The sequence below is a fragment of the Aegilops tauschii genome, chromosome 3 (genome assembly GCF_002575655.3).
Source record: "Aegilops tauschii subsp. strangulata cultivar AL8/78 chromosome 3, Aet v6.0, whole genome shotgun sequence".
In the NCBI taxonomy this organism is placed as follows: domain Eukaryota; kingdom Viridiplantae; phylum Streptophyta; class Magnoliopsida; order Poales; family Poaceae; genus Aegilops; species Aegilops tauschii.
In genome coordinates, this window is record NC_053037.3 from 589,820,640 (window position 1) to 589,892,728 (window position 72,089).

The 72,089-nt window shown below is 45.2% G+C and overlaps 2 protein-coding genes across 2 annotated transcripts; both read left to right on the plus strand.

Annotated features, from left to right (window-relative positions):
- The first annotated feature begins 17,777 nt into the window (after nucleotides 1-17,777).
- LOC109733472 (protein LIFEGUARD 2) lies at nucleotides 17,778-20,969 on the plus strand. The gene is made up of 4 exons (XM_020292696.4): nucleotides 17,778-18,100; nucleotides 18,762-18,875; nucleotides 20,148-20,305; nucleotides 20,410-20,969. The coding sequence occupies exons 1-4, from the start codon at nucleotides 17,848-17,850 to the stop codon at nucleotides 20,614-20,616; spliced, it is 732 nt and encodes a 243-aa protein (XP_020148285.1). The 5' UTR covers nucleotides 17,778-17,847; the 3' UTR covers nucleotides 20,617-20,969.
- Nucleotides 20,970-44,857: 23,888 nt separating this feature from the next.
- Nucleotides 44,858-45,617, plus strand: LOC141020750 (uncharacterized). Its single transcript, XM_073495690.1, has 2 exons — nucleotides 44,858-45,011; nucleotides 45,100-45,617. Exons 1-2 carry the CDS (start codon nucleotides 44,858-44,860, stop codon nucleotides 45,615-45,617), a joined length of 672 nt encoding a protein of 223 aa, XP_073351791.1.
- Nucleotides 45,618-72,089: the final 26,472 nt, after the last annotated feature.

Here is a 72,089-nt window from a genome sequence, read left to right on the forward strand (position 1 = left end):
AAACACCTACAAACCCCAAGTGATTGAGCATCACTGAAGAGATTGGTCCTGCGTGGATCTGACGCTTGTTACCTTTGAAGACTGTGCTTCTTCCAGACGGTTAGGCGTCATGGTCTAGAGCATCCAAGAGGAAATTGTGGATCGCCGAGTGACCGAGTTTGTGAAGGTTTGGAAGTCACCTGAAGACTTACCACGAGTGATTGGGCGAGGTCTGTGTGACCTTAGCTCAAGGAGAATACGGTGAGGACTGTGTGTCCTCAGGTTTAAATACCTAGCCGCTCCAACCAGACGTACAACTGAGACAGCAGTTGGAACTGGTCTACCAAATCATTGTCTTCACCAAGCTTACTGGTTCTATTTCCTCAACTCTTTCATTTCCTCATTACTGTGTTGTGCACTTGTTCATATCTGTGTTTGAAGACTTTGACTGAAGACTTTCTCAATTTCCTCAGTTCAAATTCTTCGGTCTGTTTGTCTTCATCCTGTTTTATCCCGTGTTTACGCTTTCTGTACTCTGTGCTTGTCTTCATTTCATCATGATGACCATGCTTGTGTTCTTCTATGCATACTTTTGAGTACTTATTCCGCTGCAAGTAATTCTTCGCTAAGGAATTTCCTCATCCACAAATTCCTCAGTGAAGAATTCATAAAAATTGCCTATTCACCCCCCTCTAGTCGATATAACGCACTTTCAATTGGTATCAGAGCAAGGTACTCCCTTGTTCTATGTGATTTTGGTTTATCCGCCTGGAGTTTTAGTTATGTCGACCGCAGGTATGATCAAGGTCTCTGCTGGGTGTCCTACCTTCGATGGGATGGACTACCCCTACTGGAAGAATAAGATGCGAATGCATCTTGAGGCAATTGATAACGATCTCTGGTATGTTGTGGAAAATGGTGTTCCCTCTGTCTCACCCTCACTGAACGCTACCGATGTGAAGAGATTCAAGCAACTCGATTCTCAAGCGAAGAATATCATATGTGGCCATCTGAGCAAAGGACAGTATGGAAGAGTGAGTGCTTTGGAAACTGCTAAGCTTATCTGGGATAGGTTGTCCAAAGTAAATGAAGGAGTCTCAACTCAGCGTGACTCTCGAGTTGATGTTCTTTGCAATCTCTTCAACCGCTTCAAAAGACTCGACAATGAAAATGTTCAACAAACCTTCGATCGCCTCACTGACATCTCAAATGAGCTTCAAGCGCTTGGTGCCACTGACATCACCGACCATGAGGTGGTGAAGAAATTGTTGAGATCGCTTGATTCCTCATTTGATACTATGGCATTGATGATACAAGAACGTGCTGATTACAAGTCACTTGATCCCGCTGATATCCTCGAGAGGCTAAATACTCATGAGTTCCAGCTTGCTGAAAAGAGAGATCTCTATGGTTCGAGCTATGGCAGATCACGTGCACTGAAGGCCAAGGCAGTTTCTGAGTCTGAAGATGAAGACTCTGACAGCAGCCTTGGTGATCCTGAAGAACTGAACCATGATCTAGCGCTGCTCGTGAAGAAATTCTAGAAGTTCTCAAGACGTGGTCGCTTTGGAAGACCCTCAAGGAGCAATGATTCCTCATCCAGTGACTACAAGAAGAGGCTTTGTCACAAATGCAAGAAACCCGGACACTACATTCAAGATTGTCCTCACTGGGAAAAGGAATCAAAGAAGAAGAAATACAAGGATTATAGTTCTGATGATGCGAAGAAAAAGAAGAAATCCTCAAAAACTTCATCATCAAAATCCTCAAAGTCTTCATCTCACAAGAAGAGCAGCTCCAAGAAGGCTCGGGCATTCATTGGCAAGGAAATGGACTCTGAGGCTGAATCTGAAGAAAATGAGGAAGAGGAGGCATCTGAAGATTCCGAATCCGGTGTGGCGATCCTAGCCCTCGCTACTGCATTCGTCAGCAAGTCTATCTTCAACACTGAAGAAAATGACCTCACCAACAAGGCTGATGAAGGCAATGATGACTACGCTGCCACCTATTGCTTCATGGCAAAGGGTGCCAAGGTACTCAAAGATACCTCCTCTGAATCAAGTGAGAATGAATCTGATGAAAACCTCAAGCCCGGCTACTCTAAACTTGTTAAGATTGCTGTGAAACAACAAAGGGCTTTAGAAAAGGTTCAAAACATGCTAGACAAAAGTGATGATATGTTGGGTGAAGAAATGGATCGCACTAAAACCTTGACTGAAAATCTCCAGAGACTTCAGACTAGGTTTGACAACCTTCAAGGTCATTATAACACTCTCTTATCTGATCATGAGAAGCTTTCTTATGAATTTCTTCAAAGAAAGCAAGATCTTGAAAAGCTAAGAGTGAGTTATGAAGATCTTCAGAAGGAGCGCGATTCATTACTTGCTCAACAAATCAGCGCTACTCAGGAAGAATTTGTTCCTCCATGTTTGAAATGCATTGAACGTGAATCTGCTAATTCTTCACCTGAATGTTCAAATGCTTCTAATGCTACAAATTCTTCAACTGTCTCTGCTATCACTAATTCCTCATCTGAGGACATTGCTAGTATCACTGACGATGCAGGGCTGAAGGAATTGTACATGACATGCATGTACAAAAGCCTCAAAGGGCATCAAACTCTTTGTGATGTGCTTAAAAAGCAGATCCTCAACAGGAACCCTAGGAAAGAGGGTATTTCTTTTGAGAGGAAACTCAATGCTGATGGTACATATTGGAAGCCTGAGCAGTGCCCCAAAACCTCATGGGTTGCCGCAAAGGGACCTCCAGTTGATCCATCTAATTTATCTGGCTTTACATGTGAATCTTCTCATTCTTCTGATGAGTCACTTGACTCCAACTATAAACTGTTTAAAAATCAGAATGATGAAGTATTTGCTAGATATGTTGGCACTAACTGCAGGAACGGTTCTCCTATGAAGAAAATCTGGGTTCCCAAAAGGTGCCTTGAAAGTCTTCAGGTGAATGTCCTCATGATACCACCTGTGAAGAATAGGAACCCCAGATCAAATTCTTCATATGGATCCAAGTCCTCATACGGACCAAATTCCTCACATGGATCAAATTCCTCAAAAGGATCAAAGTCCTCATATGAACATCATTGTGCTAACAACTCTGTTTCGCAGGGAAAAGCTAAGGGCTATGAATATGAGCATTATTCTTCTAATCATTATGTTCATAAGTCCTCGAAGAATTTCTCTGCTTATTCATATGCTTACCCTAACTTCTCTTATGTGAAATGAAATGGATTGGCTTCTATGCCACCTTTTTCGTATGGAGCTCGCAGAGTGATGAACTCTTTGCCACCCCTTCAGATGTGGGTGGTGAAGAAAAAGAACTAATATTTGATGCAGGATCAGGTCTCCAGACGTATTTAAACGTCTGAAGAATTTGCTGGAGACCTGAAAAGTGTCTGAAAGGACGCGGGCTAATCATGAAGAATTGAACTTTCATTTCACACGTCCTCATACTGTTTTAACTGTTGCACTGCTTGATGAAATTGGTCTGATGAATTGTGATGTCATATTCTTCACTGATGAAGTATATGAGTTCATAAGCTGCACTAATTCATCTGCAGGATGATCAACCCAAAGCAACTGAGTGGGTCCTCGATAGTGGATGTACTAATCACATGACTGGTGACAAGAATCTATTGATGGATGCACCCTTATCACCATCTCATCTGAAGCATATCATCTTTGCTGACAAAGGCAAAAGTCAGGTATTGGGTCTAGGTAAGGTTGCGATCACAAAGGATCGACACATGGACAAAGTCATGCTTGTCGAGTCCTTAGTATACAACCTCATGTCTATCTCAATGCTTTGTGATCTTGATATGGTAGTTGTCTTTGGCAAGTATCGTTGTGTTGTGGTTATGGAAGCTGACAATTCCAAAGTCTTCGAAGGCTTTAGGAGAGGAGACTTGTATATTATTGATTTCTCTACAGGACCGCAACCAGCCGTGTGCCTACTTGCAAAAGCTTCAGAAGGGTGGCTATGGCATCGACGACTTGGTCATGCAGGCATGAGAAATTTGCACACGCTTGCGAAGAAGAAGCATGTCATTGGCATTGAGAATGTCAAATTCCTTAAGGATCACTTGTGTGGAGCTTGTGAAGCTGGAAAGATGACCAAGGCTAAGCATCCAGCGAAGACTATCATGACCACTACTCGACCATTTGAATTGCTTCATATGGATCTCTTCGGTCCTAATCATTACTCAGCTGTCACAAATGATGCATCTCTCTATGGCCTTGTTATTGTTGATGATTTCTCTCGTTACACATGGGTACACATTGTTACTTACAAACTTGAAGTGCAGGAAGTCTTCAAACGATTTTCCTCGAGGGCTTCAACCAAATTTGGTGTGAAGATCAAGCACATCAGAAGTGACAATGGAACTAAGTTCAAGAATTCTGGTCTTGATGACTATCTTGATGAACTTGGTATTACTCATGAGTTATCTGCTCCTTACACTCCTCAGCAGAATGGCGTCGTGGAGCGCAAGAACAGAACTCTTGTTGAGATGGCTCGCACTATGCTTGATGAGTACAAGACGCCTCGTCACTTCTGGATTGAGGCAATTTATACTGCGTGCCACATCATCAACAGGGTATATCTTCACAAATTCTTCAAGAATACTGCCTATGAACTCCTCACTGACAAGAAACCCAAATGTGAGTTATTTCAAAGTCTTCGGTGCTAAATGTTGGATTAGAGATCCTCATCACAATGCTAAATTTGCACCGAAAGCACATGAAGGTTTTATGCTTGGTTACGGGAAGGACTCGCACACCTACAGAGTCTTCAACAACGTTCTTCACAAGGTTGTTGAAACTGTAGATGTGCGGTTCGATGAAACTAATGGCTCGCAAAGAGAGCACCTACCCTCTGTGATAGATGAACCAGCACCTGAGGAAACTATCAAGTTCAAGGCTACTGAGGATGTCATTCCTACTGAAGAATCTGCTGAAGAATTAATTCCGGAATGTGAAGAACGTCGAGCTAATGCACCTGCAAAAATGTTGAAGAAAATGGTGCTGAAGAAAATGCTGATCAAATTCCTCGACGACAACCTACTCATCCTCGCGTTGCAAAAGAAGTGCAAGTTGAAAAGATCATCGATGACATTGAAGCACCAGATCCTCTCACACGCTCAAAAGCTTCACATTTATCTAACTTTTGTGGGCACTATGCTTTTGTCTCTATCACAGAGCCCACTAAGGTAGATGAAGCATTTCTGGAGCCTGAGTGGATTCAGGCCATGCAAGAAGAATTACATCAATTCGAGCTCAACAACGTTTGGGAACTGGTTACACGTACAGATCCTCGCAAGCACAATATCATTGGCACAAAGTAGATCTACCGCAACAAGCAAGATGAAAATGGCCTTGTGGTGAGGAATAAGGCACGGCTTGTAGCTCAAGGCTACACACAGGTTGAAGGAATTGATTTTGATGAAACTTTTGCACCTGTTGCTAGACTTGAAGCTATTCGCATATTACTTGCTTATGCTAACCATCATGATATCAATTTATATCAAATGGATGTGAAAAGTGCATTCCTCAATGGTAAGCTTGAGTAAGAAGTATATGTTGCTCAACCCCCAGGTTTTGAAGATCCAAAGAATCCTGACAAAGTCTTCAGACTCAATAAGGCCCTCTATGGCCTCAAGCAGGCCCCTCGGGCGTCGTATGATACTTTGAAGGAATTCCTCATGAAGAAAGGCTTCAAACCCGGTTCACTCGACCCTACTCTTTTCACTAAATTTATGATGGTGAATTGTTTGTGTGCCAAATATATGTTGATGATATCATCTTTGGCTGTACTGACCAACGTTATAGTGATGAATTTGCCTATATGATGAGTGAAGAATATCAAATGTCTATGATGGGAGAGTTGAAATTCTTCTTAGGTCTTCAAATTCGTCAACAGCGCAATGGCATATTCATATCTCAGGAGAAATACCTCAAGGATGTACTGAGAAAATTCGGCATGCAAGATTGCAAAGGCGTCAAAATTCCGATGCCCACAAATGGCCATCTGTGCACTGATGAAAATGGTATGGACTTCGATCAAAAGGTATACCGCTCCATGATTGGTTCTTTATTGTATTTATGTGCATCTAGGCCAGATATTATGCTTAGTGTTTGCATGTGTGCCAGATTTCAAGCTACACCGAAGGAATCACACCATAAGGCTGTGAAGCATATTCTTCGATATCTAGCTCACACACCAACACTAGGATTATGGTACCCCAAGGGCTCGGCTTTTGATCTCATTGGATATTCTGACTCTGACTATGCTGGTGATCGTGTGGACCGCAAGTCAACATCTGGTACATGTCATTTCCTCGGACGATCTTTGGTCTGTTGGTCCTCGAAGAAACAGAACTGCGTATCACTGTCTACTGCTGAAGCTGAGTACATTGCTGCTGGTTCTTGCTGTGCTCAATTGTTGTGGATGAAGCAAACTCTCAAGGACTACGGCGTCAACGTGAAGAATGTGCCTCTCTTCTGTGACAATGAGAGTGCCAACAAGATTGCTCACAACCCAGTTCAGCACTCGAAGACAAAGCACATTCAGATTCGTCATCATTTTCTTCGCGATCATATGTTGAAGGGCGACATTTCTATTGAGCATGTGAAGACTGAAGAACAGTTAGCCGATATCTTCACAAAGCCCTTGGATGAGAAGAGATTTAGCAAGTTGCGGTGTGAGCTAAATATCCTAGAATCTTCGAATGTTCTTTGAAAAGGACACTCATCCTAACACTTATGCAAAATTGATGACTTAGATGTGCAACACATGAAGAAACGTTTTTCTTCAATCAATGAAGAATAACACTCTAAGTGTGAAGACATTAATGAAGAATTTGATTCTCAGAACCCTACGACAATTGTACGCGGTGTCTGAAATCATCATTCTTATACGGTGGGTCACGCCACCACAAAGGCTGAAGATCTTCAATTTGAGTTTTCCTCAGTTTTTTGAAATTCCTCAGTTGTTCATTTTCTTCAACTTTGCATTGTCTTCACCGTTTCCGTCGTTTTTCTTCATTGGCCATATATATATATGAGTTTATGTCCTCTACAGCATTCACTTATGGCTAATTCTTCAAGTTGGTTTTTCTGCTAAGTGAATGTGATCGGACCCTTCCCCCTCTATGCTATACTCAACCCAATCTATTCACAAATTCTTCATGTGCGTTCTATTTGAAACTCGTTCAAAAACTTCACTGTGTCCTTGTCAGCTGAAGAATTTGAGAACGAAACTTTTAACTTATCTTATCCAAATTTTCGGCTTTGCCACTCAAACCGTTCCGCATCCCACGAAATACTTATCTATTCACCCACGATCTAACATGATCTCCACTTCTCAGTACATGGGTGACACATGTCAAGCGAATGAGAAGGGTCAGGGGCACGTTCGTCCAATTTCTTCGGGCGAACAGTTTTTCACCGTGTCTATAAATACCCCCCTTCCCTTTCCTCACTTCCTTTACTCCGCTCGATCTCTCTTCCTCTCGAGCTTCTCAAACCCTAGCGCCGCCGCTACTTCATCGTCGCAGGTGAGGAAGAGCTTCACTGCCTCGACCTCGTCGCCGCCTTACTGGCGCCGGCCGCGGAAATCTTCACTCCGCCGCCGCCGTAGCCGTCTTCCTCCGCCGAGTTAGGGCGTGGAAGATCTGCACAGACGAACTTCACTTCTCCACCTCACAGTTCGTCGTGTTCTTCGTCCAGGGTAATTAAAAGTTACTTTTACTGCCCTCTTTGATTCAAATGATTTCCACAAAATCTTCAAAGGTGTTTATTCTTCAAATTTTTCACACACTAAACACCTCACATGTCATCTGTTCTTGATTCGTTTCTCTAAGCATCATTTTTCTTCAAGATTCCTCAATTGTGTGGATCTTCGATCTATACAACTCTGGAACCTAAGACAAAGAACGCTTAGTGAAATTCTTCAAGACTCATCTGGTCAAATTCCTCAAACTTGTTCTTTGAAAAACCTTCTGAGAACGCATATGACCTCTCCAAATTCCTCACAACTATACTCTGTTCACAGGTACTCATGTACGCTGCTGAATCACTAGGTTCTCATCAACTTAACTCATTTGTAGCGTTCCTCGAAGAAAAGTTGCATACTTCTTCAGAGAGTTCATTTGTTCAAATTCCTCAACTAAAGAAAAGGGCTGATGGAAAGAAGCCACAGAAAGGAGGAAAGAGGCCTGAAATCAATACTGCCTTTGAAATCCCTGAGGACATTTATGCTGGGTACTGCACACCCCCTGCGGAAGATAAGAATCAGCGCAAGGTGCGCATTCAGAGGATAGAGAGGAGATGGGCAAAAGAGTGGAGGGATTACAGGTATGTGACTCCAAAATACATGAAGAAATTCGTTGTTACTCCTCCATGCTCAAGACCACCATTGGCACCTGGCCAAGAAGCAGATCCAACTAGCATCAAGCGTGGTGAGGATTTTCCTGAAGAAGGGGCCAAGCGCCAGGCTAAACTGGCCAAACACGCAAAAGATCCAGTGAGGAAATTCAATGAAGACTCTACTGCTGCTGCTGTTGCGGCCTCTGTAAGGCCGAAGACATCCATGGCAAAGAAGCCTGCGCACAAGCCAAGTGCCTCTTCTTCAATGCCCTCACGGCCAATTTCCTCAGCTAAGCCCTCACGGCAAATTCCTCATGCCGCTCCTGCTCCTCCAAAGTCCTTAGCTGCTCCGACCAAATCCTCAGCACCTGTGCATCTTGCCACGTGCCAAAGGACTACAGACATCTCTATTGCCTCAGGAGCTTCAGCTAGTTCCTCAGCTGCACCAAATTCTTCAACAGGACCCTCTCTGCTGAAGACAAAGACCACTGCTGGACGAGGCTCTCGCCCAAGTCCTCACAAGAAGCAGGTCGCCTTCCAAGTGTCGTCTGAAGAAGACGAAGCTGATGATGAAGAACTTGCTGAAATCATCAGAGATAGGCAAGTCAGGGCCGCTAGAGCCAAGGGCACAAATGTGCCTCTGCTTTTGGATCCAAAGTTGATCCTCGATTACATTGACCTCTGGCACAAGGACCCAAACACTCCTATGCCTGACTTCAAGCTGACTCCTGGTCAAAGTCATATGCTGACTGCCTTCATCCAAGAAGAAAAATGGAAATTTGAGAAGGCCAGGCAGCTCAAGAAAGCGCAGTACAGGAAGGAGAAATTCCTGAAGAACAACGTTGTCTCTATGACAACTGATGAACTTGTGAAGATCCAGTCTGAAATCAAAGTCCTCAGCGATGATTTCAATGCTTACTATGCTGATTGGAAAGGACCCAAGGTCAGGTTTGTTAAACTGACTAAGATGTTCACTTCAAATGTTGCAGCCCCATCGCAACAAGAAATTCCTCAGGCTGAAGCATCTGCTCAGCCAACTAAAGAACATGCCAGCACTGCTGATGACAATCAGGCTGCTGAAGAAAATGTGAGTTCCAGGGCTGATGACTGCATTCCAGCCGCTGATGAAATTGCCAGGGCATCCACTAGTGGTGCGCCTGAAGAAAATGAAGAAGTCAGGGCAACTGCATCAGTTATGCCTAAAGAAAATCAACCACATTCCTCTGCTCCTCCTGCGCCTACCCCAACTCCAATTCTTCCATCTGCATCAGATGTGAAGAAGACCAAGGCTGTAGAGCGTGCAGCAGTGAAGAAAAGGAAAGCATCAGCTCCTTCAGATTCTTCAGCACCGAAGAAGATTAAGAAATTGACAAGCTCATTTGCTAATCCAATTGATGCTGTTCCTGTTTCCTCCATGCCATCAAAGGAAATCATCCCTTTTGATGAAGAATATGTGATCCCTAGCGGATCTGATGAAGAAAATCCTTCTGCTGCTTTGTCAGAGCAGATGGATGAAGAAATCGAAGTGGATAAAATCCCTTCAACCCCCACAGTTTCCTCACCTATGCCTCAGTTTACTGCTGAAGAGGCTGGCGTTGAAGAAATGGAAGATGAAGATGTGGACATTGGATGTACCACACCTGTGATGAATGATGACTTTTGGAAAAGTCAGCACCCCAACTCTCCACTCTTCACTCCATTACAACAAATCCCTCAGTCCCCAGCAACTACAGTTCAAATGGGATCTGATGAAGCTCATGAAGACAAACCAGCCGCTAGTGCTGAAGAAAATGAAAATGAAGAATTGAAGAACCAGGCTGCCACTGAAGAGGAACCAGATATTCCTCAGCCTGAAGAACATGATATTGCGATTCCTGAGGTTGTGATGCAACTCACTGACACTCCTCTGCCCAAGCCAATGGATCCATTCTCAAGGAAGCAAAAATTCAAGGCTGGTGATTTCTTCGGCGAGCACGTATTCTTCACTGATTACAACCCCTATGACTCTGCTCGCATTAGGAAGAGGCGTTTCTGGACTGCCAGCCAGGCAAATTTTTATTCCTCAGTGCTGTTCAACAAAGACAAAGTCTTCGATCATGAGCGCATTCCTCACGTGGATATGGAATCTCTGCCATGCTTCGGGCCAGTCCTCAGTGTTCTTTACGACGTTGGACTGTTAAATTTCTGCATTGATATATGTGATTGGAATGAAGAGCTCATTCTTCAATTTTATGCAACTCTGCACATCACCGGAGACTCTGAAGATGTGAATTCATGGGTGCTGGACTAGATGTCCGAAAATACTCACTACAAGGCACCAGCTACTGAATTGTTTCGTGCTTTGCCTCTCAGTCCTCCCCTTGAAGCTGCTTGTTGCGTCTACAATGAACCTGAGTTTACAGATCACTATATGCAAGTGCTGATGAAGCCATTGAAGCCAGGTCAGGCCCCAAGAACAAAATTCCTTGTGAAGGAATTGTTATATGTGCCTCGGACTGTCTATCGCATTCTGACGAAGACATTGAGTCCTATCAAGGGCCACGACTCGAATGAGGAAGAAGTCGTTGGCATCATGAAGAATCTGCTTTTCAATATCATTCATGGCGTTCCTGTCAACTTCCATGATTTCTTCATGAGGACTCTGGCCAATGTCGCAATGTCACCTTTTGAGTTGAAGCCTTATGCTCCGTGGATTATGAGATTCATCAGAACAAGGTCTTCACTCAACTACAAAGCTGATACACTGAACCAGTGCAGCTACTTGCCCCCGATTGAAGTCCTCAAACGGACATTTTCCTCAGCTGATGAAAAGGGCAAGGCTACTGCTGTAATTGATGAAGGCATTCGTCCATTGGATGGTCAATTTCGCAAGGCTGCATCCTACTCCACCAATGATGACTCTGCCACCCATGACTCTGCCGCCAACGCAACCAAGCCAAATCCTCACGGCATAGCACCCAGGGTGATGACGGACCGTGAGCTTCTCCTCAGTCTTCACCAGAAGGTTGATCGCAATCACAAATGGGTCAAGCGTCAGTTTGGTTCAATTCTTCACAACATGACTGCTACCCACAATGCAATGAAGAAAAGCCATTACTACCTTCATGAAACCCTCAACCGCACCTGGGCTGTTCTGTCGCACATATATGGTGAAGAAGATCTGAAGAAAATGGGTCTCAAGGAAGATTTTGACTAGGCTGCACCTCCTCCGAAGAAGTACAAGAAGGTCAAGGTTCCTTCCTTGGTGGCCAGCTCCTATTCTTCATCACGTGACACTGATGAACATGAAGACTTGGACGACACTGCGGCAGGCCCTACTACAACAAACGACCCCAACAACGCCGACGCTCCTTCATCACCTTGATATTCTTCAGGGGCGTTAGTCCTCATTTTTGAACCTTTTGGTCATTCGATGACAAAGGGGGAGAAATTTGAGTTAGTCTTCAAGCGGGTCTATCTTATATGGGCGTTTTTTTTTTCTAAGTTACAACTCTCGTTCTTCTGATGACTTTGTTGGATCGAGTTGTAAACTTAAAACTCTATGGTGGCCTGATACTTTTGCTGTTTCTTCTGCATGCTTATTCCTCGTTAATGTTATTGCACGCATGCTGAATTACATCAGTCACCATATTTCATCATGCATTTCAAATTCTTCATATATTATGTCAAATGCGTGTATGACAAGATATAGGGGGAGATCTCCATGATTCAACTCTTCAAGTGTGCATTGCTTCAAAAGCAAATTCCTCACTATGCACATCTTCAGGGGGAGTTCTTCTATATCTTGCAATAAAATTCCTCAATATCAGTATTTACACTTCATATGTTTATCCCCGTTGAAAACTTAACCTATATTGTCATCAATCACCAAAAAGGGGGAGATTGTAAGTGCATCTAGTGCCCCTTAGTGATTTTTGTGTATTGAAGACTTATAGGTTAAGGGACTAATGTGTTTATGAGTGTACACAGGTCTATAAGTCTATGAGGAGTTTGATGTTTACAGAGAAAGTCGACCCCTAAAAGTGAAGTTCTTCGACTGAAGACTTTGGATTTCTGAAGACTTTGAAAGTGAAGAAATTGGTGTGACCTTGAAGACTTGGTATTCATTTGAGGAACATGAAGCGTGAAGACTTTTGTTTTCGTAGTTTCATTTTCTCTTTCTTGAGTCATAGGAAACACCGTACTGTTAAAGGGGGTCGAGGAAATACTAAGGAAAAATTTCCATGTGATGCTCAACTCAAAATCCTACACCTACCAATCCCTTCGAGTGAAGCCATTGGAAATCTCATACAGTTCAGTCATATTCTTCAGTGACAGAGACGAAGTTCTTCTGGTCTCTGAGGAATTTGTTCTAACTGAGGAGTTAGGAATTCGCCAGTGCGGATTGCCTACACAGTGAGGAACATGATAGCCCTGAGGAATTTGATACTCAAATTTTCGACCGTTGCTGTACTATGCGCCAGCTGTCCCAAAATATCTACCCACCTAACGGTCATATCATTGAAGGGCATTTATGTCTTATCATGGCGGGCTACTCCCTAGGCTATAAATAGCCGCCCCCTACAACCACTAGCTGGTTGGCTGCTCCGAGAGAAACTGACACTTGTCATTTGAGAGCATCCCATCCTCCGAGGACTTTGAGCGAAAATCATCAAGTGAGGAAAACCCAAACCCAAACACCTACAAACCCCAAGTGATTGAGCATCACTGAAGAGATTGGTCCTGCGTGGATCTGACGCTTGTTACCTTTGAAGACTGTGCTTCTTCCAGACGGTTAGGCGTCATGGTCTAGAGCATCCAAGAGGAAATTGTGGATCGCCGAGTGACCGAGTTTGTGAAGGTTTGGAAGTCACCTGAAGACTTACCACGAGTGATTGGGCGAGGTCTGTGTGACCTTAGCTCAAGGAGAATACGGTGAGGACTGTGTGTCCTCAGGTTTAAATACCTAGCCGCTCCAACCAGACGTACAACTGAGACAGCAGTTGGAACTGGTCTACCAAATCATTGTCTTCACCAAGCTTACTGGTTCTATTTCCTCAACTCTTTCATTTCCTCATTACTGTGTTGTGCACTTGTTCATATCTGTGTTTGAAGACTTTGACTGAAGACTTTCTCAATTTCCTCAGTTCAAATTCTTCGGTCTGTTTGTCTTCATCCTGTTTTATCCCGTGTTTACGCTTTCTGTACTCTGTGCTTGTCTTCATTTCATCATGATGACCATGCTTGTGTTCTTCTATGCATACTTTTGAGTACTTATTCCGCTGCAAGTAATTCTTCGCTAAGGAATTTCCTCATCCACAAATTCCTCAGTGAAGAATTCATAAAAATTGCCTATTCACCCCCCCTCTAGTCGATATAACGCACTTTCAAGTTGTCCAACCGAAGGCCCTATCCGTCGTGTGGTGTTGTCTCGATAATTAAGATTTCTATAATAGGACAAAAGCATTGGACGTTTATGACTACACGTCTTGTGCCCCCAGAAATAGGATCTGTGTTACTGCACAAAACAATTATGTCACTGCTTTTCAAAATAACACTTAATGGTCTCCCTGCCCTTAGCCTCTCCGTGGCTCGTACTACATGATCCTGGGTACTTGCAGGGATGAAGAATGCGAACGAGACAAGAGACAACTATGGAACCATTCTATTTCACACATACGAGATGTTAATTCAAAGCCCTTCCATTGATCCCCATAACAAATACATAGGCTTGCAAGGCTTTTGCCTCAACCCATACCTTACCGAACTACTCACACCTGGAGATCAGCTCACACGAAGAACACATCAAAAAACACATCACGAGGGTTGATAGATTGATAATATGTCTTACAATAGATGTTGTGTGTGATACACGATTACAAATATGACTAGATTGCTGAGAGCTATGTTGGAGGTGAAGTTGATGGCTATGGAGATGGGAAATGGTGGCGGCTAGGGTTGATGAAGATGGCTATGGTGATGACGAAGATTAGTTGTTTCGGCGGCTCTCTATTATCCATTTGATGAAGGCACGTTTATAAAGGTTGTTTAGGTGGATGAGGAGCATAGGTTTCCACGCAATACGACCACTCATACGAGCGGGCGTGGTCGTATGGACCACCGTATTTTATGCTGTTTCTTTTGGTGCCCGCCACCATGTTCCCTTCTATCTCCATTTTACTCTTTTCTAAGTTTTCGCTTGATTTCATCCATAAATAGCCCCGTTCCTATGGAAACGAAATAAAAGAAGGATTTTTCGAATCTTATGCATTCACTAGACATTAGTGGCAATATTGGATCCTATATCACGATTTTAATGAAATATATCAGTTTAAATGCAGGGTAGAGCAGTGTAAAAAATATCACACATCAACTCCCCCAAGCTTAAACTTGATCGTCCTCGAGCAACATACAGAGAAATCTGAGTCATAAGGAACTCAATTTTTTAAACCGAAATAACGTGAAAGTTTTGGTTCACTTATGATCAGTACGCCTAGAGATAGCCCTCCGCTTATTAACCTAAAAACTTAGTATAGGTAGAGCGGTGGCATGGTTATTATGCAAGTGTTAGCAAAGCAAAGATAATCAATTGGAAGTTCTTGCTCAAGTAGATAAGATAACTTGGTAGCACTCAATTCTATTTCTCTTGTAAACACTTGCTTGCCCGGAATGCACAGAAGATTTTCTTCTTCTTTAACATCAAGAAACATAAATTAGGGAGTGAAAGGTATGTAAAGATAATCATGATTCTAGAGTAACTCTTTCACACACCCATGAATGCCTCATCCTCAAGGCTCTCAAGCACTTTGCTTCAATCATTGTTTGCTGAAACTTTGGTTGTCACATGAAAGGGATTATGTCGAGTAAGTGATCATGCATAAGGTATCGTAGCGGCTTAATTTCTGGGAACTATGGACTATTATATTTGTCTCTTGCGAGCTCTTGTGATCAGTCCTCTTTATTTACCACATACACGCACATTCAAGAGAAATCTGAATAATATTCGACGTGGTGTTGCCACTACGTACCGAACAAACTCATAGCCGAAATACGAGTCCAAACTCTGGTGTATCATTCATTGGCCAGCGGATTCTTAGTAGAGCATCAAGAAAGGTGACAAAGGCCCTGTTTGTTTCGGATTCTAGGACCATATTCAACTTTGCCGGTGAAGCCGAATTTGGAATCTGAAACAAACAGCTATTTGGAATCAGCTTTGCCGGTGAAGCTGAATATGGATTTGGGCCATTTTTAGTGCAATTTCCTGAAGCACCTCAAAGTGTACTTTGGTGGCAAAGCTGATTCCCAGAATCAGCTTCGGCACTGAAGCAAATCCACAGGTGATTAAAATCCAAGCGAAGCTGAAACAAACAGGGCCAAAGCCAAGCCATAGTTACACACGTACACATGCATATATTAGCAAGGCCATAGCACCAGTGAGAAGCTAAAGCACGTTATAATAAATACAACAAGAATTTTCGGCATAATCTCGTTCACTCTTCAACTAAGTTCCTCTACTAAAATTAACAATATGGGGTTGATATCTCTAACATTATCTTCTCTACAAATTTTCTCAACACCCAAGTCTTTGAAGAATTTCTCTTGTGCATGGTTATACTTGATTGGGACAACTTTTAAAAACAGTGTCACGACAAGTCTTGGTTATCTAGATTAAATAGAACAAAGGCCACAAAATTACTTTTGCTACTATACAAGACATTTGTGTTAATTATCAAGAACTTACTCCCACTAGCGCTCATCACACATACTACTACTACATTTATTCTAAGCAATTCCAATGCAAAAGATTGGAGTAGTAGGACATACCTTTCACGATCATGAATGTACACACTTCTCTTCCTTAAGCTTTCATTCCTCGTTGTACGACATAGATCAACTCCTCTAAAATATAAACAAGAATGCAAATGAATTCCAAGGGAAAAAATAAAGAGCAAAGCAAAACTTATTCTATTTTTTAGTTTTTGAAAACTAACTTGCAAACGGAAAATCACAATAGCAAAAAAGGAAAGTGAAAGCAAATAAATGTAAAGTGTTGGAACAAACCAACACTAACGTTTGAAGCTCAACAAGATGAAGTACAACCTCATTGCAACTTATAAATAATACTGCCACATTTTGATGTAGACGTGGTAGTAACCTCCCCCAAGCTTAAAATTTTGCAAGCCCAAGCCGGTGAGATCATTGTGGCGGTTGGTCAGGAGCTCATCCTTGGTTCCAGCTGGAGAAACTTGTGTTCATGTAGGCAGACGTGTCTCGAAGGGACTCGGCGAGGTTGGTCATGTCATTGATGGAGCCCTGGAGACTGTGAAGGTCTGCAAAGTGGGTGTAGACTTCTTGTTGTGGCTGCCCCTCTTGGGGTTGCTCCTCTTCTTCGTCGATGGCGAGGTCTTCTTCATTAACTTGCTCGGGCTCTAGACCATCTTGGTCAAAAGCCGCATGTCCTTCCTGTGGCACATAATGCAATTGTCTATTTCTATGGCAAAATGGTTAGGCATGTGAGTAGGTAACAAGTACCCAACTCCAGAAATTTGAATGCAATGACGACCATGGCGAACCACTACCATTTGAAGCACTAGATAAAACTCGGATGCATTGTTTGGAATCATGGTAACTCATCCTATAAAAGGATTGCATCCGGTGCGATTGAAGATAATCATAAACATAGCGGATGTCATTGTTGTTGTTGGTAAAGCCAAAATGAGTGTACCACTCATCAAGAGTCATGCTGAAATTTTGGTCTAAGAGGTGAAATGTTTTCGCTCTAGACATTTGGCATGAGACCAACATTATACGGGAGAGTACTAAAAAACTCAAGCGTCAAACTTTCATATGTATCACATCCTTGGTAAACAAAATGATGCAACCCGGAATTATCACAAAGCAAATTAAAATCGTTACCGATGCCCAACTTGGCTATTTATACTAGGGATTTCCACCAGCTGATACCATTGCTCCATGAGCCTACTATCAAAATTCCTTTTGAAGGAGCAGTTCTTGGCCATCCCAAACTTCACTGATGCATTTTTATTATTCATTGCAAATAGTATAAACATGCCAAAATTGCATAGCTAAAGGAGAGGTGCCAAACCAAGAGTTCTCCCATAATCTAATCTTGTTCCATCTCCACAAATCCAAAGTTCGAAACTGCTCAAGAAAAAAACCTATCTTGTTTTTCCTCGAAAAAAAGAAGAAGAAACCTATCTTGTGTGGCTGTGGAACCTCTGTCCAATCTATTTCCCTTCTCTAAAAAAACAAAAAACAAAAAGATAGCATCTGCCCTTTTTTTTCCAAGAAGACAAGAAGGAAACCGCGTAACATTTCCACCGTCCATGATTCTTTTGTGCCTGACCAGTGGGCCCAGCAGGTCGGTGTGACATCTGATCTGACTATATACCCGACTCCGTTCGCATTGCTCCTCCCCAGTCACCAGCCACCAGTCCCCACTCCCCACTCGCCTTCCTCCCGCGAAAACCCTACCTCCGGAGGCGAGATGAAGGGCGGCGACATCGAGGCGGGCGGCGACGTCGAGGCGGGCACCGCGGCGCCGTACCCCGGGACGACGGAGAGCCCCGAGCTGCGCTGGGCGCTCATCCGGAAGATCTACGTCGTCCTCTGCCTGCAGCTTCTCCTCACGGCCGTCGTCGCGGTCGTCGTCGTCAAGGTCCGCGCCATCCCGCACTTCTTCGTCTCCTCCTACGCCGGCCTCGGGCTCTACATCTTCATCCTCATCCTCCCCTTCATCGGTGAGAGTTCAAACCATTTCTCCTCCATTACGAATTTGTGATCCAATTGCAGTGAGGGTTTTCTTTCCTTTTCTTGGTAAAAGAAGCAGAGTATGTGTGTACAGGGGCTGTACGAAATTAAATTGCAACATACAACAAGTGCATTTTAAATGCCAGAAAACTGATATGTTGCACAATTATCGGAATCCACGGGCCCAATTTGGTAGATCTGAAGAAGATTTTCGTTTTGCTCTGTGAACTGGCCACTGGAGCTCCTTCTTGATTTTACGCCTGCAAGCATAAAGACTTGGAGTGAATCACCTGAAAATAAAAGGTCGTTGCTTCCGGGCATTCCGAACAATTTGTATGCGTGCCATTTCATCATGTCCTTCCCGCAAAAAATAAAAGATTTAATAATGTCTGATTTTGAGGGCCTTGGTCAGAGGACAGGACTAACTTTCCCTTTGCTTTTTTTGCATTCTCGTCCCTGCAAAGCTATGGATTACAGCTCCTGTTTTTTGCAGGAACGTCCCATGCACTCTTAATTTTGCTTTACTACTGTAGATTGGGACGTGGTAGCTTTGTGAATTGCAGCTGGGAGTTATTCTGTTTCTAAAATGCTTGTTGATTTTTTGTATGCAGTGCTGTGCCAGTTGCTAAAATGCTTGTTTTTTTTACGCAGTGCTGTGCCCGCTGCACATCTACCGCCAGAAGCACCCAGTCAACTTGCTGCTTCTTGGCGTCTTCACAGTGGCCATCAGCTTCTCTGTGGGCTTGACATGTGCCTTTACCAGCGGTATTGTTTCTGCTCCTGCTGCCAGCTCCTAGCTTCTTCTTGAGTCGCTCTGCTGCTTATGTAAATCAGCACATGCTATCATCAGAATCTGATAGCTCCTGCACCATCAGATTCTTGAGTCACATCTGCCAACTCCCAGCCTGTTCACCATGTGCCTTTAGTGCCCCTCTCATTGTGTTAATGCATTACATAGACATGGCTAGTAGATATTTTCGTACTATTAGCTTCCTACTGTTATCGTGTGGCAATTGTGCTAGTCACCATGTGCGGCAATTGATATTTTCATACTGTTATTGTGAAGCATTTTGTTTGCGTGTGGACTGGGTTCAGAATACACGCGCTGCCAATTTTCTATACCTGTGCAAATGGTAGACACGGCCAGGCAGCCCATGTGACTGTAGTTGATGCATTTTCCTAGTCTGTGTTGAGGGCAAATTGTAGTTGTTGGTCACCATTTATGATTGATATGCTGGTCTGAGTTAGAAGCATTTCTAGTATTGCCAGCTAGCAGCATTACCTTTTTAGAAGACCTTGCTTTGCTATTTTCAGCTATTACTTTTTCATCAAGATATTGGCAAACAGTAACCTTTGCTTTTCATAGAACATTGGTTGGAACTTGCATATATTTTTACTGTTTCTTCCGGCAACTATTTGTTGTAAGATACATAGTGTTATGATAGTATCACTTTGATCTGAAGGGCCGATTTGTCCAATAATATGCCAGCCGAGCTGCTCAAGTTGACATGGTTTTGGCAAGGACGTGATTTAGGTTGCAGGACTAGCTTAAACTTTTATCAAGATAGAAAGGATTTTCAGTTGATATATCATACCAGTGTTGTGATAAGACAATAGATGCTTCATGCATGTGCTGGTTAATTCTCATTGGATTAAAGTGATTAAAAATACATAGTTATATTGACAGGCACTCTGTGATCTGTCATCCATTTGTGTTTGCGTTACTGTTCACCACTGCATTTTGGGGTTGTACCAATTCCAAGGTTCTTTCTATCTTGTACCACATCACAGGAGGTTGCTGATAGTTTGCTTCTTCAATGCATCACTGCCATTTACTTCAGATTTTAGCATGCATGTGCTTTATTGTTTAGTCAAATTTACATGATAGTTCATTTAGAGATGTATGCGATGATAAGGAAGCAATTAGTTCATTTAGTAGCCGTCCTCTTATATATATGTGTGTGTTTTGTACTTTGTTGGTATGATGGGTTTTCTTTGATAAAGAACCACCGCTAAAATAGTCCGCTATGTGCGCAGGCAAGGTCATTTTGCAGGCTGGGATTCTTACAATTGTGGTTGTCTTGAGCCTCACTGCTTACACCTTCTGGGCTGCAAGGAGGGGCAAGGACTTTAGCTTCCTTGGTCCTTTCCTATTTGCTTCTCTGATGATTTTGCTCGTCTTTGGGTTCATTCAGGTTAGATGCCGTCCGTTCCCTTCTCTAGTTAGGTGTGTCGCCCATTTACCTATCAGTCTTCTCTATTCTATAATGCAAATACTGATCATGACTTCTGTTTGCAGATATTCTTCCCGCTGGGCAAGCTCTCTCACATGATCTATGGCGCGCTGGCGGCACTCATCTTCAGTGGCTACATTGTCTATGACACGGGCAGCATCATCAAGCGCTACAAGTATGACGAGTATGTCTGGGCTGCCGTCACGCTCTACCTTGACATCATCAATCTGTTCCTGGGCCTGCTGACTCTGTTTAGGGCGTGTGACAACTAGGCACGTCTCCCTGCCCCTGCTCTCTCGTGCTTCAAATCCCGTCGACGAATTTGGTATCCTGATGAGTCCTTGACATGAAGAATTGTATACTCTGGTCTGTCTCGCTGGCACGGTGAAAATGTTGCTTACTTTAGTTGAGTTGATCCCTAGTAGAGAGAAAACATAAGAAAACCGTGCGTCGGTTCTATCCTATGGATGGTGGATGTGATGATGTATTTAGACGTGCTGGATTGGTCGATTGGTGGTGCTGGGTTTATTTAGCTGGGTCTTTGACATGCTGGACTGGTGGTGCTGGGTTTATGTAGCTGCGTGGCTTATGGACGAGGGCAATATTGTTTTCTAGCACATATGAATTCGTCTCTTGGCCTGTTTTGTGGATGGTTTTTTCGTGGACTATATATGAAAAAAATAAACAATCAGACCTATTCTACGCCAGAACCAAAGTACACCCTTTCTCATGTAAACCACTCAGTAAATCAGAGTCTTCATATCTGTGGTCTCCGACATAGAGGTTGCGAAGACAAAAGGCAAACTCACATTACATGTGTGTTCCACCTGCCATTGACTACAACGGTTCTTTTTCATCAAAAAACTAATTCAGAAAATATTTGATTCAGACTTCAGTTCGAACACGAACAGAAGGATTGTTCATTGCAGACCTTTTGTATTGAATTTTGCATACAAAACACACCATGGTAGATTCATCCTTTTGAAAGCAAAGCACAAGCAAACAGTTGTCATTTCCTATCAGACTTTTCACCTCCCAATAGACCCATAATACCACCCCATGCCAAATTTCACTCTTTTGGAACAAATTTAGGTTGATTCATTTTTTATGAAAAATGTAAAAATGCAATTGGTGCCTAAATACAAGAAATTAGATATAAGAATTGATTAAAAAAAAAGCTTCTCTAGTACTAGGTTGCTTTAATCGTGACAACAAATATAGATAATGTTGGATTGCCATTCTTAGAAGCTGCTTCAAAAGGTCCTAGTTATGAACTGTTTGAAGAGTACACCAAGAGAAATCAAGACACTATGAGATTATTATTGTTACCATCAAGGATATAATACATGATGCACTAGTGCAGAAAAACCTATCTGGTTGTGACGTGTCAAAAAGCATCTTGTTGGTGTGTCGACCCGACACCCCTAGTATGGCGCCACTGATAAAAATTGTCGGTGGCGTGTGGATCTCCACGCCACCACTAACATATGTACTGGTGGCATTGACACGCCACAACTGAATGTTCACAGCACACCACCAATATAGATTCCAGGCGGAAAAAAAAGTTGATGTTCCCTTCCGTCAACAACACTTAACGACAATTTACGTAACAACATAACTGAACTAAGCATAGTAGATTGACAACTTAGAATAGATTCAACAAGTTAGATAGGTAATCAACTAAGCACATAGCAGTTTTGCAACTAATTACAAAATATAAGTTCTCGATCAACGTCAACTCAACATAAAACCGTCAGCTGGTCCATCTCCTTCTTCACCTGATCCCTCTCATCGATCAGTTGAGCCATCCATCAATTAGGTGACCTCTCTCCATCGTGCAGCTCATCCCTTGTCGCCTTCAGCTTTGTGAAGATAATTTTGAGAGGCCAGAAGCAACTTGTTGAGCCCGTCCACGTCATATTTTTTTCTTCAGCTTGCACAGACCCCCCCCCCCCCCCCCCCCCCGCGTTATGAATCCTATGTAGCCCAAAGAATGTAAAGATGAAATGTTTGGAATAAAATTATCATAAAAATGATTTAGTTGCACACATATATAACCAAATGATGGCCATCATAATCTACAAAGAATGAGGTTACATTATATACAATGAGTGAGACTTAACCTGCAAAAATTGGCCTAACAATCTACCATGGATTACTTCCAATCTATCATCTTCAACAATGTTCTCATGGCATCATAAGACTACTATTTATAAAGAAGAAATTGGCATCATTACTCCATGGCATTATATGGTTGTTTGAGTTCAAAAGTTGTACATGTTGTACTTTTTTTCTCTTCTTTTTTCTTATTGGCTCAACACTACAACTAAATTAAAATCAAACCAAGCACTAATCAGTACAAATTGGCAAACCAAATGGAGAACTTGCTCGGTTGTTGCTTATCTCTAGCTATATATTCTCATGCCATCAAACTAAAAGACTACTATTATGAAACTTACTCGATTGTTGCTTATGTCGGTGTCGACGACCCTCATATTGACGTCGCCGTTGCCGTTGCCGTTGCCGAAGCTGCCAATTGGCACAGACGAACTCATGGTGGCGGCGGCACCGACGTTCGTGCACAGAGGGGAGGGTGACGAGGAAGAGGGGTGGAGATGGAGGCGGCTGCAATGGTGAGGAGGGATGTGGCATAGCGAGGCGATATCAGCGGAGGGTATCGACGATGTGGCGACGCGATAGATTTTGGGAAGGGTTAGAGACTACATGTGTGTGAGAGAGAAATTGAGAGAGGGGATAGCGAGGGGCCGCGTCGACGGTCCAGGCCCACAAACTGGTGGTTTGGGCGATGGGGCCAACGCCACCAGTATTTTTTATTTAGCTTATTAATTTGTATTTTATATATGTTTCATTTAGCTAATATATATTTTATTTAGCTTATTTTCCAATTTAGGTTACTTTTGAAATTATATTTCATTTAATTTATGTTTCATTAGATTATTTTTAGTTTAGATTTAATTTACAGATTGTATTTTATTTCAATTTCTAATTGGTATTATATTTACCTTATTTTTCATTTATGTTTCATTTAGCTTATTTTATAATTTAGCTTACTTTTAAAATTATATTTCATTTAATTATGTTTTAGTTAGGTTCTAAATTATTTTTTATTTAGGCTATATATATGTAGAAACTATATACAATAGAGATGTTCTCGTATGCTTACTGGTGGCATGTCCAAATAGTACACGTCAGCACTAACATGGGTTCGGTCAACATACTTCGTCCCACTCCCTTGTGGTGTGTACAAACTAATCCAGGCTACTAGTAACCTATTACAGGTGGTGTACCAAATGTACCCAGGCCACCGATATTTCGAAAAAATTGCGGTGGTAAGGATTGAAAATGGTGTGTCACTAATTAGGATTGTGTATAACCATTTCTACACTAGTGATCTAAACCATTGCTCATGTGGCAGGAATAATTGTTCATTGCAGCCCTCTTGCAAAGAATTGTGCATAACACACACATCGTGGTAGATCTACCCTTTTCAAAGAAAAGCACAACCAAACTGTTGCTACTTCTCGAGAGATTTTTTCAGATTCCTAATACCACTAGTAGAAAAGAGGGCTTTGGTTCAGGCCGGGTCAGCCCATTAGTCCCGGTTCAGTCCAGAACCGGGACCAATGGGGGCACTGGTCCCGGTTCGTGAGGCCAGCGGCCTGCCAGGCCTCGTGGGGGCATTGGTCCCGGTTCGTCTGGCCCCTTTGGTCCCTGTTGGTGGGACGAACCGGGACCAATGGGCCTCGCTCCTGGCCCACCACCATTGGTCCCGGTTGGTGGCTTGAACCGGGACCACAGGCTGCCCTTTAGTCCCGGTTCATGCCACGAACCGGGACCAATGAGGTGCCTATATATACCCCTCGCCCGCGAGCAGAGCACTCCAATGCTCTGTTTTTCTCTGGCCGGCGAGGGGAGGGCTTTGTGGTGCTCTAGCTCACCTCCTATGCACATGAGGTGTTCGATGAAATGCCCGAGACACACTAGTTAAGCTTTCTCCTCTCGAAGCTCGACCTCAAAGCTCCATTTTCCTCGAGATTTGTCTAGGTTTAGCGGCCCGTCACGTCCCATTCCCATCTTCACCGCCGTCGATCGCCCGCGCTGATCTCGTCGCCGGCACCACCGTGGTGAGCCTCTTGTTCTTATCTTCTTTCTGAAAGAAAAAAATTCTTACTTTAGATAGATACTTGTCTAATTTTCTTACTATTTTATTGCTTGTTATTATATAATGCGATGGTTTTGGTATCCGCCCCCGTCGGCCCTCGTCCTGTCTATGATTCGGATGTGGTATATATTATCTTTATAACTATTGGTTCATTTATTGTTTATGAAAATTATGCCGACCAACGTGACATAGATTTTATTTATCTAGGAGGTATGTGAACCGGAAATTCCAACCGACCCTATTGTCGAGAGGTTAAATTTAGTTGAAGAAGAAAAACAATTTCTTGAAGGAAAAAATAAAAAAATTGAGGAAGAGAAGATGATAATGGAGTTGCATGTTGTGGATGTCGTCGATGATCACAAGATCAAGATGGATGCAATGCGCTTGAAGATTAGAAAGATTAGAAAATATGCCATTCATACCGAGGCTTGGTATCATTATGCCGTTGGATCAATTGTTACCTTGGTTGCGATTATGATCGCATTTGTTTTCGCATTGAAATGTTTTACATAGTTTCAATGTATGGTTTAATTAATTAGATGCTCTGGAGAGCTATATGTTGTTAGATGAGTACTATGTATGTACTTTGGTTTTAATGTGATGATGAACTTCTATTAATTTGGTCACTTAATTATCTATTCATGATGTTCTGTAATGGTTTTTGACACACTTAATTATATATAATGCACGCAGATGAACCGGCAATGGATGTACGGTGACAGACACACCTCCGAGTACATTAAGGGCGTGCATGATTTTCTCGAAGTGGCTGAGGCAAACAAGCAGGATGGTTTTATGTGTTGTCCATGCCCTAAATGTGGGAATACGAAGTCTTACTCTGACCGGAAAATCCTTCACACCCACCTGCTTTACAAGGGTTTCATGCCACACTATAATGTTTGGACGAGGCACGGAGAAATAGGGGTTATGATGGAAGATGGCGAAGAAGAAGAGGACGATGACAACTATGTGCCCCCTGAATACGGTGATGCTGCAACGGGGGAAGCTGCTGAAGATCAAGAGGAACCAGACGATGTGCCCAATGGTGCTGGAACGGGGGAAGCTGCTGAAGATCAAGAGGAACCAGTGCCCGATGATGATGATCTCCGCCGGGTCATTGCCGATGCAAGGACGCAATGCGAAAGTCAAAAGGAGAAGCTGAAGTTCGATCGCATGTTAGAGGATCACAAAAAAGGGTTGTACCCCAATTGCGAAGATGGTAACACAAAGCTCGGTACCGTACTGGAATTGCTGCAGTGGAAGGCAGAGAATGCCGTGCCTGACAAAGGATTTGAGAAGCTATTGAAAATATTGAAGAAGAAGCTTCCAAAGGATAACGAATTGCACGACAGTACATACGCAGCAAAGAAGGTCGTATGCCCTCTAGGATTGGAGGTGCAGAAGATACATGCATGCCCTAATGACTGCATCCTCTACCGCGGTGCGTACAAGGATCTGAATGCATGCCCGGTATGCGGTGCATTGCGGTATAAGATCAGACGAGATGACCCTGGTGATGTTGACGGCGAGCCCCCCAGGAAGAGGGTTCCTACGAAGGTGATGTGGTATGCTCCTATAATACCATGGTTGAAACGTCTGTTCAGAAACGAAGAGCATGCCAAGTTGATGCGATGGCACAGTGAGGACCGTAAGAAAGACGGGAAGTTGAGAGCACCGGCTGACGGGTCGCAGTGGAGAAAAATCGAGAGAAAGTACTGGGCTGTGTTTGCTGGTGACCCAAGGAACGTATGGTTTGGTTTAAGCGCGGATGGCATTGATCCTTTCGGGGAGCAGAGCAGCAACCCCAGCACCTGGCCCGTGACTCTATGTATGTATAACCTTTCTCCTTGGATGTGCATGAAGCGGAAGTTCATTATGATGCCAGTTCTCATCCAAGGCCCCAAGCAACCCGGCAATGACATTGATGTGTACCTAAGGCCATTAGTTGAAGAACTTTTACAGCTGTGGAATGAAAACGGTGTACGTACGTGGGATGAGCACAAACAGGAGGAATTTAACCTGCACGCGTTGCTGTTTGTAACCATCAACGATTGGCCCGCTCTCAGTAACCTTTCAGGACAGACAAACAAGGGATACTACGCATGCACGCACTGTTTAGATGACACTGAAAGTATATACCTGGACAAATGCAGGAAGAATGTGTACCTGGGCCATCGTCAATTTCTTCCGACCAACCATCAATGTCGAAAGAAAGGCAAGCATTTCAAAGGCGAGGCAGGTCACCGGAAGAAGCCCGCCATGCGTACCGGTGATCACGTACTTGCTATGGTTAATGATTTACACGTAATCTTTGGAAAGGGTCCCGGCGGACTAGCTGTTCTGAATGACGCTGAGGGACACGCACCCATGTGGAAGAAGAAATCTATATTTTGGGACCTACCCTACTGGAAAGACTTAGAGGTCCGCTCTTCAATCAACGTGATGCACGTGACGAAGAACCTTTGCGTGAACCTGCTAGGCTTCTTGGGCGTGTATGGGAAGACAAAAGATACACCTGAGGCACGGGAGGACCTGCAACGTTTGCACGAAAAAGACGGCATGCCTCCGAAGCAGTATGAAGGTCCTGCCAGCTACGCTCTTACGAAAGAAGAGAAAGAAATCTTCTTTGAATGCCTGCTCAGTATGAAGGTCCCGACTGGCTTCTCGTCGAAGGGAATAATAAATATGCCAGAGAAAAAGTTCCAGAACCTAAAGTCTCATGACTGCCACGTGATTATGACGCAACTGCTTCCGGTTGCATTAAGGGGGCTTCTACCGAAAAACGTCCGATTAGACATTGTGAAGCTATGTGCATTCCTCAATGCAATCTCTCAGAAGGTGATCGATCCAGAAATCATACCAAGGCTAAGGAGTGATGTGGCGCAATGTCTTGTCAGTTTCGAGCTGGTGTTCCCACCATCCTTCTTCAATATCATGACGCACGTCCTAGTTCATCTAGTCGACGAGATTGTCATTCTGGGGCCCGTATTTTTACACAATATGTTCCCCTTTGAGAGGTTCATGGGAGTCCTAAAGAAATATGTCTGTAACCGCGCTAGGCCAGAAGGAAGCATCTACATGGGCCATCAAACAGAGGATGTCATTGGGTTTTGTGTTGACTTCATTCCTGGCCTTAAGAAGATAGGTCTCCCTAAATCGCGGTATGAGGGGAGACTGACTGGAAAAGGCACGCTAGGAGCGGACTCAATAATATGCAAGGACGGGCATTCTTGGTCTCAAGCACACTACACAGTTCTACAGAACTCTACCTTGGTGACCCCGTATGTCGATGAACACAAGAACAGTCTGCGCTCCAAACACCCGGAGCAGTGTGACGACTGGATTACATGTGAACACATCAGGACTTTCAGCAGTTGGTTGAAAACACGTCTCAGAGGTGACACCACTGTTTGTGATGAGTTGTACTCGTTGTCCAGGGGACCATCTTCGACTGTATTGACTTACAAAGGATACGAGATAAATGGGAATACATTTTACACGATCGCCCAAGATCAAAAGAGCACCAACCAAAACAGCGGTGTCCGCTTTGATGCAGCAACCGAGAGGGGAAAGGACACATATTATGGTTACATAATGGACATATGGGAACTTGACTACAGACATGATTTTAAGGTCCCTTTGTTTAAGTGCAAATGGGTCAATCTGTCAGGAGGCGGGGTACTGGTAGACCCACAGTACGGAATGACAATAGTGGATCTGAACAATCTTGGGTACACTGACGAACCGTTCGTCCTAGCCAATGATGTGGCACAGGTTATCTATGTGAAGGACATGTCTACCAGACCGAGAAAAAGAAAAGATAAGGAAGCGGATACATCATAGGATGAGCCAAAGTGCCACATAGTTCTTTCAGGAAAAAGGGACATTGTGGGTGTGGAGGGCAAGACAGACATGTCTGAAGATTATGAAAAGTTTCATGAAATTCCTCCCTTTAAAGTCAAGGCTGACCCAAGCATCCTGATAAACGATGAAGATTATCCATGGTTACGGCGCAATAAGCAAATGACACAAGCGAAGAAAAAGTGAAGACTTTCTCCCGCAACTATTATGATGATACCATGCCAACTTTGTAACAGACGAGTATGATACCATTGTCCGTTTTGTACACGAAGTGCATCCAGTTTTTTCCGTAACCCTCTCAACTTTCTTGCACATGCTATGTGGATGAAATGATGATACCATGCCAACTTTCAACCTTTTCAGAGTTCATTTGAAATGCTTTTCAATTTCAGGGTCTTATAGCTCAAAATGCTTTTCAGAATTCATTTGAAATTGCATGAAAAATAACAAATAAAATAAATAAGTATTTAGAAACAAAATAATATAAACTTTAATAAAATATATAAGTAGAAACAAAATAAAATAAACTTTAATAACATAAATAAAATTTATGAAACTAAAATTATCAAAGTATTTTCTGTTCAGAACATTATAAGCAACCTCTAGTATTATTGAAACTAAAATTATATAAAATTGATGCAACTAAAATTATCGAAGTATTTTCTGTTCAAAATCATTGAAAGCAAAAAGAATTTTCATAAAGAACTTTTTTTGTTAGAAACTTTAATAGCAAAAAGAATTATCATAAAGTAAAATAAATAAGTAATTAGAAACAAAATAAAATAAATAAGTTTTTTGTTGTAAGTAGAAACAAAACAAAATAAATAAAGCAAAAAAGAAAACAAAAAACCAGGCAAAAAATAAAAATTATGCCACCTACTGGGCCACCACGGCCTGAATACGACTAGAAACCCATCCATGGGTGAGGATTCAGGCCCGCAGAAGGCCCAGTAGGCCCACAGGCATGTACAGAGAGGTTAGGCCCGTAAGCCTGCTTTAGAGAGGAGCTCGACAGCTCAGGCGCACCGCACCTTATAAACAGGTGCGGCTCTCTCTCAGCTAACGAGGTGGGACTAAACTCCCACCACCACGCCGCTGTGCAAGGCTTTCCGTCCCGGTTGGTGGCACCAACCGGGACTAAAGGGGCGGCATTGATTCCGGTTGGCCTTTGGTCCCGGTTGGTGGCACCAACCGGGACCAAAGAAGACCTTTGGTCCCGGTTGGTGCTATGAACCGGGACCAAAGGCCTGGGTATATAAGTAGCACTTAGGAAAATTTGACGAACTCATCGCCAGTTGCCCTGACGACGCCAAGCTCATCGACGCCGCCAGGCTGCCCAGATCGACGTCGTCTACTGCCCCGACGCCGCCTGCCGCCCAGACGCCGTCCGCGCGCCGCCCCGACGCCGTCCGCGCGCTGCCCCGACGCCGTCCGCGCGCCCCCGTCGTCGCCCCTGCCCCGTCGCCGCCAGGCTGCCCCGACGCCGCCCGCCGCCCCAGCCGACGCCATCGTCGTCGCCCGCGCCCGTCGTCGCCGTCGCCCGCGCCCGTCGTCGCCATCGCTGCGGGGAAGCACCACGCCGGCTCCCGCGACCCGTTCATCCCCGAGGCCGTTCGTCCGCCGCCGCACCGATTCCGGCCGGCAACCTCGACCCCTCCCCGCGCTTTGAGCCCCTGCCTCATCCCCTTTCCTTCTCATTGCCGTCCCCGCACGCCATCCATAAGCGCGCGCCACCGCCAACCATCGTCGCCGTCGCCGACCACCGGCCTATTTTTCTTTTTTTTTTGTTACGATGTATGTATGTATGTTCACTTTATAATGCTCTGTATATGCTGTATATGCTCATTTAAGAAAATGTTCATATGTAACATTTAAGAAAAAAAGTAAATGTATGTATGTTCATATGCAAAGAATTATTTTTGGATGAAATGAGATGAGATGAGATGTGTTTTGTGTTGGAGAAGAAAAGAGGAAGAAGGAAGAAGGAAGAAGAAGGAAAAGAGGGTCGAGGGGGGGGGTCGATATACCCCCTCCCCGATAACATTTTTTCCATGTATATATGCAAAAGTTACATTTTTAGAAAAGTTTTATATATCTAGCTAGGAAAGGAAGAAGAAGAAAAAGAATGAGAGGAAAAAGGAAAATAAGAAGAGGAAGAAAGGAGAAGATGAGGAGAGGAAGAAGAGGAGAAATAAATAAGAAGAAGAAAAAAGAAGAAAAAGAAGAGGAGAAGAACAAAGGAATAGAGGAGAAGAAGAGAAAATAGAATATTCTATTTTCTCTTCTTCTCCTCTATTCCTTTCTTCTTCTCCTCTTTTTTTTCTTCTTTTTTTCTTCAATCTTCTCCTCTATTAATATCTTCTTCTCCTCTTTTTATTTCTTCTTCGTCTTCTTATTTTTTATCGGATATGTCGTTGTCGATATACCCCGTGTCCCGATAACTTCAACACGAGGGGGGGGGTTCGACCTAGCCCCTCCCCGATAACATTATTTTTCCATGTATGTATGTCGTCATTGTCGATATAACCCCCTCCCGGATAACTTCGACCGTGATAACTTATACCATGGGAGCACCCCCCCCCCCCCGGCCCTCTCGCTCGACCAAAACTCTCGAGGACACCCAAACCCTAGAAAAAAACGATGTCGGTCTCCTACCCCCTCCCGCCGCGCCCCTACCCTTGAAGCGTTGCCGAGGCCACCCCAAACCCGGAATAAGCTAGGTCTACGTTTGCACTAATATATGCACCTGCTGTCATGTTTGTGTAATAATTGCCATGTTGTAATATTTGCAGAAACAATGGAGCACGGACGAGACGAGGAAGCAAAAGAGGTGTTGGGGGAAATAATCTTAGCCGGAGGTGATGCCTTGTCGTATCTTAACGACAATGATGGTCTGGAAGAACGGGGTGAAGAAGCAGGCTACGCTGATCGAAGAGTGGAGGAGGAAAGACATGATTATGATGGCTCCGGTGACCCAATGGTGGTGCAAGAAGGAGCCCGTGGTGACGGCTCCGGTGACCGAACAGAGTCTGGCCAGGTAAATATATTAGTTAAGCCTGTGCTGACTAGCTAATTGATGCATTCATTGTTTTGGTATGTACACATATTAATTAACTCTCGTCTTTCTTCTTTTTTCTAGCCCTCCGGATCGAGCACAACTTCGGTAAAGAGACGAGGCCCGAAGAGAAAGTTGCGCTCGGATGAAAGGTTTGAGATCACAGCAATCGCGCGCGACGGCCAACCGATTGAACCCATCCGGACAAAGGAAGCATTTGCTGCACAGTGCGGGGTTCTTGTTAGGGACAAGATCCCGATCAGCATCCACCAATGGTATAAGCCTAAGAAGGAAGACCCTGAGGTGTCTTATATCAATGATATGCAGAAAGATGATCTTTGGACTGAGCTGAAGGCAAATTTCACCCTACTGCCAGAGGAGGATCTTGAGAAGCCAGTTAAAGAGCAATTAATCAAGTCTCATGCTCTTAAGAAGATGGCAGACCTATTCAGGAGGTGGAAGAATGAGCTAAAAACGTTTGTCGACAAAGAAGAGACACCAGAATTCATCGGCAAATATGAGAAGATCAGAGATCACTGGCCCGCATTTGTGGCCCACAAGACATCGAAAAAGAGTAAGAAGTTGTCAGTGACAAACAAGAAAAATGCTGCAAAAAAGAAGCTTTACCATCGCACGGGGTCAGGTGGCTACCTCAAAGCCCAGCCTAAGTGGGCCAAGGCGGAGAATGATCTGCTTGATAAAGGGATCGAACCAGAGACAATGAACTGGCCAGACCGTTGCCGGACTTGGTTCTTCGGGGCTGGCGGAACCTTGGACCCTGTATCAGGGAAGTGCGTTTGGACGGACGAGCAAATGAGAATACCAGTCAAGAGGCTTCAGCACTATATCGATGCAGCGCACCAAGGGACGTTCGTTCCAGACAGAGAGAACGACGAGCTCAGAATGGCCCTCGGGAATCCTGAGCACCCTGGACGGACACGAGGCATGCCAGGCTCCGTTCTGTGGAAGGCTGGTTTTCCGGACGCAGGCGGTTACAAAAGCCAGGAGAGGAGGAAAAAAGTGGAGCAGACCCAAATTCAGAAGCTGCACGAAAGGGTTCAAGCGCTAGAGGAACGAGACGTAGCTCGCAGCAATCGACCTGCCGAAACTACCCCCGAAGCTACCCCGCCATCTCATTGGAGAAGCAGCGTGGCTTCCACCGAGCTGCTTCAGCCGGAGCATGTCTTGACGGCTCCTGCTAGCTACCCCGTGGATGCTATCACGGAGTCTCCACATTGCCACCTTATGACGCGATGGGAGAACTTCAAAGTCAAGGCGGCTGTGGGCTCTGTTCGACCTCCTGAACCCGGCGCAACTTTTCACCGTCGTCCGATTCTAGAAGGATATGCTAGGGTGACGGTGGACGAAATAACGGAGGGATTTGAGGACCTCCAGCTTGACCACCCTACCGGTGAAGGGGAGACTCGGCTGGGTTCTCCTCTGAAGACTCCATGCCTATGGCGGAAGGAGCTCATCAACCTTCCGAACTGGACGCCTCCGGCGAGTAAGGGCACTCCACCTCCTCCTCCGCCTCCTCCTCCGGCGAGTGATCAGGGCACTCAGCCTCCTTCTCCGGTGCGTGGTGGGCACTCCACCTCCTCCTCCGCCTCCTCCTCCGGCGAGTGATCAGGGCACTCAGCCTCCTTCTCCAGCGCGTGGTGACACTCCGCCTCCTTCTGCGCCTGCGCCGGCGCGCCGGAGCAGCCAGCCTCCTCCTTCTCCGCCTCGTCAGCAAGGGCGGAAGAGACCCGCCGCCGCTTTGGCTGCTCCGGCGCATCGTAGTCCTTCTCCTCCGCCTCGTAAGCAAGGAAAGAAGACAGCCGCAGCCGCTCCGTCTGCTCTGCCGGCGTCTAGCAGTACAGCCAGAGGCGGGAGGCAATACAGATTCGGTCCTTCTCTGAAGACTCCAGAGAAGTTACCATACGAGAGGACCGAGGAGGAAACCATGAAGATCGTGCGAGCCGAAGTGAAGAACTTCTTTGAAGGGGTGAAAGGAAAGAAACATCCACCTCCGGAGGAGAAGGTAGATCCGATGAAAGCGAAGTGCACTCTGGCTGCCCTGACAAAACCACCAAAGTCTCCGCCGAAAGGCAACTATGAGCGCATTATTGGAAAGACATTTGCCGAAGCGGAGCGGTCGGGAAGTACTGTCAGTGATCAAAGGTTAAAAGAACGACGAGCTGGGAAAAAAATTGCCCAGCTCGGCGAACAAGCGAACCAATCGTGCCCCCCGCTCAAGGTGTCTAAAGACATCGTCGCTAATGATCCGAGGATGGTGGCCGGTTATAGCAATCTTGGAGATTACCTGCCCGACGATATACATTATGATTTCTTGGAGGTGGACGAACACAAATACCATTACGGGAAGCCTCTCGTCAAAGATGAAAGATCTCTAACAACGATGATGCGAAGATTACATGATTGGTACATGAAAACCTGCAGAGAGTCTGGGGGGAGGGATACTTTGACGCTGAGAGTTAAAGAGGAGCATGACCTCGTTGGAATTGAACTGTTGAATGTTCCATTTGAGGAGTTCTTCCAGTTTTTCAATCAAAAGGCCCTCGATAAATCAACGGTCACTTGCTACTGTCTGTAAGTAGTACTACTTCTGTCATTAAGTCTCTCTATATAGGTCAGCTCTTTCATTGCATGTATTTATAATTATCCTCACTATATTATGCGGATTGAAGATCGCCGAATTGAAGAAGAGACAAATCGGTGATATTGGATTCATTAACACAAATCTCATAGATGCAACTGAGGTTAAATATCATGCCGAAAATACCGAGGCCAACTTGCTACGATCGTTGGTAATAACTGAAAACAAAGATATAATACTCTTTCCTTACAACTTCAAGTGAGTGTTGCTGTCTTGTGCATATTCGGTTTCCCTTATTAGTCCAGGTTATAGTAATGTAATTGATGACTTATACATGCGTGCGCAGCTTCCACTATATTCTCCTAGAGATTAAGCTTGAGCAGGGAGTAGTAACCGTCTTAGACTCGAGACGAAAAGATCCCCAGGACTATGCGGACATGACTCAAATGCTCGAGAAGTAAGTTAAATCGATCATTATCTACCATATCAGCAACTTTGTTCATTTCCTGATATCAAGTAATTGTTTTCTTTGTCTGGCAGGGTTTGGAGAAAATTCATCAAAAAAGCTCCGGGACTGCCGAAGAAGCTGCAATTTAGACACCCGAAAGTAAGTACTATAGTAGCATGTTCCGCGCATCTCCTAGTGATTCAAGCGCTAGTTTCATCAATACCATTTAGTATGCTTGCCTATCAGTTAGATTGACCTCTATTTCTTGTAAAGTGGTTGTGGCAGGAACAAGGGAATGATTTCTGTGGATACTACGTTTGCGAGTCCATCCGCCACACGACCTGTGAGCGGGGCTACTCTGACGAACAATATGAAGTGCGTAAGCAATAATATTCACAATTTTATTTTATTACCATCATTTGTGTTGAGTTTCATTTATTCATATATATATATGTATTGACCCCCTTCTTCAAATTAGATCTTTCGGATGCGGGATGAACTCCTAGCACCAGATCGTATGCGAGCAATTCAAGAGGAATTGGCGGCATTCTTCCTTGACCACGTGATCGCTGAAAACGGAGAATACTATGTGGAACCTGTGTTCATATATAATTAGGAGATTATATTGTAAGAGATAATTATTGTATATATGTAGCCGGTAGTGTCGGATAGATGTACGAGAACTTGTTGTTTGACCAATCTCTCGGAGAAGGAGAGGTGGTCGATATCACTTCTCTCTGTATGCATATGTTCATGACGATCTTCTGTTTCCTTCATTTGCTTACTAGCTAGGGTGTCTAGTCCTCTCTATATGTATATAGTACGTAGCGTCGACCAAGCACGGAGATAAGAGAGGACACTTCTCTCTATTAATTAGCTAGCTAACACAATATATGAAACACCTAAATTAACCCCCCCAAAACCCCCAACCCCCCCCCCCCCTTTCAAAAAAAAACAAAAACCCCAGCCCCTGAAATGCTGACACGTGGATGCCTATTGGTCCCGGTTAGTGCCACCAACCGGGACCAAAGGCCCTCCTGCCTGGGCTCGCCGCACCGGCCACGTGGAGGCCCATCTGTCCCGGTTCGTGTATGAACCGGGACTAAAGGGTTAGGGCATTAGTAACGACCCTTTAGTCCCGGTTGAAAAACCGGGACAAAAGGCCCTTACCAACCGGGACAAATGACCCTTTTTCTACTAGTGTACACCCATAATAAGACCTCTTCATACCCTCGAGAGAATTCTCCATGTCTTCTGCTTTAGATTTGGTCTCCTCTTGGAGGAGTATGGTTCTATGTCCGGCGCACGACATTGATGGCAAACTCCGAAGTGGGAATGTTCGCAGACCTTCTCTGCCTAGCCTAAAACCTAATCATAATCCTGACCCCCGTGTAGATAAAATCTACAAGCCCTTTTCATTGCATTTTGTATCAATGTTAACTAAAGTGAAACCCAAAGAGTTCGAAGCATGACTTTGGTCAGACAACCACCATACTCAGAAGCATTAAGGCCAACTCCACCGCGCGACCCCATCATGTCCAGCCCCGTCCGTTTGGGGTAAAAGGGACAAACGAGGCGGCCCATCTTGTCCGTTTTGTGTCCGGGCCGACCCATTTCGAACGCAAACTTGCGCCGGATTTGGGTCGCGGCGGACACCAAACGGACGCGCACCTCGTCCGCGTCGGGGCCGCGTGGCAGGCGGCCACCTACCTCCCACCCGCCCACATAAATGCGCACGAGCGGGCGGCCCCACCTGTCATCCGCACATCGAAAGGTCGACGTCCTTCTTTAAGCGGGAACCGTGGACCGGTCGTCGTCCACACTGCCCCACGCCACTCCGCGGCCTCCTCGAAACCCGACAGCGCCAGTCCCAAACCCTAGCCAAGAACTCGCCGGCCGGCCACCCGCAGCCATGGGGCTATAGAACTACGGCCGCAAAGGCAAGCACGACCGCGAGGCACGCACGATGAGCGCCAGTGGGAGGGCCTCGAGGAGATGATGGCCCGCTCCGCCGCCGGCAAGGTCGCCATCCCCGAGCTGGAGATGGTGGCGAAGGGGGAGGTGATGGAGGAGCCGCCGATGGCCTCATTTCACCCGGCCCTGGTGGGCCAGGGGTGGGACTGGTCATGCACGGCAGACGAGATGGCCGACGATGTGGGCGTGAACTGGCGCCCGACGTCGCCGCGGTCAGCGGAGCGGGAGGCGTCGCCACGGGAGGAGGTGGTGCAGGCACCTCCCGCCGTCCAGCCCGCCCCCGTCTACCACGCACCGCCGGCCCACCTCTGGACGCCGCCAGCCTACGTCGACCTCGTCAGCGACGACGACGACACCGGCGGCCAGTGAAGACGGCGACGGCCAAGGCATCGACGAGCGCGGCAGGAGGGCGCGGGAGGCGTTTTTTATTTTGTTTTTATGTTAATTATGAAACTGGGCCGTTTAAGTGGACTGAGAAACTGGGCCGTTTTGTGGCCGTGACCCCTATATATGTTTTATGTTTTTTTTAATGCGTTTATTTACTTTTTTAGTCATTTCATTCTAGTTTTTATATTTTTTTTTATTCACGTCCACCCCGGACATGTTTTGGGGTGCGGCCGCGCGTTGAGCGCACCCACGACCCATCGGACAAACGCGGACATGGACGAACCCATTGCCGCCCCAAAGGGACAAAATCCGGCCAAACCGGACGTCCGTTTGGGGTCGCGCGGTGGAGTTGGCCTAAAAGGACCGTGGAAAGGAAGACCTTGTAAAAAAATTCTCATTAAGCCGTCAATATCAAAAAAATTGCAAATTCGAGGGAAGCAAAAAGAGCATTGAGTAAAATCCAATCTAATACTAGCACACAAAAAATGTTTGATGCTTGCACATCACTATGTGCTCTTGATCATACATGCATCTACTCATAGAAAGCTCATGAGGGCACTGTTGTGGAACATAGTACAAAATATAAAAATTTACCGCACTAACAAGCACGCCCAGGAACACTATGAAGATGCATATAGTTAAATCAATCTTTACCAACACAAACGCATCAGAAAATTTGATGTTGCTGAAGATCCGCAAATTCCTACAACTAGGTTAAACCTCCTAGCTGTGAGACTTTCTCATGTCTAGGATCGAACGTATGATCCCTCTATGATATCCACATGTTACGTGTCAGCGATTCAACAGCTCTTTTCACCATCCAGGACAAAGTGCAGTCTAGCAGCGTGGAGAAGAAATATCGCACCGAGAGAGGGAGAGTGCAACCAACAATTGGTGTGTTTGGAGGGGAACCTATCCCCTCTATTTATAGGTGGACAAGTGGTAGCACAGCCTTGGACGAGGGGCTACCCTCCTAGGGCCAGCACACCAAGTAGGGAGATTCTCCCATAGGATCCCCTCCCAATCCTAGCCACCCATTCTTTCTTGCCCATAGAGGGGTGGGGCTCACCAACTTGGCCCATTCGGCCCAAGGGCTGCCACCCCTTGGGCCAGCCAAGGGGCAGCCCACTCGGGCCACTTGGAACCTTCTCGGACCTTCTAGGTACGTCCAAGTCCTGATTTTTCCGGAATGCTTCCGTCACCTCCCGAAACACTTACCTTGAATACGGAACAGTTCTGGTGCCTTTCTCGTTTACTCCTAATACCCTCCAGTATTCTATCAAACTGTTGACTATTAAGTGTGTGCCATGCATGTTTGGTAATATATGGACATGACCCGGAACAACTTTGGCCAATAAGGGGTCTAGATACCCATATTGATTCCCACATACACATAAAGATATTTATCGGGTGAACCTTTTCTTTGCGTAGACAATTCCTTTTGCTTCGCGATACTTAACAAAATCCGATGCGAGATTTTTATCACTATGCTTGTGAAGCAATTACTTGATCACAATACCGAGTTATCTCCGCTACCAGTTTTGTTCTGTTTTCTCATTTCCTTATTCCAGTATCTCTGAGATCATATCACGTTGTGTGTGGCCAGACATGATGGATACCGTAATATTAAGAGGACACGAAGAGTATCTCCTCATCCTCGTAGGAGCAAATCTCAGTCTTGAACTATCGACTCCCTTGGCATACTTTTTTTATGTACCCGACAGTTACCATTACGATCACCCATTCGCGAGTGAAGTTTAGCAACCTCAAAGTAACCGTCCAGTATGAAGGAACACGACACTCTCACGGGCTAAGGATGTGAGTATATGTTAACTCTTGACATGATAAAACCGATAACAACATGAAGATGGGATCTCGTGTATATCATTAGTTGGCTCTGTCCAACACAATTATTCTGCCAATAATGTGTTCTTATTGTTGTCGGCATCCTTGTTACTTAACAATGCCCTATGATCTGAAAAATAATACCATCATGCAACACATGAGCTAGTATTAAATCTCATATTCAAGAAATAAATTATACTGTATTATTACCTTTAGGTCATATTTCCACCACAAAATGCCCACCACTGGTACTTCCTATGCATGGTTGAGTGTGCGGAATTACTGGTGTCGGGCTCAAACAATGCCCGCCACTGGTACTTGAGTTGCCAATGGCTGACAGAAATACGTGCCGCCACTGGTATTTTAGGCTAGAATTCTAGGGGCCCAGAATTATTTGTGGCAGATAGAATATTAATGGCGTGTGTTTATGCCCACCACTGGTAATGTTGGCCCACATCTAATCTGGGCTAATTTTACCATTGGCATTCATGACTTTGCGTCTGCCACTGGTAAGTGGCTAGATTACCAATGGTAGGCGCAAATGCATTCCCATCACTGATAAGGATCCACCTATAAGCAGTTTTCTAGTAACGTGGGATAGTACTACTTACGTGACCTCAAGACAGGAATGGCTGAGGTCACCTCTAAAGCCACCAGCTGCATAGGAGGAGAGAGCCGACAATCCCACTGTCCCCTTCTTTGTAAGCCATGCGGGCTTTTCCCGGTTGGCTATTCCGGTGGCGGCGTATGCGGGGATATGAGAGGAAGACGGGTTGGGGCTAGGATAGAGCCATCTGTGAAAAAAAACATGGTGCTCGGAGAAGGAGTGTGCTTTCCTATAAATTCCACCCTTGTGGTATAGCCACAAATCTGGAGGAAGAAACTAGCTAGCCTTGTTATGTTATTTATGTTTGCTGAAAATTGAACCGTGAGATAGAATTTGAAAATTATGCAATTTTATTCGCGAGAATATGTATTGGCTACTTGGTGGTAGCTTTTCACAATTGATTTTCCCGTTAGACTATGGTAAATAATTTTATGTTGTACTCAGAATGTACCTTTTTTACATCGGTATTAGAGATTTTGTTGAAGCTGAACATGAGGCGACGAGGCGAGCAACCTAGTAACCCTACCAACTACTTGTCATCTACCCATCTCGCTGCCACCAAGGCGTGTCATCGTGTAAATCCCACGTGGAGGCGACGAAGGTTGGGGGTCAGTATTGGGGGGCTTGTTGTGATGGCGATGGAGGGTTGTTGTGGGACAGTGAAGGAGATGTGTGGTCGAGCAGAGGTCTTTGTTAGGCGGTGCGCGACGCCCGCATTGGAGAAGCCGGAAGGATCTATTGGGAAGCTCATCAGTTGTCCGACCCGGTTGGATCATCGGAGAAGAGGGCATCAGTGAACAATTCTGTACGACAGCGAGCTTGATACAAGACCCACGCATGTCCTAGCATGGGTGAATTTTTTCCAGGTTTTATTAGGAAGTCTTTGTATTTGGTTTTCCAGGCACGATGAAGCAGCGACATTGCCCCAGGGAATAATATTCTCCCCATATATCCCCATTCCATTGGTACGCTTTTCACTAGCGGGGGCCGGGGGGGGGGGGGGGGGGGGTGTCGAGTTGTGTCGCCGGCGTGTCTTCTAGGATCCACTCGGGTTAGGTTTCGGGTGGATCCGTTTGGATTCGACCGGCTTTTGTGGGATTTAGAGTTTCTACAGGCCCTTATTGACGTTTTTTTTCTTCGGGGCAGCGTTTTGATTCGCAGGTCACGGGCGCTGGCGTCTCCTGGTCTGCATCGATAACCTCCCACTCATTTCATCTACAAACTCTTGGGAGTTTGCTCTGGCTACGCAGAGGCCAGAGGCGGCATTGATGTAGGCTCACGACACGCCATTGGTGAATGCAGGAGGAAGAAGACTTGGGCGCCCAAGATTTTGAGTGTTTCCTATTTTCTTGTAAAGGTGTTTTTGTAGGGACGTTTGATACGGCCTTAGGCCTTTTCGAAGAAAAAAAAGGAGGTTTTGCTTAATCTTCACAAATTTGCACATGCTTAATCTTCACAAACTTTATTTCACAGTTGATACCCGCTCCATGAAGCTGCTACGGTCAGCATGCGGCACAAGCTGAACGTGCATGAGGGTACACAACCTCCCAGGCCTTGGTCGCGGCTTGAATAGGCTGCTCTGACCTGTAGGCCTATCCTAGCTGGCCTCTTCCCTTTTGCACTGTGGTAAATCCTATTTCACACTTATAGTTTCAAACAAAGTTCATGTGGTAAGCAGTGCTCATACGCAAGCGCTATCTCTCATATTAAGAGCATCTCCAACAGCCGCCCAACGCGCGACGCGCTAAAAATTAGCTTGCAGCGCGCCCATCACCTGGTTTGGCGCCGCGGAAAGCGTTGGCTCCAGCAGCCGCGCTAAAATGCAGCGCGCACGCGTAGCTCCAGCAGCGCGCGCGACTCGCCGGCGCATGCCATATGTTGCATATTGAACACAAAATGAATTTCAAACATCATAAAACAAAGACATGGCATAATAATTTCACACAAATAAGTTGATGACTAAAAGTTCATGCCGACAAGTTCAAATTCAAACCAAGTATTGCATAGTAAGATGTCTTCAACATTGGTGCGTCGACAATGGCCTCACCATCCTCGTCCACCTCGAACTCATGATCATCGAAATACATGTCATTGGTTTGAGACCAATGCGACTTGTTAGAGCCAACACCCATAGTTGACATGTATGCATCATCGTTGACACTACAAAGTATATAGGACAATGCAAATAAGCTATCTATATGTACGCATTCAAAAAATAACAACAACAAAAAAGTTGGAGAAATTTTATACCTTTGGGGCATTTCCTCGAACACATTGTGCGCGTCGGCCACCGGCTCAACAAGTGAGCTCGCCGGCGCTTCGGTAGCCGCCGCGCCCGTCACACGCCCTGCAAGCTTCTTCCTCGACGACTTTGAGGAGCCGGAGCCGTCTGCCGCCTTGTTTTTCTTCGCGGATGCCTTGTCCTTCTTCGGCCGCGCCGCATTTGGGAGCTTCGAGCGCGGGAGGGGGGGCACGTGGCTGCACGGCGGGCGCCGGCGCGACGCCACCCGCCGCCGAGGTCATCCGCGGCGGCATGAAGAGGCCGTGCGCGATGCCGGTGCTCGGAGGAGCTCCGGCGGAGGCGAAGCCAAAGCTCCCCGCGCTAGGATTTGCGGTGGCGGTGGAGGGGTGAGGGAGTGCCGGCGCGGGCGTCCATCGGGTCAATTCGCCGGCGGCGGCGCGTGCGGGGCAAAGGTGGCGCGGTGGAGAGAGTGCGGCGCGAGCGCTCGAGTGTGCCGCGCGCGGAAGCGGGCGCACCAAATACAAAGCTCACTTGTTTTCTCTGTTTTTCTTTTTTTTTGTTTGTTTCTTTTGGTTTTCTTATTTCTTCTTTGGTTTTCTATTTTCCCATGTTATTCTTTGTTTTTTTGTTTTTCTTTGTTTCTTTCATTCATGAGTTTATTCTTTTTTTCATTCTCATTTTTCTTATTCTTTCTTTGGTTTTTTGTTTTCTTTCTTAGTTTTCAATTTATTTTATTTTCTTTTGTTTTTATTGGGTTTTACAGTCTTGAATTCTTTTTTGCATTTGTTTATTGGCTTTTATTTTTCTTATTTTTCTTATTATTCTATTGTTCATTTTTTATCTTCATTGTTTTTTTTTTCTTTCTTTTGGTTTTTTACTCTACATTTTTCGTATACGTTAAAACATTTTTCTAATACACGCTTAACAGTTTACAAATACAAGATCAACAAAAAATTGTTATTCTCCGATTTCAAAAATGTCAATCAAGAATTTGAAAAATGTTAAAAATATTGACCATGTATTCAAGAGTGTTGATCTTGTATTTGTAAACTGTTAAGCGTGTATTAGAAAAATGTTTTAACGTATACGAAAAATATTGACCATGTATTCAAGAGTGTTGATCTTGTTTTTCTTATTATTCTATTGTTCATTTTTTTATCTTCATTGTTTTTTGTTTTTTTTCTTTCTTTTGGTTTTTTACTCTACATTTTTCGTATACGTTAAAACATTTTTCTAATACACGCTTAACAGTTTACAAATACAAGATCAACACTCTTGAATACATGGTCAATATTTTTAACATTTTTCAAATTCTTGATTGACATTTTTGAAATCGGAGAATAACAATTTCTCAATACCCGGTCAATATTTTTCCTGTAAATACTTTTTAAAACATTTTCAAATCGCCTTTTCAAATACTTGTTCAACATTTTTACACATGCTTGATTAAATTTTTTAGAAAAATGATCAAAGTTTTCAATCATCTTTTAATACATGGTCAAGATTTTTTCTACACGCCTTTAACATTTTTCATATACTTGTTCAACAAATTTTCAAATGATTGATTAACATTTTCATATACACGATCAGAAAAAAATTATCATTTTTTAAAAACATTTCAAACGTGGTCAACATTTTTTCTATACATATGTTTAACATTTTTCAAATGCTTGATTAAAATTTTCAAACAATTGTTGGACATTTTTTCAAATGCTTGATTAACATTTTAAAAATTGATGATAAAAAATTTCATCATTTATGTAATACATGATCAACAATTTTCTATACACTTTCAGCATTTTCCTAGTGCTTGATTAACATTTTTCAAATACTTGTGCAACATTTTTTAATACATGATCAACAATCTTTTGATACATGTTCAATATTTTATGAATGCTTAATTAACATTTTTGAAATACTTGTTGAATTTTTTTTCAAATTATTTTTATTGGGTGTTTTGTGTAATATATATATTTAGAATATTTTAGAGTATAAATAAAAGTACAAAATCAAGCAAAAAACAAAAACATAAAATGGAAAGAAAAAGAGTAAAAGAGGCTGTGTCCTCCTGCGCGCGTGAGCTGGCCCATATCGCCCGTCCCTTCAGAGTCAGAAGCTGGAGTCGGTGAAGGCGAGATATAGGGCACCTGTGCTCAACCCGTGCCATGGTTCCGAGAGCGGGCCGGCGGATATCGCGTGTTCTCTTGCACCGTTCTTGCAAATGGATATGAAAAAAAAAACAAAGTCTGTGATTTTGTTTTGTTTTCCTATGTTTTTTACTCTGTTATCGTCTGTTTCTTTTCTTTGCCATTTTTCTTTTTCAATATTTGCAAAAAAATTCCATATGCATAAATATTTTGTTCAAATTCACAACTGTATTTTGTCCTGATGTATATTTTTTTTTTCATATTTTATGCATTTTGAAATATTTTTAAAATTCAGGAACATATTTTGAATGTGTTATTTGTTCAATTCGTTAAAAAAATGAAATTTCGAATATTTTTAACAATTCGCTGATATTTTTTCAAATCCATAATATTTTTTTCTTTTACCATTTTTAAAAAATTGATAGACTTTGTTTCTTCTAAAACAATTGACCAGTATCAGCAGAAAAAGGCCGAAATCAAAGCAGCGTGCAGCGAGCTGACCGGTGAGCAAACGACGTGAACTGACAAGACTACTAGGCCGCGGCCTATGCGCACACCGTGTGCGCGATACCCGCAAGTTAGTGCTTAACTGTGTGCACTCTGCTGCCACTCGGTTTCGGGTTTCCTCTTCGATTTGTGTCAGAACTGGAAGGTAACACTAGTCATAGTTATAGGTCATCTTCTTTTTTACAATAGAATTATTTCCCCATCATTTTGGGCCATCGGTAGTTCTATTTCGATGTCTACACATTAACTTTCATTTTTTACTCTTTTTGCATGTAATTATATGGTTTAACAGTCCTAAGAGCATCTACTGCTGGGCGCCCCAAACCCGTCTCATACGCCCGGGCGGGTCGCCCGGTCACTGACCAGTCACGAAATTTTGACCCAGATGGGCGCCTCAAACGGGCCTCAAACGCCCGGATTGACCAGCACCTCTCATAGCCAGCTCAAATATAGTGAGGATATGGGGGCGCCCGGGCGCGCCCGCCACTTTGGACCTGACAACCTGACCCCACCGCAAATTACACCAAATCCACCAAGTCGACCTATCGGATCCATTTGCTATGTCCTCTCTTCTTCCTCCTTCCCTACGTCCGTCTCGCCGCTCTGCCGTCGCGCACGTCTCGCAACCGTTCCTAGCCCCGTCAAGTTTTCCCGTGCAATGGTCCAAGTGTTTGGAGCAGAGTATCAACCAAATGCGCAGGACACAGAAAGGTTGTTGGCTATTGGAGAAGCTAGAGGGTTTTCAAGAATGCTGGATCAATTGATTGCATGCATTGGCAATGGAAGGACTGCCCCAAAGGTTTGCGAGGAATGTATCAAGGTCACACCAAAGAGGCACCATTATACTTGAAGCAGTGGCATCACATGACTTATGGATTTGGCATGCTCTTGGAATTCCAGGGTCTCACAATGACATCAACGGGCTTCAACGATCTCCGGTGTTCAGGGAGCTTTGCAATGGGGAATCGCTGCTGTGCAACTACACTGTCAATGGTCGTGAGTACAACATGAGATACTATCCGGTCGGTGGCATCTATCCTCAGTTAGCGACGTTTGTGAAGACCATATCCGAACCACTGCGCAACAAACAAAGCCTCTTTGCAACAATGCAGGAAGCAACTAGGAAAGATGTGAAGAGGGCATTCAGAGTGCTTCAAGATCGTTGGGGAACAGTTCGCGGAGCTGCAATGATGTGGAAAGCAGAAACTTTGTGGCCACTCAAGACATGTTGTGTTATTTTGCACAATATGACTGTCGACGATGAGGGTGATGGTGTAGCCCAAACCAATGATTTTGAAGCACCTGGAGAACAAGTTAAAATTCCGGAAGATAAAGATGTAGCTCAGCTTAATTATGAACTTTCTGCAGATGCATCAGAATCTTCGATATCATCACGTGCACGCGTAGCTACTCAATGATTCTATCGAGCATATGTGGACCCACAAGGGACACCAAAGAGCTAATGTTCGAGTTGTGCACTTAAAATAAGTTTTATGTAAAAAGACCTATGTATTTTTGGTACCAACATTTGCTACTTACATGCGACATAGGAGTGTATGATCGACGTGCATGAATTTGCATGGATTTAGAGTCCGGATTTGAGATATGTGAATGCATGGCAGAAGATATGAGGGGCCGGCGGGCGCTGCCGCAGACGCGCCCGAGCGCGCCCGCGGGCGTATAGGAGTCCGGGTTTGTCAAATCCGGCTTTAGATGCTCTAAAATAAAGAGTAGCTGACTAGAGTTGTGGAAGCAATAGTTATTTTGAAGTCACGAAAGATATCTTCAAATCTTTGTCGTCTTTCGAGTCATTTGTTAAAATTCAACTATCCTACCTTAAAATTGCAAGCCCAAATAAATGAGGGTACACAGCCAGTCAACTAGCACTTGCATCTCTTTAAATGATGCAAGCTCTTATTATTTGGTTGTAGATTAGCATAGCAGGCCCAATAACGCTCCTTCACTCCTATAGAACCGGTCTCTGTTGCTCGCGCACCAAACAAAAAATTAGTAAAACATGCTCTGTCGGCACGTTTGACACCTTCCCCTCTCGTTAGGGTTTCGTCCTCTCCTCTCGGGCGGCGGCGATCTAGCTCTCCCCGTAAAGATTTTCATCCCCTGGCCTCTCCTCCCCGCCGGCATCAGCAGGGGTCCGAGGGGCTCCTCCAGCGGGCGGAGGGAGGGGTTCGTCTTAGGGTTTCTTACCGCCTGCGGATCAACTTCTCGGGCAAGAGAACATGGAGGATATCGCATCGGGATCGGGACAGGTGGTCTCCGACCTGGAGGCGATGATGGAGGAACTAGGTCTGAAAGAGGATGATCTCCAAGATGTAATGGTTGAGGATGAGGAATTACCGGTGGAATCGACCTGGTGGATGGCAATTGCTAGGGTTCACACAGAAAAACCCTACAGCCAATATTGGTTCTTCAGAAACACGAGGATTGCATGGGACTTGGCGAAGGAGGTAAAGATCCGTCCCCTCGAGGATAACCTGTATACGATGCAGTTCGGCTGCCTCGGCGACTGGGAGCGTGTTATGGAGGAAGGTTCGTGGACTTTCAAAGGGAAGGCCGTGGTCATTGCGCAGTATGATGGTTTCACCAAGCCGTCAACAATTGAGCTGAATAAGATTGATATATGGATGCAGATCCATGATCTCCCAGATGGCTTCTTTCCCAAGATCAAGGCTCTTTCCGCCACAGTTGGGGAATTTATCTTTGCTGAGCCAAAATCACATGACTTCGAGGGTAATTTTGCACGGGTTCGACTGAGGATTGATGTTACAAAACCTCTTAAGAACGCCGTGTCGCTGGTAATCAAGAAGAAAGACGCAGTCCAGAGGGTGATCTTTAGGGTGAAATATGAGCGTCTTCCGGATTGGTGTGCAGTCTGCGGGTACTTGGGGCATCTGTTCAAGGAGTGTGGCGATGGAGTCCATCCCCCTAAAGCCCTAGTCTTTAAGGACCTAAAAGCTACTTGGTTCAAAGGTCCAGGCAACGGGCCAGGAGAAGGTCGCAGCTCATATGAAGGCAATGGATCACGAGGAGGACGGGGCAGAGGCCGATCGGGAAGGGGTCGCGGTCGTGCGCGGGGACCCGAAGAGCATAGCACCTCGGACGATCTTTCTGAAGTTGACAGAGAGCAGGAGGACAGAGATGTGGCAATGCAGGAGGCAGAAAGGAATAGAAAGAGGGGAGCCGGGATGGACTCTTCGGCAGTTGGGACCGGGGCAAGCAATTTGCTGTTACTTCCGGGACCAACTGAGGTCCCTGCTAGCCCATCCTCAAAACAGGAGCAGAAAAGGAACAAACCAAGCTCGACAACAAATGAGAAAAACAATGGAAAGAACACGGCAGCAAACAAGAACCCTGATGCGCGTTTGGCGGGTCCCCAAGTGGGGTCGCGCCTAGCGCAATGAGTCTCCTCTGCTGGAACTGTCGCGGGGCTGGCAAACCCGCGACAGTTCGAGAGCTTCGTGACCTAACGAAGCAGTTTGCCCCATCTGTACTTTGTATTTTGGAAACTCAAATAGAGGGTTCTAGAGTCGAGAGTTTGGTTGGTTCTTTAGGTTATAATAAGAGCTTTGCTGTTTCTAGCTCTGGCAGAAGCGACGGCTTAGGAATTTTTTAGAACGAAGAAAGCTTGAGATTGTCGGTTATTCTCGGTACCACATTGACGTTGTAATTGATGAAATGATGGATATAAAAACAAGGGTCACCTTTGTCTATGGAGAAGCACAAGTTAGCGAAAGATACAACACGTGGGACATGCTCCGCAGAATTGTGGGTGCTAACGATACACCATGGCTCGTCGTTGGAGATTTTAATGAAGTTTTACATGCCCATGAACATGATGGAGTGGGTAACAGGAGCCAAGCGCAGATGGATGCGTTTAGGGACGCGCTTGATACATGTGGACTCATGGATATATAGGTTATACGGGTACAGGATGGACCTTTGAGAAAAAAGTAACAGGAGGTACTTACACACGGGTGCGCCTAGACCGGGGAGTGGCAAACCCGGCATGGACTATGGCGTTTCCATCGGCTACGCTCGAGCACAAGACAGCAGCTACCAGCGACCACGTCCCAATTTACGTGAACTTCATGCATGGCGAGGCATGCAGGCGGGTCCCGCGAGCATTTAAATACGAAGTTGCATGGGAACGAGACCCCACGCTCAAACCTGCTGTCCAAAATGCTTAGGCCAATGGCGCAGGAGATTCGGTCGGCGCTCTCAATGATAGGCTCCGGTCGCTGTCAACAGATTTGTCCACATGGGAGAGGACCCACTTTGGGAATGTACGGCAAGACATTCAGCGCCTGAAAAGAGAGCTACAGGAGCTGCGGGAATCCCCAAACCGATTCGGTCCTACACATATTGAGATTAAATTAATTGAGAGACTAACTGAATTATATCACAGGGAGGAAATCTTGTGGCGCCAGCGAGCCCGCCTCGAATGGCTTATGCACGGCGACAAGAACACTTATTATTTTCACCTCCGAGCGAGCCATAGAAGAAGAAAGAACCAAATTAGAGCACTCCAAAAACCGAATGGCCAGACGACTGATAATGTGGTGGAGATGGAAAATATGACCAACATGTTTTATAGAGACTTGTATACGTCAGAGGGGGTCCATGAGATGGACCAAGTCTTGGACACAGTGAAGGAAATATGCCCTAAAGACAATAATAAAGTTATTTTTATTTCTTTATATCATGATAAATGTTTATTATTCATGCTAAAATTGTATTAACCGGAAACTTGATACATGTGTGAATACATAGACAAACAGAGTGTCACTAGTATGCCTCTACTTAACTAGCTCGTTGATCAAAGATGGTTATGTTTCCTAGCCATAGACATGAGTTGTCATTTGATTAATGGGATCACATCATTAGGAGAATGATGTGATTAACTTGACCCATTCCGTTAGCTTAGCACACGATCGTTTAGTATGTTGCTATTGCTTTCTTCATGACTTATACATGTTCCTATGACTATGAGATTATGCAACTCCCGTTTACCGGAGGAACACTTTGTGTGCTACCAAACGTCACAACGTAACTGGGTGATTATAAAGGTGCTCTACAGGTGTCTCCGAAGGTACTTGTTGGGTTGGCGTATTTCGAGATTAGGATTTGTCACTCCGATTGTCGGAGAGGTATCTCTGGGCCCACTCGGTAATGCACATCACTATAAGCCTTGCAAGCATTGCAACTAATGAGCTAGTTGCGAGATGATGTATTACGGAACGAGTAAAGAGACTTGCCGGTAACGAGATTGAACTAGGTATTGAGATACCGACGATCGAATCTCGGGCAAGTAACATACCGATGACAAAGGGAACAACGTATGTTGTTATGCGGTCTGACCGATAAAGATCTTCGTAGAATATGTGGGAGCCAATATGAGCATCCAGGTTCCGCTATTGGTTATTGACCGGAGACGTGTCTCGGTCATGTCTACATAGTTCTCGAACCCGTAGGGTCCGCACGCTTAAAGTTTGATGACGGTTATATTATGAGTTTATGTGTTTTGATGTACCGAAGGTAGTTCGGAGTCCCGGATGAGATCGGGGACATGACGAGGACTCTCGAAATGGACGAGACGTAAAGATCGACATATTGGACGACTATATTCGGACTTCGGAAAGGTTCCGAGTGATTCGGGTATTTATTGGAGTACCGGAGAGTTACGGGAATTCGCCGGGAAGAAGTATTGGGCCTTATTGGGCCATACGGGAATAGAGGAGAGAGGCCAAAAGGAAGGAGGCGAGCACCCCCCCCCCTCTGGTCCGAATTGGACAAGGGGTGCAGCCCCCTTTTCCTTCTCCCTCTCCCCGTCTTTCCTTCTCTCCTACTCCAACAAGGAAAGCAGGAGTCCTACTCCCGGTGGGAGTAGGACTCCCCCCCTTGGCGCGCCCTCCTCCTTGGCCGGCCGCCTCCCCCCTTGCTCCTTTATATACGGGGGCAGGGGGCACCCCATAGACACAACAATTGATCTCTTGATCTTTTAGCCGTGTGCGGTGCCCCCCTCCACCATAGTCCACCTCGATAATACTGTAGCGGTGCTTAGGCGAAGCCCTACGTCGGTAGAACATCATCATCGTCACCACGCCGTCGTGCTGACGAAACTCTCCCTCAACACTCGGCTGGATCGGAGTTCGAGGGACGTCATCGGGCTGAACGTGTGCTGAACTCGGAGGTGCCGTGCGTTCGGTACTTGATCGGTCGGATCGTGAAGACGTACGACTACATCAACCACGTTGTGTTAATGCTTCCGCTTTCGGTCTACGAGGGTACGTGGACAACACTCTCCCCTCTGTTGCTATGCATCACCATGATCTTGCGTGTGCGTAGGAATTTTTTTGAAATTACTACGTTCCCCAACAGTGGCATCCGAGCCTGGTTTTATGCGTAGATGTCATATGCACGAGTAGAACACAAGTGAGTTGTGGGCGATACAAGTCATACTGCTTACCAGCATGTCATACTTTGGTTCGGCGGTATTGTTGGATGAAGCGGCCCGGACCGACATAACGCGTACGCTTACGCGAGACTGGTTCTACCGACGTGCTGTGCACATAGGTGGCTGGCGGGTGTCAGTTTCTCCAACTTTAGTTGAACCGAGTGTGGCTACGCCCGGTCCTTGCGAAGGTTAAAACAGCACCAACTTGACAAACTATCTTTGTGGTTTTGATGCGTAGGTAAGAACGGTTCTTGCTAAGCCCGTAGCAGCCACGTAAAACTTGCAATAACAAAGTAGAGGACGTCTAAGTTGTTTTTGCAGGGCATGTTGTGATGTGATATGGTCAAAGCATGATGCCAAATTTATTGTATGAGATGATCATGTTTTGTAACCGAGTTATCGGCAACTGGCAGGAGCCATATGGTTGTCGCTTTATTGTATGCAATGCAATCGCCCTGTAATGCTTTACTTTATCACTAAGCGGTAGCGATAGTCGTAGAAGCATAAGATTGGCGAGACGACAACGATGCTACGATGGAGATCAAGGTGTCGCGCCGGTGACGATGGTGATCATGACGGTGCTTCGGAGATGGAGATCACAAGCACAAGATGATGATGGCCATATCATATCACTTATATTGATTGCATGTGATGTTTATCTTTTATGCATCTTATCTTGCTTTGATTGATGATAGCATTATAAGATGATCCCTTACTAAATTATCAAAGTATAAGTGTTCTCCCTGAGTATGCACCGTTGCGAAAGTTCTTCGTGCTGAGACACCACGTGATGATCGGGTGTGATAGGCTCTACGTTCAAATACAACGGGTGCAAAACAGTTGCACACGCGGAATACTCAGGTTAAGCTTGACGAGCCTAGCATATAACAGATATGGCCTCGGAACATGGAGACCGAAAGGTCGAGCGTGAATCATATAGTAGATATGATCAACATAGTGATGTTCACCGTTGAAACTACTCCATCTCACGTGATGATCGGACATGGTTTAGTTGATATGGATCACGTGATCACTTAGAGGATTAGAGGGATGTCTATCTAAGTGGGAGTTCTTAAGTAATATGATTAATTGAACTTAAATTTATCATGAACTTAGTCCTGATAGTATTTTGCAAATTATGTTGTAGATCAATAGCTCGCGTTGTTGCTTCCATGTGTTTATTTTTGATATGTTCCTAGAGAAAAATTATGTTGAAAGATGTTAGTAGCAAAGATGCGGGTTGGATCCGTGATCTGAGGATTATCCTCATTGCTGCACAGAAGAATTATGTCCTTGATGCACCGCTAGGTGACATACCTATTGCAGGAGCAGATGCGGACGTTATGAACGTTTGGCTAGCTCAATATGATGACTACTTGATAGTTTAGTGCACCATGCTTAACGACTTAGAATCGGGACTTCAAAGACGTTTTGAACGTCATGGACCATATGAGATGTTCCAGGAGTTGAAGTTAATATTTCAAGCAAATACCCGAGTTGAGAGATATGAAGTCTCCAACAAGTTCTATAGCTAAAAGATGGAGGAGAATAGCTCAAGCAGTGAGCATGTGCTCAGATTGTCTGGGTACTACAATCGCTTGAATCAAGTGGGAGTTAATCTTCCAGATAAAATAGTGATTGACAGAATTCTCTAGTCACCATCACCAAGTTAGTAGAACTTCGTGATGAACTATAGTATGCAAGGGATGACGAAAGTAATTCCCAAGCTCTTCGTGATGCTGAAATCGACGAAGGTAGAAATCAAGAAAAACATCAAGTGTTGATGGTTGACGAGACCACTAGTTTCAAGAAAAGGGCAAAGGGAAGAAGGGGAACTTCAAGAAGAACGGCAAGCAAGTTGCTGCTCAAGTAAAGAAGCCTAAGTCTGGTCCTAAGCCTGAGACTAAGTGCTTCTACTGCAAAGGGACTGGTCACTGGAAGCGGAACTACCCCAAGTATTTGGTGGATAAGAAGGATGGCAAAGTGAACAAAGGTATATTGGATATACATGTTATTGATGTGTACTTTACTAGTGTTTATAGCAACCCCTCGGCATTTGATACTGGTTCAGTTGCTAAGAGTAGTAACTCGAAACGGGAGTTGCAGAATAAACAGAGACTAGTAAAAGGCGAGGTGATGATGTGTGTTGGAAGTAGTTCCAAGATTGATATGATCATCATCGCACACTCCCTATACTTTCGGGATTAGTGTTGAAACTAAATAAGCGTTATTTGGTGTTTGTGTTGAGCATGAATATGATTTGATCATGTTTGTTGCAATACGTTTATTCATTTAAATTAGAGAATAATTGTTGTTCTGTTTACATGAATAAAACCTTCTATGCTCATACACCCAATAAAATGGTTTGTTGGATCTCGATCGTAGTGATACATATATTCATAATAATGAAGCCAAAAGATGCAAAGTTAATAATGATAGTGCAACTTATTTGTGGCACTGCCGTTTAGGTCATATTGGTGTAAAGCGCATGAAGAAACTCCATACTGATGGGATTTTGGAATCACTTGATTATGAATCATTTGATGCTTGCGAACCGTGCCTCATGGGCAAGATGACTAAAACGCCGTTCTCTGGAACTATGGAGAGAGCAACAGATTTGTTGGAAATCATACATACAGATGTATGTGGTCCGATGAATATTGAGGCTCGTAGCGGGTATCATTATTTTCTGACCTTCACAGATGATTTGAGCAGATATGGGTATATCTACTTAATGAAACAGAAGTCTGAAACATTTGAAAAGTTCATAGAATTTCAGAGTAAAGTGGAAAATCATCGTAACAAGGAAATAAAGTTTCTACGATCTGATCGTGGAGAAGAGTATTTGAGTTACGAGTTTGGCCTTCAGTTAAAACAATGTGAAATAGTTTCACTACTCACGCCACCTGGAACACCACAGTGTAATGGTGTGTCCGAACATCGTAACCGTACTTTATTAGATATGGTGCGATATATGATGTCTCTTATCGATCTACCACTATCGTTTTGGGGTTATGCATTAGAGACAGCTGCATTGACATTAAATAGGGTACCATCTAAATCTGTTGAGACGACATCTTATGAACTGTGGTTTGGCAAGAAACCAAAGTTGTCGTTTCTTAAAGTTTGGGGTTGCGATGCTTACGTGGAAAAGTTTCATCCTGATAAGCTCAAACCCAAATTGGAGAAATATGTCTTCATAGGATACCCAAAGGAGACAGTTGGGTACACCTTCTATCACAGATCCGAAGGCAAGATATTCGTTGCTGAGAATGGATCCTTTCTAGAGAAGGAGTTTCTCTCGAAAGAAGTGAATGGGAGGAAAGTAGAACTTGATGAGGTAACTGTACCTTCTCCCGAATTGGAAAGTAATTCATCACTGAAATCAGTTCCAGTGATGCTTACACCAATTAGTGAGGAAGTTAATGATGATGATCATGAAGCTTCGGATCAAGTTACTACCGAACCTCGTAGGTCAACCAGAGTGAGATCCGCACTAGAGTGGTACGGTAATCCTGTTCTGGAGGTCATGTTACTTGACCATGATGAACCTACGAACTATGAGGAAGCGATGGTGAGCCCAGATTCCGCAAAATGGCTTGAGGCCATGAAATCTGAGATGGGATCCATGTATGAGAACAAAGTGTGGACTTTGGTTGACTTGCCCGATGATCGGCAAGCCATAGAAAATAAATGGATCTTCAAGAGGAAGACGGACGCTGATAGTAGTGTTACTTTCTACAAAGCTAGAATTGTCGCAAAAATGTTTTCGACAAGTTCAAGGTGTTGACTACGATGAGAGTTTCTCACTCGTATCTATGCTTAAGTCTGTCCGAATCATGTTAGCAATTGCCGCATTTTATGAAATCTGGCAAATGGATAAACAAAATTGTATTCCTTAATGGATTTATTAAAGAAGAGTTGTATATGATGCAACCAGAAGGTTTTGTCAATCCTAAAGGTGCTAACAAAATATGCAAGCTCTAGCGATCCATCTATGGACTGGTGCAAGCATCTCGGAGTTGGAATATACGCTTTGATAAGTTGATCAAAGGATATAGTTTTATACAGACTTGCAGTGAAGCCTGTATTTACAAGAAAGTGAGTGGGAGCAGTACAACATTTCTGATAAGTATATGTGAATGACATATCGTTGATCGGAAATAATGTAGAATTATTCTGCATAGCATAAAGGAGTGTTTGAAAGGAGCTTTTTAAAGAAATACCTCGGTGAAGCTGCTTACATATTGAGCATCAAGATCTATAGAGATAGATCAAGACGCTTGATAAGTTTTTCAATGAGTACATACCTTTACAAGATTTTGAAGTAGTTCAAAATGGAACAGTCAAAGAAAAAGTTTCTTGCCTGTGTTACAAGGTGTGAAATTGAGTAAGACTCAAAGCCCGACCACGGCAGAATATAGAAAAAGAATGAAAGTCATTCCCTATGCCTCGGACATAGGTTCTATAAAGTATGCCATGTTGTGTACCATATCTATTGTATACCCTACACTGATTTTGGCAAGGAAGTACAATAGTGATCTAGGAGTAGATCACTGGACAGCGGTCAAAATTATCCTTACTGGAATAAGGATATGTTTCTCGATTATGGAAGTGACAAAAGATTCGTCGTAAAGGGTTACGTCGATGCAAGTTTTGACACTAATCTAGATGACTCTAAGTCTCGGTCTATATACATATTGAAAGTGGGAGCAATTAGCTAGAGTAGCTCCGTGCAGAGCATTGTAGACATAGAAATTTGCAAAATACTTACGGATCTGAATGTGACAGACCCGTTGACTAAAATTATCTCACAAGCAACACATGATCACACCTTAGTACTCTTTGGGTGTTAATCACATAGCGATGTGAACTAGATTACTGACTCTAGTAATCCCTTTGGGTGTTGGTCACATGACGATGTGAACTATGGGTGTTAATCACATGGTGATGTGAACTATTGATGTTAAATCACATGGCGATGTGAACTAGATTATTGACTCTAGTGCAAGTGGGAGACTGAAGGAAATATGCCCTAGAGGCAATAATAAAGTTATTATTTATTTCCTTATATCATGATAAATGTTTATTATTCATGCTAGAATTGTATTAACCGGAAACTTGATACATGTGTGAATACATAGACAAACAGAGTGTCACTAGTATGCCTCTACTTAACTAGCTCGTTGATCAAAGATGGTTATGTTTCCTAGCCATAGACATGAGTTGTCATTTGATTAACGGGATCACATCATTAGGAGAATGATGTGATTGACTTGACCCATTCCGTTAGCTTAGCACACGATCGTCTAGTATGTTGCTATTGCTTTCTTCATGACTTATACATGTTCCTATGACTATGAGATTATGCAACTCCCGTTTACCGGAGGAACACTTTGTGTGCTACCAAACGTCACAACGTAACTGGGTGATTATAAAGGTGCTCTACAGGTGTCTCCGAAGGTACTTGTTGGGTTGGCGTATTTCGAGATTAGGATTTGTCACTCCGATTGTCGGAGAGGTATCTCTGGGCCCACTCGGTAATGCACAGCACTATAAGCCTTGCAAGCATTGCAACTAATGAGCTAGTTGCGAGATGATCTATTACGGAACGAGTAAAGAGACTTGCCGGTAACGAGATTGAACTAGGTATTGAGATACCGACAATCGAATCTCGGGAAAGTAACATACCGATGACAAAGGGAACAACGTATGTTGTTATGCGGTCTGACCGATAAAGATCTTCGTAGAATATGTGGGAGCCAATATGAGCATCCAGGTTCCGCTATTGGTTATTGACCGGAGACGTGTCTCGGTCATGTCTACATAGTTCTCGAACCCGTAGGGTCCGCACGCTTAAAGTTCGATGACAGTTATATTATGAGTTTATGTGTTTTGATGTACCGAAGGTAGTTCGGAGTCCCGGATGAGATTGGCGACATGACAAGGAGTCTCGAAATGGCCGAGACGTAAAGATCGATATATTGGACGACTATATTCGCACTTCGGAAAGGTTCCGAGTGATTCGGGTATTTATTGGAGTACCGGAGAGTTACGGGAATTCGCCGGGAAGAAGTATTGGGCCTTATTGGGCCATACGGGAATAGAGGAGAGAGGCTAAAAGGAAGGAGGCGAGCACCCCCCCCCCTCTGGTCCGAATTGGACAAGGGGTGCAGCCCCCTTTTCCTTCTCCCTCTCCCCTCTTTCCTTCTCTCCTACTCCAACAAGGAAAGGAGGAGTCCTACTCCCGGTGGGAGTAGGACTCCCCCCTTGGCGCGCCCTCCTCTTTGGCCGGCCGCCTCCCCCCTTGCTCCTTTATATACGGAGGCAGGGGGCACTACATAGACACAACAATTGATCTCTTGATCTTTTAGCCGTGTGCGGTGCCCCCCTCCACCATAGTCCACCTCGATAATACTGTAGCGGTGCTTAGGCGAAGCTCTGCGTCGGTAGGACATCATCATCGTCACCACGCCGTCGTGCTGACGAAACTCTCCCTCAACACTCGGCTGGATCGGAGTTCGAGGGACGTCATCGGGCTGAACGTGTGCTGAACTCGGAGGTGCCGTGCGTTCGGTACTTGATCGGTCGGATTGTGAAGACGTACGACTACATCAACCGCGTTGTGTTAATGCTTCCGCTTTCGGTCTACGAGGGTACGTGGACAACACTCTCCCCTCTCGTTGCTATGCATCACCATGATCTTGCGTGTGCGTAGGAATTTTTTTTAAATTACTACGTTCCCTAACACACAGTACCTACCAAAGTTACTACGGAAATGAACGAGTCTCTCAATGCTCCGTATAGTGCAGAGGAAGTGAAAAAAGCTCTCTTTCAGAAGTACCCCACCAAGGCGCCCGGCCCGGACGGATTCCCGGCGCATTTTTTCCAGCACCACTGGGACGTGTGTGGGGAGGACGTTACAAAGGCTGTCTTGAGGATAGTCGAAGGGACGGAATCAGCGGAGTGCATCAATGAGACCGTGCTGGTTTTAATCCCAAAGGTAAAAAACCCACTGCTCCTGTCTCAATTTCGCCCAATTAGTCTCTGCAATGTGTTGTATAAAATTGCGTCAAAGGTGATTGCTAATAGACTGAAAGAAGTGCTGCCTGAAATTATATCAGAGGAACAGTCTGCTTTTGTTCCAGGTAGACTGATCACAGATAACATTATAACAGCCTACGAGTGCTTGCATTTCATGAAGAGGAACAAGGCCAAGAAAAACCAGTCATGTGCTCTAAAGCTTGATATGACCAAAGCTTATGACAGGGTGGAGTGCCTTACCTCAAAGCTATAATGCTAAAGCTGGGTTTCAGTAACAGGTGGGTGGACATAGTGATGGGCCTGGTAACCACGGTCAGTTTCTCTGTTTTGTTCAATGGGAAGAAGCTTCAACAATTCAAACCTTCGCGAGGGATCAGACAAGGGGACCCGATATCTCCATACTTGTTCTTGCTAGCAGCAGAGGGTCTTTCGTGCCTCTTAAAATCAAAGAGTGAGTCATCCAACCTAAGTGGTCTGCAGGTTGCCCCTACGGCACCACCTGTGAGCCATCTTTTATTCGCTGATGACAGCCTGCTATTTATCAAGGCCAATGGTGTGGGTGCTAACGAGGTGTACCATGTTTTGGAGACCTACTGCCAGGCAACTGGGCAGCGGATCAACCATGAAAAATCGTCCATATATTTCAGCAAGGGGGTTCCTGACATGGTAAGACAAGAGATCAAAGAAATACTCCATGTACCCAATGAGACCCTTAATGAGAAATATTTGGGTATGCCATCTGATATAGGGAGCTCAAAGAATGGGGCCTTTAAGTACTTAACAGATCGCTTGTGGAATAAAGTTTAGGGATGGATTGAACGTACTATCTCCTCAGCGGGAAAGGAAGTGCTAGTTAAATCTGTGGCCCAAGGAGTACCAGTTTTTTCTATGTTTTGTTTCAAGCTCCCAAGAGGATTATGTGAACATCTGAATATGCTTATCAGAAAATTCTGGTGGGGTAGCAAGCAAGGAAAACGGAAGCCTCATTGGGTCTCTTGGAAAACTATGACGCAGCCCAAGGGCATGGGGGGTTTAGGGTTCAAACACTTTGAGCTCTTTAACCTAGCAATGTTGGCAAAACAAGCTTGGAGGCTGCTACAGAATCCTGAAACTTTGAGTGCTCGTATTTTGAAAAGTATATATTACCCTAATTCGGGTATACTGGATGCCGAACTTGGGAGCCACCCTAGCCAAGTTTGGCGTGCCATCGTCGAGGGCAGGGATATACTCAGGCAGGGCCTGATCAGACGCATAGGAAATGGAGAGTCCACTCATATTTGGGATCAGAATTGGCTGCCACGTGAGGGCATGTTTCGGCCCCTCGGAAGTATTTCTCCAAACCCACCCACTCGAGTGTCAGAGCTTATCATTGGCGCAACAGCATCTTGGAACAGGCAAGTGATCCAAGAACATTTTATACCAATAGATGCACAGGTCATACTTGCAATCCCTCTATGCACAAGGAATATAAGCGATTTCTGGGCTTGGCACTATGAGAAACATGGAGTTTTTTCTGTCAAATCTGCGTACAAGATGTTGGTTGCAACTAAACTTAGATGGGAGGCTTGGTTGGAAGGGTCCGCTGGACCTTCAAGCTCCATTGCAGAGGAGGGATCATGGAAGAGATTATGGAAGACGGAGGTGCCGGGGAAAATTCGCATGTTCTTATGGAGACTCTCGAAACACTCCCTCCCAACAAACGATGTCAGGGTACACCGACATATGGCTGACTCCGACCAATGCGGGCTTTGTGGTAACCTGGACTCGTGGCGTCACTGTTTGCTGGAATGCTCATCTTCAAGGAGCGTGTGGGCACTCATTGATGAGGATATCACACATAAAATCATAGAGAATACGGAACCAAGTGCGTGGTAGTGGCTGTTCACACTCATGCAAGTGTTGTCACACGAGCATTTTATCCTTGCTGCAGTTACACTTTGGTCCATCTGGCATGCACGACGAAAGGCGATCCATGAATCTATTTTTCAGAGCCCTCAATCTACCTATGGCTTCATTGGCCGTTTCATCGCTGAACTAGATACTATACGGACGAAGGAACCAGGTCGGGTCACCACAACAGCGTTTGCTCCATCTGTTCAGCGCCGACCGAAGAAGCCTCCTATGGGATACTGCAAGATTCATGTTGATGCAGGGGTTATGACAAGAAGAGGAGGATCAGCAGCGGCAGTGTGCAGAGATGAGGGTGGAAACTATATGGGCAGCTCGGCCCTAGTTGTCGAGGGAGTGGAAGACCCAGCAACCCTTGAAGCTTTCGCTTGTCGGGAGGCTTTATCGCTTGCAGAAGATATGGGTATCCAGAATTTTGTTATAGCTTCGGACTGCCAACAAGTGGTATCGGACATCAACAGGAAGTCACATGGGACGTATGGAGCGATCATCGCGGAAATAAATCTTAGAGCATCTTTATTTCATTGTATCTTTTCCTTTGAAAGTCGTGCTGTCAATTATGAGTCACATAGCTTAGCCAAGTTTTCCCTCTCGAGAGGTCCAGGGCGCCACGTCTGGTTCGGCGTTCCTCATGACCAGAGATGTATCCCACTTCATGTGGAATTTAATGAATAAACTTGGTTTTACCCCAAAAAAAACCAACAAAAAATTAGTTTTTATTTAGGATCAAACAAAAAATTAGTTAAATAATAGGGCATCACCTCCCTTCAGAAATATCTACTTTTTTGGCAGATTCAATTTTTTTGTGAATTCAAGAAAGCATTCAGAGAAATTAAATGACCTAGAAAATATTTAAAAATCATGAATGTGAGAAATATTCACAAATTTAAATGACGACCACAAAATCTAACAATATTCATGGATTGGAAACCAAGAGGAAAACATGTGGAGCGAATAAAAGAAAGGAACAAAACTGAGAAATAAAATTATAAAAAAAACCGATCACAAAAAATGGAAAGCAGAAAAGAAAGAAAGAAAGAAAAGACATAAAATTGCTGAAAAATAGAAAACCAGATGAAACAACGTAGAAATTCAAGGGAAAAGTGGACTGGAGTCCGTACCACCTCACAAGTGTAGTGGGCGATTTGTACCGTTTAGCTATTGTTCATCGCAACTACCAACAACAAAAAAAGCAGGCTAGGGTCTCTCAAATGAAATCAATGATTTCACTGTAAATTATCAAATTGAAAAGTAAAGTTTGGATCCAATTTCTCGTGAAACCACTGCCTTCACTGTAAATTAATTCCGTCCGTAATAACGCCCGTGCCACAACGTACGCACAGACAGGTGACAAGTAACGTAGCTAGTGCAACAAAGTGCGCACTGTCCAGGGCCACTATCAGCCCCTGAGACGGGCCAGGTCAGCGGTCATCGCGGCACGGAAATTCCACCAGCCGGACAAGCTCTGTATGTCGCCATGCCCTCCCAGCGATGGAGCGCGACGCAACGCAACGCGTGTACGATGGATATGGCCGGACTGGATGGTGCCACTCATTCAACCGGTTTCCACAGGCTAAGAGCATCTTCGACAGCCGCGCTCAAAAATCAGTGTTTTTTGCGCGCGCTATCGTTCCGGACACTCCAGCGGAGGCGCAAAAACCGTGCGCATGGCATATCCAGTTCAGCGCACGGGCCGAAACGCCATCGCGCGCCGCTTATTTGCTGCGCCCACTCCCGCGCGCTGGACTCTCGAGCGCTCACTCGCAACTCCACCTACCCCATCCAGCCGCGGCGCCGCCGCCGCCCGCGCCACCAGGCGACCGTTCCGGCGCTTCCCCGGCCTATCCCCGCGCCGCGGCGGCTTCCTTCGCCTCCCTCTTGTCACTGCCGCCCCTCGAGCGCGGCGGCCCTCCGACGAACAGCGCGCGGCCGCTCGCTGCCGCTCGGCGCCCACAAGGTGTTCGACAAAACGCCCGCAAGGTATGTATTGCTCAAACTTCTGGTGCATGTTGATTGTAGTTTTTATAGCCTAGTATTGAACATTGTAGATGAGTTCGTCGTATGATTCTTCCGAAAAAGAATTTGATATAGAAGAGGAGGAGGATCTTGCAATGATCCTAGCTATGCACATCAATATAAAACCGAAGCGCGGTGGTTCGGTTATGGTCGGCAGAAAATTTGGAGGGATAGGATCGATGCCCACAACAGATTGATCGGGCATTATTTTGCGGAGAATCCCACATACCCCGAGTCGTACTTTCGTCGCCGGTTTAGGATGAGCACCGAGTTGTTCAGGCGCATTGCAGAGAAACTAGCGAGCCATGACCGGTTTTTTCAGCAAAGGAGGAATGCCGCCGGAGAGCTCGGGCATAGCACCTTTCAGAGGTGACAGCCGCTTTGCGTATGTTGGCATACGGTATCCCGGCTGATCTAGTTGATGAACACTTGGCTATGGGCGAGAGCCAAACCATCATGTGTGTCAAGCGCTTCGCAGTCAGAATTGTCCAAGTGTTTGGCCAGGAGAATTTGAGATCTCCCAATGCTGAAGACGCCGCAAGGCTATTGGAGATGAACAAAGCTCGCGGGTTCCCAGGTATGCTTGGCTCAATAGATTGCATGCATTGGAGTTGGAAGAATTCTCCAAAGGCATGGCATGGGCAATTCCACGGCCAAAAAAAAGGGTTCCACTATAATCCTTGAAGCGGTGGCCGATCAAGAGACATGGATTTGGCATGCTTTCTTTGGAATGCCTGGATCTTTGAATGACATCAAAGTTGTCAAGCGATCACCACTGATGAATAAGATTGCAAATGGTGATTTGCCACTGATGCAGTTTGTAGCAAATGGCCGTACATACAACTATGGCTATTAAGTTGCGGATGGCATCTACCCAAAGTGGCAAACATTTGTGAAGCCGTTGAAAAAACCGGAAGGTAAGAAAAATCTTGACTTCCACAATGCTCAGGCGGCGGCTAGAAAAGACGTGGAGAGAGCTTTTGGGATTTTGCAAGCCCAATTTACTATTATGAGAGGACCGGCTAGATTTTGGGATCAAAAGATGCTTTGGTACATCATGCACGCTTGTGTGATCATGCACAGCATGATCATCGAGAATGAGCATGGCCACGATGTAGACTACTCTCAGTATGAGCTTTTGCGACATCCCGTGCAAGTGCGACGGAGGGCTGAAAGGGTGGCCCGTTTTGTTGCCTTCTATCATGCCATTCGACGTCCCGCAGCGCATGATGATCTTCAGAAGGATCTCATAGAGGAGTGGTGGGCATGGAATGGGCGATAAAGAGCATCATGATTTGTGCGTTTGATGCTGTATTGTTAAACTATTTGTTGTGTTATTGAACTATTTGTTGTATTGAGAACGATAAACTATTTGTTTGAGTTGTAATAACGAAATTGAACTATTTATTGTTGATTTATTTTGTTTGTGTTTGGAATGCATATGTTGTTTGTGCGAGAGTCAAACGCCACAACCCCCAGCCTCCCATGTGTCTCTCGTCGGGCGCCACAACCCCCACCCTCCCCACGCGCGTTTTGCTGCGCCGCAGGAGATCACCGGCGTTGGCGACGGCGACCAACGCGCTGTAAAACCACCATCTCGGCGCCGGTGCTTCCCGGCCATAGATTTTTCTCAGACCGTCGATGTGGATGCTGGAAACATATTTGAAAAATGCTGGAACCGGCTATTAGAGATGTTGCATCTGATAATGTTTTTTGTTGGAACCAGAGCTGTGGCCAGAAACGCGGTCGTCGTCGTTTGGTACAACCTTACCCGATAAAGGCTACATCCACGTTTGTACAGAGCTGCAACCTTTTCACACCAAAGCTACATCCATCGACGACATATGTTGACAAATGTTACAACTGTACATTGAAAAATCTTCGTCCATGTTCGCGAAAGCTGCAACCGGCGAGCGTGGTGACCGTGCACGGTGATTTTATTTTTGCTACAACCAACTTCGTTTTCTTTGCTACTACCGGCTTCGGTTTTTTATAGAGCCATGGCTGGTGAGCGTGGTGACCGCGGCGGCGAGGACGGGCAGCGCTTCTCCAAGCAACATTCGCGCGAGAACGGCCTCGTGGATTTGTGATACATGCTACAACCGGCATTGAAAATTGCTACCACCACGTGCCGTATAGCTACAACCGCAATCGTGATTTGCTGCATCGCACGACAATGCGTTTTTTGCTGGAAGCGATGCTCATATTTGCTGGAACGGGGCGAGCGAGTTGTTGCAACGGCGAGGGATCTGTGCGACGAGCTGCGACTCACGGACATGAGCGGCGGCGAGCCCGGTGGTGAGCTGCTGCCATCTCCACCGGAGCTACAACCATCGCGTCGAGAGCTGCAAAACAGCAGGTTGTGTGGGTGCGTGAACGACGACGAGGACGGCCAGCGAGGGTGGCGAACAGCGACGAGGACGGCCGGCATGGGCGGCGACCGGCGACTTGGACGGCCGGTGTCGGGGATATACCCCGCGATATGACCCGGCCAGACTTGGTGACTCACCAGAGACCTGGCCAGACTTGGTGACTCACTAGAGACCTGGCTAGACTTGGCGACTCACCAGAGACCTGGCTAGAGCTTGGCGACTCACTGGTGATCCGCCTGAACATGGCGATTCACAGGTAACCCGCCTGGACATTGTGACTCACTGGAGACCCGGCGGGCGGATCAGACGGACGACAAGGCCCAAGGCCCAGCAGGCTGGCTTATACTCTGGTGGGCCGGCTTCAGGAGAAAGGGATGACTAATATTTCCTTTACGAGGAAGCAAGACCCGGACTTGTATTCAACTTGTAAGAAAAGATAGACTAGTCCTAGTCCTACTAGGACTCCGCATGTAACCCGCCCCTCTAACTTATATAAGGAGGGGCAGGGCACCCCAAAGAGGGACAAGCAACAAGAAACAATCTCTAGGGCTAGACACAAAGAGCCGGCTTACCGGCGACTCTCTCATGAGCATAATGAGACCTAGCCACAAACAGCATGTAGGGCTATTACCGGATGATGTTTTCCGGGGCCCGAAGCTGTCTAAATCCTTGTCTTGTGTTGCGCTCTCGATTCCGCCCAACCCCTCTCAAGCTACCACATAGATGTGCTGGCCTCGCGACTAAGTCCTGACACTAAGGACATCTGCCATGACAATTCCACAACAGTTGGCGCCCACCGTGGGGCCTGCGCACGGTGGTGTTGAGTTCTTGAAGGGATCTGTTCTTAGGGATCGAGAAACTCGTGATTAGCCAGATAAAGATGAGCGGGCATGGAAGGATTATGCGGAGTAACCCGTCATGGGCTAGCTTAAGACAGAACCGGCAAAGTCAATTTTCTGCAAGAAGTTATGGTTTTTTCCTTATGCTGCCGCCGCTGCGTTTTGTCGTCGGAGATCGATTCTGCTGCAAGCTGATGTACGACGCCGCTGCACTGTACGTCGTCAAGACCGACAAGAGTTCCATCACGCGTGTCAGGTTTGGAAGTACGAACATGTCTCCACCTCAGCTGTTTCCGAGGCGTTCCCGACGCAGAGTACCAGCAGCCAGGAAATCAAGTCGGACTCCTGGCTCAAAAGGAAAGGAAAAGGGGGTTACTAGCCCACGTGAGATACATCAGGAGGAATATTCCTTAACTGATTAGACGCTTGAGCTAAAAGCTAAAAGTGAACTAGTCTGATTCGAGTACAATTCAGATTTTTTTAGTCCATCTACGACCGAGAGCGGGCATCCGAGTCAATCGGGGAAGAGGTCAAGTACTACTACTACTGGATCATCAATAGGACGGCCAACACATGACCTAACACTCCAAATTTCAAGACCGCAGCCTCGGGCGCCACGCTTCACGAACAGGATACACGTGCATAAGCTGAAGCATGCAGTAAAAAAAAAACACGACCCGGGCAGGCGTGGGTTATCCACGGCCACCACAACTGGGTTAGACCCGCCTGGATCGACCCGGCCGCTCCCCCGCTGCTGCTGCTCTGCCATGGCCGACGCGTCGCTCCGTCACATCGCCTCCCGCGCCTGCTGCCTCCCGCGCCTGCTGCCTCCGCGGCTAAAACAAGCAACCGTAATACCAACTCGCCTCTGTGCCATGACCCGATACTGCTGCCTTCGTCAGTGTGTGTCCCGGAGGACGTACGCACAAGTCGTCTTTTGTCCAAGGAAAACAGGACAATGGCTCACTGTTTATGGAGACAGACGAGATCATCTCTCGTTCAAACATCAGGTGAAAATCGTCCAGTCTGTTTTAACAACACATATTAATTTTTGAGAACAATTACTTTGTCCCGTAATATTTTTACGCAGGATAATCATTCAGGACAAAGGTGTTGTACGGCGGATATGGAGCGCACACCAGTATAAATCTACACTGACGTTCGTCCGTGTCATATTGCTCGACGGATACACATGCAAGTCGTCGTCCCCGCTGCCTGGTTTACATCAACGCGCCGGCCGACTCGCCCGTCCGCACCGCCTTACAACACCACGGACGAATCGCCCCTCCGCCCTCGCGGCCGGTTCACGCGTCCACGCCGGTTTACGACGCGGAGAACAATTTGCTCGTCCGCACCGGCGTACAACGCTACGGCCGACTCATCCGTTTGCTCCTTCGGGCGACTCATCCATGGTTGATTTTAGCTTCACCGTGGTGACCATCAACTCTATGGCGGATAATTTCCGGCCTAACATATCAGGTGACATCTATCTAAGTCTATTTTTGACACATTGTTTTTGTCAAAAGAACAGTTACTTCGGACCGTATATTTTGATATGCAGGACAATTATTCATTATAAAACGTGGTTATGGAGGATGAGCTGGCAACGTACTGCCCGGTGTTCGTCCGTGTCACATTACACGGTGAATGAACGTGAGCAAGTCGCCGTCCCTGTGGCCCGGTTTACATCAGCTTGTCGGGGCCACGCCTGCGATTAACTCGCCCGTCTGTGCCGGTTTACAACACCGGTGCCAATTTTCCCCGTCCGCAATGGTTTACAATGCCGCGTCCGATTCATCTAAGCTGCCCCTGATGCTGCGATCATCTTTGTCGTTCCGTTTCTCGCGGCCTGGTCTATATCAACATACCAGGCCACACCTGTCTGCCCGCCGTCGGCGCTGGATGGTTCAAATGGGCAGGCGCACAAGTCGCCGCCACTAAAGTTTGGTTAACTTCAAACAGCCAGTTGGAAGGGACCATTGGCCGAGTTGCTGACACGGCTCATACAGGATCATTTATAACCCGCCGCAGTCACCTCAACCTTTTGTGGATTCACATCGCGCTATCAACACCAATGATATACACCTTATGCTATGGTCAATATGGAGAATCTCAAAGCCAACTCCTCGAGTCTTCTTGAGACTCGGGGGCTACAATGATATGACTCGGCAGCATTGGTCGGTTTCAATGCATTCAAGAACTCTGGGTCATTTGAGGGAAAAATAACCCGGTCCCGGAGGCTATCGCCATATTGGTAAAAAGTTTAAAGGCCGTCAGAAAATTTCCTGCTTAAAAAGAAGGATTCCAGTTTAGATCCGGCTCAAGAGACTTGACATCTCCCACAAAGCACTGAAGCTCTTAAATATCCGGTTTAAAATCCGGTTCAAGGGAAATTTATCTGCCACAAAGTCTTGAAGCTCTCAAATCCGGTTCAAAATCCGGTTCAAGGTAAATTTGTTTATCACAAAGCTTTAAAACTCTCAATATCCGGTTTTTCCGGTTCAAAAAGAATTTATCTCTCGCAAAAGTTCGAGTTCTCAGGAAAAATTAAAGGGACCAAAAAGTGTCTGTTACAAAGCACAACCCAAACATAGGTACCCTGCTTTAATGACCATTGGGAGCTGATCGTATTCGAATTTAGCTTAACCCTTTAGGTGTGACCCTGATTGTATTCGAATCAGAGTCGTTAAATATTCTCATGATCACTAGGGGGCTTCCTATTCAAACATAGGTCATATTCGAACCAATGAGAACATAGCTGTCGGTACCCTCTTGATCGGCACACTGCCGAGCTCACTAGGGGGCTTCTTGATCGTATTCGAATCATAGCTCAACCCCTTTTGGGAACCGACGTGGATCGTATTCGAATCAGCGTCGTTAAACAACTCTCAAGGTCATTTGGGGGCTTCCTGTTCAAACATAGGTCGTATTCGAACCAAAGAGAACATAGCCGTCGGTACCCTCTTGATCGGCAACGCCAAAGCCACTGGGGGCTATATGATCGTATTCGAATCTTAGCTTAACCCCTTTGGGACGGTTTTCTGATCGTATTCGAATCAGAAGCCTCAAATTTTTTGAAGTCTCTTTTTGCAAACAAATTTTCAATTTTATTTGAAGCTCTTTTGATCATATCTAAAGTGTATATGAGTGGTTGCTATTTAACCCGGTTTGACTTTGGATGATAAGTCGCCATCATATGACAATCATAAACATTTGGAAGTCTTGATTTCTAAAGATTGGGTTATCACCCTTACTGCACAGGTCACATAAACCGGCAGTGAAAATTCAATATCACAGGTATAATATTATTATTATTATAGTTATGTTTCAAAGTTATGATTCATAACAGGCTTATCTGTGACTCCTTGTTACACATCACTGGTTATATGTGAGATATTATGACCCGCCCTGTGGTAAACCGCCAAGGGATCTTGTGATCTAATTATGTGCAGGATAAGACTACATTTGGGTGGTTACCCGCCCTGGTTTTTGACGTTAAGTCGCCATGGCATATGTTGTTTAAACTCTGCAGGATTTACAGAGCTATGACTTACATAAATGATTAAATTCAAGCCCATCATCATAGATTGAAATTGGTGTCTCAAAAGGGTTATCAATTCTTGATTTTCTCAAAGGCTATAAGCCGCCGGGTTGTACAAATTCTGGCTTACAATGGAGGCGTATTAAATCGCCATCGGCCAAGAGCCGCCGGGTATTTAAACTCCAGATTGACTTATCAGCAGATGAGGTATTCAAAGTCGCTTTGGCGCAATGGCTATTATTTTATCAATGGATATGATTTATTCTACAATGGAAAGAATAGTCTCGAGTCGCTGCAGGCTTACGACCCGGCACTTGGGGGCTACATTATTTAAATTGAGATCACATCAAATATGCAAGTCCCATGTCACTGCCAGCATGCACCATGGCACTTGGGGGCTAATGTAAAGACATTTTTTGCTCAACTTATTGAAGACCCGACTCATCACATTGTAATGAGCCGGCCCTTGGGGGCTACCAATTGCTCCTGTCGAAAATTCAAGGCACACAAGCCTTAATCTATTATATTGAAAGATCCACTACTCAGTTGGTAGAATACAAAGCTCTTAACCTTGTGGACGTGAGTTCAAGCCCCATGGTGGAGATTACATCATATGCTGCTATTATCGATGAATCATATACAAAGTCCCAGCTCGGTAATATCTTACTGACCCGGCCCTTGGGGGCTACACGTTGCTAGTCAAGTTTACATGATCATATTTACAAAGTCCCTGCTCATTATTATATAATGACACGGCCCTTGGGGGCTACACTGGTTGAAGTTTTTATGAGCATAAGGCAATTACAAGTCTCAGGTTGCTGCAAGCATGACAACACGACACTTGGGGGCTACATATGTGGAATATTCAGTTTATGACTAATGATTGAGATGAATAACCCGGTTTTCTTCAAGGTTGCAACACTTATATTGAAGCAAGTCTTAAGTTATCACTATGTTCTCCTCTTAAGACTTGGGGGCTACAGGTGATATGCATATAAGGGAGAAAAAATCTTCAAATTCTCAGTTTGGAGCAGACCAGACTGACCCGGTGTTTGCAACAAGCATGACCCAGTGTCACCAATAATAATGACCCGGCGTCGGCAATAGTTATGACCCGGTGTTATCAATATTTACAAGATGGTAATTTTGGCAATTATAACTAGCCAGCCTCTACATCTTTAAACTGGCGGATCACCAGATGAATCTTGAGTCTAAGATGTTTATTAAGCCGGAGTTTTGGAAACCGACTCAAATGGATTATTTCGTATAATATTTCTTTATAAGAGCCAATGTCAGCAAATGGATTATGAAGCTGGCCTATTGACCCGGATATTCCAGGAGAAAATGTCAAGGACTTAAGGATGAGCAGGTGTCGGCTTACAAGAATATTTAACCCGGAGCACAACCTGTCAAATTTGTACTTCAGTTATTTTGCAGGATCAGTTTAACATGGATAAATCCAAATTAAACTGGGGGCTAATGTCGGGGATATACCCCGCAGTATGACCCGGCCAGACTTGGTGACTCACCAGAGACCTGGCCAGACTTGGCGACTCACCAGAGACCTGGCCAGACTTGGCGACTCACCAGAGACCTGGCTAGCTAGAGCTTGGCGACTCACTGGTGATCCGCCCGAACATGGCGATTCACAGGTAACCCGCCTGGACATTGTGACTCACTGGAGACCCGGCGGGCGGATCAGACGGACGACAAGGCCCAAGGCTCAGCAGGCTGGCTTATACTCTGGTGGGCCGGCTTAAGGAGAAAGGGATGACGAATATTTCCTTTACGAGGAAGCAAGACCCGGACTTGTATTCAACTTGTAAGAAAAGATAGACTAGTCCTAGTCCTACTAGGACTCCGCATGTAACCCGCCCATCTAACTTATATAAGGAGGGGCAGGGCACCCCAAAGAGGGACAAGCAACAAGAAACAATCTCTAGAGCTAGACACAAAGAGTCGGCTTACCGGCGACTCTCTCATGAGCATAATGAGACCTAGCCACAAACATCATGTAGGGCTATTACCGGATGATGTTTCCCAGGGCCCGAAGCTGTCTAAATCCTTGTCTTGTGTTGCGTCTCTCGATTCCGCCCAACCCCTCTCAAGCTACCACATAGATGCGCTGGCCTCGCGACGAAGTCCTGACACTAAGGACATCTGTCGTGACAATTCCACGACAGCCGGCGTGGGCGAGGACTGGCGATGCGGCCGGCCGGCCCGCGAGATGAGAGAGAGAGATGGAGCAGCGCAGCCGCACAAGGCGTTGATGGCGAGCAGTTGGTGGACCCGGTCAGCCACGCATCCCACCACGCGAGAAGGCTGCGGTACGATAAAAGTAGATCGCACGGGTCGCGATCGCATGGGTCGCGCGCGACCGGCCGAGCGTTCGGCCGGCGTGCCCATTGTAAACGTTTACCTTTTGGGAAGCGATGCTTCTAGTCTGTTTTTTGTTTTCCTACGTTTTTATACCAGGTTATTGTTTGTTTATTTCTTTTGCATTTTTTTTTTCAAAATTTGCGAAATTTTCCATATCCATGAATATATTTTTAAAATTCACAATTTTTTTTGAAATCCTGAATATTTGTTAATGTTTTAATATTTTGTACATTTTGGAATATTTTTTCAAATTCATGAACATATTGTGAATTTATTTTTTGTTCAATTCATAAAAAAATTTGAAATTTCAAATATTTTTAAAAATTTACTGATATTTTTCGAAATCCATAATTGTTTGTTTGTTTTTACCATTTTTAAAAATTTCACAGACTTTGTTTCTTCTAAAATAGCGGACCAGTAGCAGCAGAAAAAGGGTGAAACAAAACAGCATGTGGCAAGCTAACCGGTGAGCAAACGGCGCAAACTAACAAGACTACTAGGCCGCGGCCTATGCGCACACCGTGTGTTCGATACGCACAAGTTAGGATGCGTCTGGTAACCCGCATATACCTCAGCCAGGCCCGGGCGGGAAGAAAATGGCCCGTTTGGTTACCGCACTGGATGTTCGGCCTGTATAGCACGAACATTAAAGCACCTTTGGGCCTGCATCCAGATGAACGCTCAAATCGGGTGCTTTTTTGGAGCCCGGTCCGAGTGGTGCAACCCTAGGTATGTGGGCGTGAACGGTTGCACACGTGGATGCAGTCTCAAGAAGTCATGTTGTTTCCCGACGCGTCGTCATAAAGTACTCTCACCTCCCTTCCTCACCGCTCTCTTCCCTCTTCCCCACTCACACCGGTGGCAACGACCACCGGAGCAATAGCACGACGATGCAGGACGGCGGCTACCAACGGAGCGACTGCAGACCTCCACCGGAGCACATCGGCCATGGCGGTAAGTCCTCGCCCTCTCCGTAGATTTACTGCTTTCGACTCGGGCTAGATTAGATTTGAACACACGGTTGGAGAGTTAGGGAGGGGATTGAATACATTGGGGTGGAGGATTGGATTAAAACACTACTATCAATCAGTTCTGCATCGACAACTTCTAGGGTTCGTAGGTCAATTTTTGATTACATCGGGGGTGGGGATTGGGGTACAAACTTTATTGTCTAGCCGCGGCGATCCTGGAGTCGCGTTGAGATGACTGAGTGAGATGGTGGGTAAGTAGTGACCATGAGGATGGGTAAATAAAGGGGTTATGGACGATAGGTTTTAATTGCGATCAACCTCGAAACTTTCTTGTGCTCTTCATGATGC

What these genes read in the sequence shown, in the direction of transcription:
- LOC109733472 (XM_020292696.4), top strand. Translation starts at nt 17,848, where the DNA reads ATGAAGGGCGGCGACATCGAGGCGGGCGGCGACGTCGAGGCGGGCACC. An exon ending in CCTCATCCTCCCCTTCATCG is followed by an intron (nt 18,101 to 18,761) that starts GTGAGAGTTCAA and finishes TTTTTTACGCAG; the next exon opens with TGCTGTGCCCGCTGCACATC. An exon ending in TCGTCTTTGGGTTCATTCAG is followed by an intron (nt 20,306 to 20,409) that starts GTTAGATGCCGT and finishes TTCTGTTTGCAG; the next exon opens with ATATTCTTCCCGCTGGGCAA.
- LOC141020750 (XM_073495690.1), top strand. Translation starts at nt 44,858, where the DNA reads ATGGTCCAAGTGTTTGGAGCAGAGTATCAACCAAATGCGCAGGACACA. An exon ending in CCCAAAGGTTTGCGAGGAAT is followed by an intron (nt 45,012 to 45,099) that starts GTATCAAGGTCA and finishes TTGGAATTCCAG; the next exon opens with GGTCTCACAATGACATCAAC.